General features: G+C 45.4%; 1 protein-coding gene across 1 annotated transcript; it reads left to right on the top strand.

Annotated features, from left to right (window-relative positions):
• The first annotated feature begins 19270 nt into the window (after positions 1 to 19270).
• IPMK (inositol polyphosphate multikinase) lies at positions 19271 to 53949 on the top strand. Its single transcript, XM_083149098.1, has 6 exons — positions 19271 to 19718; positions 30090 to 30175; positions 30584 to 30680; positions 34257 to 34429; positions 48329 to 48410; positions 50059 to 53949. Exons 1-6 carry the CDS (start codon positions 19523 to 19525, stop codon positions 50691 to 50693), a joined length of 1269 nt encoding a protein of 422 aa, XP_083005224.1. The 5' UTR covers positions 19271 to 19522; the 3' UTR covers positions 50694 to 53949.
• The last annotated feature ends 18140 nt before the right edge of the window (positions 53950 to 72089 follow it).

Below are 72089 nucleotides of genomic sequence, written 5' to 3'. Positions count from 1 at the left end.
CAAACCTGCTGCATTCATTCCTGCTATAGATCCACAGGTTGCCTGAAAAACATGAACTGTTGTTAGATCTTGAGGACAGGTTTGGCCACCCCTGCTCTAGACGATAGTAGACAGGATCTGCTTGGTTGCCCATATTCAACATAGCAGCATATGTGCTGCCTCAGCTTTCCACTCAAGCAGCACACATCTAAGGAGGAGGTGTTCACTAGAAGTGCTTTCAGCGGTCACGTCTGCAGCACATCCCCGCAGGTCCATCCACACTGCTATGTGCTTCCCGTCCTGTACTTTCCATCTTTGTAACCTATTGAACTTTTAATCGGGTGGAATAAATTGTTTTATCTTTCAACACAGAGCGTCTGGTTTACAAGAACCTGCTACGGGTACGAGTGAAATTGAAAGTAAGTATCATACCAGTTTGAGCTACAGATGAATGTATGCAGTTACTCTCACCTGTAAAGAAAACGTTCCGTGCATGCGAGACAGAAAGTGTCCATCTGCATGCAGCTATAGGAGCTGCAATTGGCCTTAGTCGGAATAAAGGTTTGGTAGAGCCCAGGAACAGTGGCACTAGTGGTCTTCGACAGGGAGCCCCGCGAGGAGCTTTGGACTTAGCTGCACCCGATTAGCAGGTTGTGGCCCCCCTGACCTGGTCCTGTGAACTCAGTTGACAACACTGGATTATGGTAAAGGACAATAGTTACACTAGTATACAGGCTTGCGCTTTTATGAAGCAGCAGGTAGGAAAACAAAAGAATGGTGTCCCCACACCACAAATTCAGAAATTGCAATAGTTCTGTGTTTCTATAAAAGACACACAGATGTTTTTTGTTTCCTTCACTGGCGCTACATATCATGAGAAGAAAAAGACATCCCTGGTGTAGGGTGGGCGTCTCCTCTTCTCCGTTATTCGAGTATACACACTTTAGTAGATATTATCACCACGTGACAAGTGATTACAATAGTACCGTACGCCCCTATTAGGGGGAGGACGTCCGCTAAACACATCTACTACTCCGACAAGTACGACGAGCGCTTCGAGTACCGACCTTGGAATAACAAAGGACTTCCATCATACATGGGAACCCAAAGCTTTGCCTAGATACGGAGAAGAGGAGCCGTCCTCCCCCTAATAGAGGCGTACGGTACTATTGTAATCACTTGTCACGTGGTGATAATATCTACTAAAGTGTGTATACTCGAATAACGGAGAAGAGGAGACGCCCACCCTACACCAGGGATGTCTTTTTCTTCTCATGATATGTAGCGCCGGTGAAGGAAACACTGGATTATGTTTACTGGAGATTTTGAGGGAAACAGAACTGTATAGATGTATTCTGTATATTAAAGTTCAGTAGGTGTCGGTCTGAAAATCGATGGAGGAATCTGGCCTGGAAGCCAATGGAGGATACTGTCCGTGAGGGAACCGATACATGAACTTCAGCCTGGGAGCCAGGGAGGTTGGTACTTATTGGCCTGGGAACCAGAGGTGTTGGTAGTTATCGGCCTGGGAGCTGGCAGGTAAGTAGTTGTCAGCCTAGGAGCCAGTGATATCAGTAGTCAGTGGCCTGGGAGCCAGTGATATCAGTAGTCATTAGCCTGGGAGCCAACAGGTCAATAGTTGTCAGCCTGGGAGCTGGCAGGTAAATAGTAGTTTGTCTGGGAGCCGGCAGGTAAGTCGTCGTCAGCCTGGGAGCTGGGGATAAGATGATGCCGGTCTAGAAACCAGTGGTGATGTAATGGACCAGACACAATGGTAGAACAATTGCGTTCGCAGGGGTAAGCCTAGCCCTTCTATGGGAGTGCTTACCATTTTTGTGGGCACACCCATAAAACACTGTGCAACCCCCTGCCTGGACATCATGTTGTGAACGTCACGGCGAGTGTATAACTTGCCAAAGGCATTCACCCAGGGGATTTGCACATGCGCATATTCAGGGTTATTTTTCAGTAGGCTCCAGCAGGAACTGAGGCCCTTATTCTAGTTCACTCTTTCTGACAAAATATTTCTTAGATGGACAAAACCATGTGCACTGCAGGTGAGGCAGGTGTTACTTGTACAGAGATAATTAGATTTGGGTGGGGTTTTACACCTGCCTCACCTGCAGTGCACATGGTTTTGTCCATCTAAGAAATATTTTGTCAGAAAGGGTGAACTAGAATAAGGGCCTCAGTGCCTGCTGAAAAATAGCCCTGCGCATATTCATGCATGCACAAACTCCCACCACCGGCCGGGGAGAGCGACTTCGGACATGACCGATCAAGTCTGAATCACCCCCTAAATGGTGGCGAAGTGTTCGTACAGGGAGTTCGATGTTCAAAATCTGCAAATGTGCATAAACAAATTTGCGGGCGCCTTCCGAGACTTCCATAGTGCACCTGGGGGGTGGAGTAGGCGGCCAGGGGGCGTTTGCATGCAAATGCCCAGCGTTTCCTGGCCATTCCCTCTAGAACGCTAGGTGAGGCCAGGAAAACACTGGGCATCCCTTCTTGGGGCAGACAGCTTCTTTGGGCAGGCAGCTGACTTCACCGGATGTCAACTGCCCGTCCTGTTCTTGGAGCAGGGTTCCACTAATCTAAATCACCAGAGACTGAGATTAGATTGGCGAGCGCTACAGAAATCAATCGATGGTCGGCTACCATGAAATGATTTCAGGCCAGCACGCAAGCCTTGCTAGTGGATGTTTCTGCATAACATTTATTCACAGCGCTGCGGGCACATTCAGCGTTAGGGGGGGGGGGAGGCATTCGCATGCCCGGCAGGCAGAGTTACATGGCTTGCAAAGCATCAAACTACCAATGTTTGCAAGCCAACCAGAATTAGGCCTAATATGTGTTATGAATAGGTGCACAGAATTCTTTCTTGAACACTGACACTGGAGGTGAGCAGACAACGTCAGAAATTTAAGGAGCCTTCTACAAGGATGACAGTTGGAAATGTGAAGCACTCAAAAGCTTCTGAGCCTGTGGCAGTGTGTGGGTGTTAAACTCTTGTGAATTCTCAAATAAGAACATGGAAAAAATAGCAACTGGATCGGTAAAAACATGAAATGAAAAAAAAAAAAGATGCTTCTTCTTTTTCTTAATCCAGTCCAGCATTTCAATGTTTTATTTTATGCTATTTATTGACTAGAACACTGGTTATTTGGAGAGATGGTGAAGTGTGTCTTATGGGCCTGATTCAGACCTTATTGCTGCTAAGCAAATTAGCAATGGCCAGTGATCATGTAGCCACCCCACTATCGTAAAATTCCCTGCTATAGTGAAATCCTGCAAATAGATGTGCACGGTCTGCGAATTGATGTGCACGCTCTGCGAATTGATGTGCACGCTCTGCGAATTGATGTGCACGCTCTGCGAATTGATGTGCACGCTCTGCCTTGATGTGCACGCTCTGCGAATTGATGTGCACGCTCTGCGAATTGATGTGCACGCTCTGCGAATTGATGTGCATGCTCTGTGAAGAATTCACACCCAAGCAAAAATGGCCAAATCCCGTCAAATGATTTTTCCACTGGTGACCAGTCATTCCAAGCTATGAGTAGCCAGAGATTTACCCAGCGGCTGTTAGGGATACAGGCATATCCAGCCTAGAGCTGACAACACACCCACACTGCGAAGGAAAAATGTAGCATAGGCCCTTATTCTGATCGGTGCGGCCAGAGCCGCATACGGGGCTCCGGCCGCACCAACCAATCCCCGCCTACTATACGGATCGCCACGGCCGTCCGTACACGGACGGCTGGCGATCCGCAAGAAAATGGTGGGGCGTACGCCTCCACCATGGTGGGAGCTGCCCCCTGCATTCGATGGTCGGCGACCATCGAAGGCAGGGCCGCACGCCCCACCAGGTCCCGCAAGCTGAGACCACACGGACAATCGTCCGTGTGATAGCTTGTATGGGGGCTGAGAGCTGACATCCGGCGACGTCAGCTTTCCGTCCCCATCACTGGCGTCATACCCTCATTAGCATGCATACGCCCCGCGTTTGCATGGGAACGCCCATGAAACGCTGGGCGTATTCATAGGGAAATGAGGGTATGAAGCCCCTCACGCCCCTATACGCCCCCTTTGCGGCGGACGAACTACGTCTGCGGCGAATTGGGCTGCACATGCGCAGATTGACCTCTGCGCATGTGCAGACTGAAAACATCGGCGGTACGGCCGCACGCGGGCCGTACCGCACGATGCAGAATAAGGGCCATAGTCGGCCACTGTTTGAATTTTCTCAGCAGCGATCAGGTCTGAATTGGAGGGGGCTGGTGGGAGAGACCGGGGGGTGCTGGCTGAAGAGACAGAATAGGGCTGTTCAGAGAGACAGCTAGGGGCTAGATTGGGTGAAAGCAGAGGGACTAACTGGTGAGACAGTAGGGGGCCTAGCTGGGGAGACAGTAGGGGGCCTAGCTGGTGAGACAGTAGGGGACCTAGCTGGTGAGACAGTAGGGGACCTAGGTGGTGAGACAGTAGGGGGCCTAGCTGGTGAGACAGTAGGGGACCTAGCTGGTGAGACAGTAGGGGACCTAGCTGGTGAGAGAGTAGGGGGCCTAGCTGGTGAGACAGTAGGGGACCTAGCTGGTGAGACAGTAGGGGACCTAGCTGGTGAGACAGTAGGGGGCCTAGCTGGTGAGACAGTAGGGGACCTAGCTGGTGAGACAGTAGGGGACCTAGCTGGTGAGACAGTAGGGGGCCTAGCTGGTGAGACAGTAGTGGGCCTAGCTGGTGAGACAGTAGGGGACCTAGCTGGTGAGACAGTAGGGGACCTAGCTGGTGAGACAGTAGGGGGCCTAGCTGGTGAGACAGTAGTGGGCCTAGCTGGTGAGACAGTAGGGGACCTAGCTGGTGAGAAAGTAGGGGGCCTAGCTGGTGAGACAGTAGGGGGCCTAGCTGGTGAGACAGTAGGGGGCCTAGCTGGTGAGACAGTAGGGGGCCTAGCTGGTGAGACAGTAGGGGGCCTAGCTGGTGAGACAGTAGGGGACCTAGCTGGTGAGACAGTAGGGGACCTAGCTGGTGAGACAGTAGGGGGCCTAGCTGGTGAGAAATTAGGGGGCCTAGCTGGTGAGAAAGTAGGGGGCCTAGCTGGTGAGACAGTAGGGGGCCTACCTGGTGAGACAGTAGGGGACCTAGCTGGTGAGACAGTAGGGGGCCTAGCTGGTGAGACAGTAGGGGGCCTAGCTGGTGAGACAGTAGGGGGCCTAGCTGGTGAGACAGTAGGGGACCTAGCTGGTGAGACAGTAGGGGACCTAGCTGGTGAGACAGTAGGGGGCCTAGCTGGTGAGACAGTAGGGGACCTAGCTGGTGAGACAGTAGGGGACCTAGGTGGTGAGACAGTAGGGGACCTAGGTGGTGAGACAGTAGGGGACCTAGCTGGTGAGACAGTAGGGGACCTAGCTGGTGAGAAATTAGGGGGCCTAGCTGGTGAGAAAGTAGGGGGCCTAGCTGGTGAGACAGTAGGGGACCTAGCTGGTGAGACAGTAGGGGGCCTAGCTGGTGAGACAGTAGGGGGCCTAGCTGGTGAGACAGTAGGGGGCCTAGCTGGTGAGACAGTAGGGGACCTAGCTGGTGAGACAGTAGGGGACCTAGCTGGTGAGACAGTAGGGGACCTAGCTGGTGAGAAATTAGGGGGCCTAGCTGGTGAGACAGTAGGGGGCCTAGCTAGTGAGACAGTAGGGGGCCTAGCTGGTGAGACAGTAGGGGGCCTAGCTGGTGAGATGGTCACCGACCATCGAATGATCTCTCTCCCCATCTGAAATAAAAGTCAGTGTGACTTTTATTTCCTTCGGTAACATCAGGCGCCCGTCCCCAGTGGCCAGCCTGCGTTCCCAGGGGAATGCCCAGTGTTTTCATATGGATGCCTCTAAAACGCTTTGCGTTCCCCAACAAACACCCCATGTCCACCCCTCTCCCTCCCCTACCCCTACAAACGCTTCAGCGACTGTGGTAGTCACTGAAGGCATTTGTACAGCGTTCCTGCACATGCGTAAATACGCGCATGTGCATGCACAGTGCCACACAATCGTGAATACGTTGGAGGGTGATTGAATGTGAATCAGGCCCAAAGGCTGCTATACACCAGGGAATGTCGCTATCAAATTCAAAACCAAATGAAAATTAACTGTATTCATGCACTTAGATTATGTTCTAAATTCTGATTAGTATTTACTGTAACATGCCTTTATTTTATATCCTTTAAAATCTGATATAAGATATTTCTTGCCCCACACTATACAAACCACAAGGATTTTACAAGGTATTTTCCATAATGTCTTTAGTTTATTAGACAAAACTATACATATATGTCTAAAGATTCATACCTCCCAACTGTCCAGCATACCGCGGTAAACGTCCCGGTTTTTCGGCACCCGGGGCCGGCAGTGTCCTGCGGCGGGTGGCAGTTGGGAGCCCCCCTGTCACCCGGTGAATAGATGCTGTGCGCACGCTCACAGCATCTATTCCCGCAAGCAGAGGGGGCTAGGGGCTGGCCTGCAGCTTACAGAGCTACTAGCCATGCCCCCTTGCCACAGGCCACGCCCCTAATTTCTTCAGCGCACCTTCGACGCGCGAAAATGTCCCTCCCTGGCCACAATAAAAGTTGGGAGGTGTGAAGGTGGGAACAACGGAGTTGCAAAGCGCACATAACATGGCAAAATCATGTTGCACTGCAGGTGGGGCAGATGTAACACCTGCAGAGGATTTAGATGAGATGTGTTCCAACTGAAATTTAAATTGTAGTGTAAAAATAAAGTAGTCTACTTTTGTGCCTATGTGCAAAAGCAGCCAGTATTTGACCTGCACATAAAAAATATCACACCCAAATATAAATCTCTCTGCACATATTAGATCCACCCGTAGTGCAACATGTTTTTTTCCCAGTCGTGTGCTTTGTTGCTTTGCTTAAAACTTTGAATCAGGCCCTATGACAACATCCTTTCTGACAATGATATGTCAAAGATCAAATACAGTGATGTCGCAGAAGTGGAATAAATGTTATTTTTTTCCCTTGCTTTTGAGGTCAATAATCTATGAGAACAGAATGTCCAAATGCAATGAGTCTCTTGGGGGTATTATCCTTACATTGGCTTCATAATCTTTTTCTTTAGAGGGAAATAAACATCTTAAAGTAGAAAAAATTGCTCTAGGCATTAACGATAATGCAATTTTCCGAGGTTTGGTCACAGCCCTCATATGCACCAAGCCCAGAATGCGGTACATTATGGGGGTTGGAACCAAATGCCAGATGGGAGGAACTTACATTGCAGGCTGCAGCAGCAGCTCCTTAACATAAAACACAATTGGTCTGCCATAAGTGGTTTCTGGACTCATTTCCAGTCTGCCTCCCACTTCCTCACTTGACTTACCTTAACCCAGCTCCTTCTCCCCATCTCCTCTTCTGCTGTGCTGCAGCCCGAAAGCCCCAGAGCGCAAGCTTTTTCAACTCAGGATGCCGGACGCCAATTAAAATGCAGCAATGGCTGTTGAGCCAATCAGAGCTCTGATTGGCTCAAAAGCCGGTGCAGCATTTTAATTTGCCGCTGGTGTCCTGGGTTAAATAATCCTGTGCTCCAGGACCTGCTTTGTTCATCGCACTGAGCACAGCGGAGGCAGTTGGGGGGTTGCGGTGACCAAAATGAGTTGCGGACAGCTGTACCCACAGCACCGCCTTATTGGCAGCCATGCATGTGCTCAGAGGCACCTCTTTGGGGCCTTAGGCAAGGAAGCGATTTTGGGGCCACCTCCCTCAAACAATCCATAGTACCATCCCACCCCATCAAATGCTAGTACCCCCCTCCCTTGCTGGAACATAAACTGGACGCACTCCCTCATCCTGCGGCCTGCGCTCTATCACACTGCCGTGGTCCATCACCCTGATGCCTGGGCTCTATCACACTGACGCACTCCCTTGCCTCGCTGCCGTGGCTCTATCACACTGATGCACTCCCTCACCCTGCAGCCTGTGTTCCCTCATCCTGCGGCCTGCGCTTTATCATACTGACGTGTGCCCTCACCATGCGGCCTGCGCTCTATCACACCAACATTCTCCCTCACCCGCAGCCTATGCTTTATCACACTGATGTGCACCCTCACACTACGGCTTGCGCTCTTTCTAACCCTTCACCTAACCCACCACAGACTAAATCTGCCTCAACCTGCGGCTTGCGCTCCCTCACCCTGCGGCCTGCTCTCTATTACACTGATTCATTTCCTCACTCTGCGGCCTGCACTCTATCACACTGACATGCTCCCTCACCCTGCACTCCCTCATCCCGTGGCCTGTGCTGTATCACATTGATGCACTCCCTCACCCTGTGGTCTGTGCTCTATCACACTGGTGTGCTCCCTTACCCTAGTGCCTGGGTGGGTTATATCACACCGACACATTCCCTGACCCTGTGACCTGCACTCTATCACACTGATGTGCACCCTCACCCTGCGCTCCCTCACCCTGTGGCCTGCACTCTATCACACCAATGTTTTCCTTCAACCCGCCACTGGCGTTTTATCACACGTGCAACCTCCCACCACAGCCTGTGCTCTATAATGCTGAAGCACTTCCTAACCCTCCACCCTACCCCCCCCCCTCCCCGCAGGCTTAATCTGACCATCTCTGCAAGTGCTTATCCTACATACCCTGCGACCCCCCCACACAGGCTATCCCTAACCTACTCCACATATATAAACACATACACCACTCAGTCTTACCTTTGAAACATAGACTCCACAGAGTGCAGCCTGACTGGTCGGGACTGGAACTACAGCAGCCTCTCCTCTATGTCATGCTCAGGAAGCAACAGCAGCAGTCACCTGTAGGTCCACCCTCAGGCCGGGTCCCCTTTAGCTCCACCCCATAAGGTCCTTTGTCGCCTCATCCGTCCATCGAGCAGGGAAGCCGGGCAGCAGCTGAGCAGTTGGTTGCCATCTGAGGGGGGAGAGATGGGGGCTGAATGGTAGGACAACTGTGTGGGGGGGCCTGTTTTGGGGCCCCTCAGAATGGCGAGCTTGGGACAGCTGTTCCCTTTGACCCTCCCTGACGTCATGCCTGGCCACAGGTAAAGTAGGGATGTGCACCGGCCACTTCTCGGGTTTTGGGTCTGGATTACCTTTGGGTTTTGGGTTCTAATGGGTTTTTCCAAAACCACCCTTCCAGGTTTTGGGTCCTGATTTTAAAAAAAAAACAAAAAAAACCCCATAAATACCGCTAAAATCACGGAATGTGGGGTTTATTTTGCTCCTACGCTATTATTAACCTCATTTATATTCATTTACACTAATTTCCAGTCTATAAAGGTTGCACCGAGGTAGCTGGATGTCGATGATAAGCAACATAAGTGGGCGGCACAAACACGTGGCCCATATAGGAGTGGCAGTTCAGTGGCAGACAGGATGGTAGTTTGAAAAACTAGGCCCCAAAGAGCACATAATGTAAAGAAAAAAAAGAGGTTCAAGGTGGAATTGTCCTTGGGCCCTCCCACCCTCCCTTATGTTGTATATCCAGGACACGCACAGTTTAACAAACCAATCATTTCAGCGACAGGGTCTGAAATGATTGGTTTGTTTGGGCCCCCACACAAAAAAAGCAACTCATCTCTCCCTGTTCAAACTGGCTCTACAGAGGCAAGATATTGTCATCATCCTCATCCTCTGATTCCTCGTCCCCTTCAGTGTGTACTTCCTCATCCTCGCAGATTATCAATTCATCCCTGTTGGACTCCACAATCACAGGTCCCTCTGTAGTCACTGTAGGCAATTGCTGGTCTTCATTGAAGAATTGATAATTCATTGAACATCATCTCCTACGCCGCTCACTGACAAAGTTCCCGGCTGCACTAAAAACTTTTCGGAGTACACACTGAAGGTGGGACAACTCAGGTGAAATAGTGCCAGTTTGTACAGAGGCCTCCAAACTGACTTTTTATATACATACGGCAGTAGGTAGTCCCCAGCAGACTGGAATTTTATATATATATATATATATATATATATATGGCAGTAGGTAGTCACCAGTGGACTGGAATTATATATACTGCAGTAGGTAGGCACCAGCAGACTGGAATTATATATACAGCAGTAGGTAGGCACCAGCGAACTGGAATTATATGCAGTAGTAGGTAGTCACCAGCGGACTAGATTTATATTTACGGCAGTAGGTAGGCACCAGCGGACTGGAATTATATATATGGCAGTAGGTAGGCACCAGTAGACTGGAATTATATATACTGCAGTAGGTAAACACCAGCGGACTGTAATAATATATACAGCAGTAGGTAGGCACCAGCGGACTGTAATAATATATACAGCAGTAGGTAGGCACCAGCGGACTGGAATTATATGCAGTAGTAGGTAGTCACCAGCGCACTGGAATTATATACTGCAGTAGGAACTGGTAGTCAGGGCACCAGCAGACTGGAATTATATATGGCAGTAGGTAGGCATCAGCAGAATGGAATTATATGCGGCAGTAGGTAGGCACCAGCGGACTGGATTTATAGTACTGCAGTAGGTAGTGTGGACTGGGAATCTTATATTATATTAATACCTGGGGTGCCAATTATTGAAAAGGGGACTCTTCAATAATAATAATATATGTATACTCTATAATACATGGTTATCCTATATATCTGCAAATATATTGCGTCAGACTTACAACCTAGGCTGCTGATACATATATGCAATTCTCATATATAGGAATTATTAAATTATGATTCCAAAGTGCGTTCAAACTTGGTTTTGCCGCTCCGATCAAAGATATTTTATTTACAGGAAAAGAACAAATCATACAGAATAAGTTGTGCACAGTAGTGATATATATGCTAATTATAATTATATTTATACTTCCTTATAAAACGTTGAACATAAAACAATTTAACAAACTTAAGGTGCCCACACACTAGAACGATTTTTGGGCCGATTGGCCGATTTCCGACAAATCGGCCGATATATTGTCCGATGTTTACCGATAATCGGTCGAAAATCGGCCGATTTTTGTCCGATGCGAGCTCCCGTGGATCTTTAGCTGAATCTTCTGATCTTACGTGCTGCACAAAAGATCAGAAGATTTAACAAAAGATCCATAGAAATGCACACGGGATCTTAAGAAAAATCTTTGGTAAAGATGTGCGCTTGCCTGAAATCTTTTGTCCAGGACGGGCAAAAGATTTAAAGGCTAATTTATGCGCACATCTTACGATCGCAGATCTTTCTAGTGTGTGGGCACCTTCAGACAATTACTAACACTAATTGAATACTTGCAAGTTCATTGTTCCATTCCTTAGGTGTGAACATCTCCACCAAGCTTTATTCATCTTCTCATCCTTCTCCTCTCCTCCTGATATCTCTCCTCCAGATGTCCCTCTGCTGACTGACTCCTACCCATAAGCTTATTCCTTTTATCCCATATTTTGCCCATTCAAACTGGCCTATTCCCATTGTGCCCATTGTGGGAGATAATTATGGGCTTGCCAGATTCCACAGTGTCATAAAACATGCCCTGCTCATTCTGCCCCAAGGTGGTGAGCATGTAGGGCAGGGGTGTCAAACTCAAATACATCGGGGGCCGCATCAGCAGTTTGGTCACCCTCAAAGGGCCGGTTGTATCTGTAGGACTATGGCCCTTATTCTGATCGGTGCGGATATATACGCGTGCGTTTGGCCCGCCGATGTTTTGTGTCTGCGCATGTGCAGAGGCGTCTCTGCGCATGTGCGAGCGGGGCGTACGGCCAAATCCCGCATGATATGTGAACACTCCGAACAGGGGGTGGAGAGGGGCGTGAAGGGCTATTTGGGCGCATTACCATATGCATACGCCCCGCGTTTCATGGGAGTTCCCATGAAAACGCTGGGCGTATGTATGGTAATGCGGCCGTGACGCACGTGTAGGGGGCGGACATATGACATCGCCGGATGTCAGCTGCCCGCCCAGATCCCTGCTTTTGCACGGAAAAATGTCCATGTGGTCTGAGGTTGTGGGTGCTGGTGGAGCACACGGTCCTGCATTCGATGGTCTGCGACCATCGAATGATGGGGGAGGTTCCCTTAGATGGAGGAGGCGTATTCCGTGAAAAATACACGTGCGGTCCGTTCGGACAGCTTCTTACCGCATACGGACGGAGTTGGCGATCCGTATGGAAGGCGGGGTTTCGCACGCACGGTCCTGGCCGCATAATCGGCTCCGGCCGCACCGATCAGAATAAGGGCCAATGTGTCCACTCTTTATTATCATAAATTATTGTCACTGCATTCAATTATTGTATACTCAGCAGTAGCATTTCCCTCCTGCTATTGCTGTGAACTGCAGTGCATTAGGGCACACGCTGCCTGCACAGGGGGGCAGCACTCAGTCTTAGGGCATATGTCCTGCTTATTATCATGGGACACAGCAATTAATGATAGGCTGCAATGTGCCAGTGCACACACACACCCATAGGCAGAGAGTTTGACACTTACCCGCTCTGATGCGTCCACTCCAGTCTGAGCTGCTCCACCACCAAGGACACAGCTGCGCTCTCACACAGGCGCATTTCCCCCTCCCTCCTGTGAGTAGCGCTCCTCGCACTATCTATCCAGGAGTGGGGGGCAGCGTGCTCCCGGTCATTGTGCAGTGCCCACTCAGCAGTAAGTGACCTGGAGCACACAGCAGCAGCAGCACCATTCACCACGACGGACCTGCTCTTTCCTCTCTCTGGCTCCTATACAGCAGGTGGGAGCGGAGGAGGGGTTGACGACCGGCGGCACTGCGCTAGTGGGTAGACGTTCTCTGGCTTGTAGGCTGCCGCGCATGCGCTGAAGAGGCGGCTTTCTTGTTTAAAAAAAAAATTGAGAATAAAAGGTGAAGGCTGGTGGCGGCTGCGCGGGCCACATGAAGAGGTCTGGCGGGCCGGATTTGGCCCGCGTGCCTTGTGTTTGACACCCTGTAGGGTATTTATGATCCCAAGATCATAAAACGCAGTATTTCTTTAATCTTCAGAGGCTTCCCCTTGGATGTGTTGATGTGTCAATGATCTGTTTTGCCTACGGTGGTTTTGACCATGTTTTATCAGTTGATGTGATCTCTTTTCATAGTAGCTGATTTATGATCCCTGGCCTGGCCTGTACTGGACAACTGACCATGTAATTTTATGACTGCCAGAGGCATTGCAAATCTTGATTCTGATCTGTAACTTTGCATCTAAACATCCCCCTGCACATACCAGTATATGTTTACATATTATGTGGCCTAACAACCAGATGACCTGTTGACTTTATTCTTTATTCTACCAGGTTCTAATTATTTATTTGCTGTGAATCAGGCATACAGTAGACATATACCTACATAAAGAAGAAAGAGAAAAAAAGTGGTGTAGATTGCGCTCCTGAATATATAGTTATTTACTCCGAATATAGACCTCCTGTGCAGAGAAATGAATAGACCAGGACACACTGCTTGGAAAATATAAATCTGTACTTTATATTTATATTAAAAATATATCATAAAAACACAATAGACATTTACAGATTGACAAGAATACACTTACAAGAAATATACATATGAAAATAAAATTAAAATGAATATATAAAAACATATAACATATAGTAACTGATTCTGAATCGAATAGGGCTGGACATTTTGTTTGGGGAGCTCCGGTGTTAATATGTAGTAAACAGAAATATAGCCAATGTTGTAAGTAGGCGCATAGGATTAGATGGTAATATCCAGTGATGGTTAGTAATGCAAGCAGTCCATAATATTGGTTAGTAGATGGACATAATGATTAGATAGACCGGCAGTCACTTAGCATGTAAAGAACATGCACTCAGAAGATGGATTTAGCCGTAGGATAGTAGTGAAAGCAGAAGTTAATTGCGTTAGTATGAAGCAGGGTTAAAAAGGTTATCTCACCCCTTTAGTTAGTACCCTGGGTACTTGTGTATTTTGGCGGCGCCCGATTTCAGCATCGTGCGATGAACGCATCGCATCGCTTGCCATGTACCCGATGGCATACGATGCGATGCGACGTGATTTTGACCCCCTATGCAATGGAAAATCGTATAAGCACCCTAAAGGGTGCTTTTGAGCACCCTAATGGGTGCTTACAATGTTAAATGCACCCCCACGCCACCCCCCCCACAATAAACGTGAACCCGAAGCATGGCGAGCGGCTGCGGTACGCGTCCTACGACCTTTTCATACCCCCACTATCCACGTCGGCGTGGAGTTGAGAATAGAAAGTGTGGCGAGCGCAGCGAGCCACCGAGCCCGAAGCGTGGCGAGGGGACGCGGATACCTTCACAGGTATACGCGTCCCCTGGCGGGCTTCACAGGTGTCCGCGTCCCCTCGCGTGGCTCGCCACACGGACACCTGTGAAGCCCGCCAGGGGATGCGGATACCTGTGAAGGTATCCGCGTCCCCTGGCGGGGCTCGTTGCGCTCGCCACGCTTTAGGCTCGCTGCGCTCCCCACACTTTCTATTCTCAACTCCACGCCGACGTGGATAGTGGGGGTATGAAAAGGTCGTAGGACGCGTACCACTGCCCCTCGCGAGCTCGCTGCGCTCGCCACGCTTCGGGTTCACGTTTATAGTGGGGGGGTGGCGTGGGGGTGCATTTAACATTGTAAGCACCCATTAGGGTGCTTAACATTGTATAGGCACCCATTAGGGTGCTTATACAATGTTTAATCGCATCGCATCGTATGGCATTGTATGCCATGTACAATGGCATACAATTTGAAAATTGTATGCCATCGCACACTACCGCACGAAATCGCGTCGCATCGCATACCATCGCATGCGTTATGGTATGCAATGCGAAGGGCGCCGCCAAAATACACAAGTTCCGTACCCTGTGTTGGTGCTTGGTCTGCTGGTTGCTCCAGTCGGAGGGGGCGGCTGATGATTGTCCGAGTGGAGCACCTCTACTGGGCACCGGCAGCCTGCATTTCCTCAGCATACAACGGTACGCGTCCTCCGACCTTTTCATACCCCTACTTTACATACTTTACATGTATTCCGCGTCCCCTTTCAGGGCTCGCTGCGCTCGCCACGCTTCGGGCTCATATTCCGTGTCCCCTCACAGGGCTCGCTGCGCTCGCCACGCTTCGGGCTCGGTGGATCGCTGCGCTTGCCAAACTATCTAAAATCAACTCCACACCGACGTGGATAGTGGGGTATGAAAAGCTCGGAGGACGCGTACCGCTGAAACTAGCTGGCTCGCTGCGCTCTCCATGCTTCGGGTTGGCGTTGATAGTGGGAGTGACGTTGACAATGGGGGTGCATTTAACATTGTAAGCACCCATCAGGGTGCTTTTACAATTAAAAATTGCATCACATCGTATACCATCTGTTGGCATGCAATGCTATGCGATATTTCATTGTACAAGCACTCCTGTTAATTTAACATGAATATCGCATCGCATCACACGCATCACACACCACTAAGGCCCTTATTCAGATCGGCACGGTACGGCCCGCGTGCGGCCGTACCGCCGATGTTTTTTGTCTGCACATGCGCAGAGGTCATTCTGCGCATGTGCAGCCCCCTTCGCCGCAGACGGATTTCGTCCGCCGCAAAGGGGGCGGATAGGGGCGTGAGGGGCTTCAGCCCCTCATTTCCCTATGTGTACGCCCCGCGTTTCATGGGCGTTCCCATGCAAACGCGGGGCGTATGCATGGTAATGAGGGCATGACGCCCTCATTACCATGACATGGGGGCGGAAAGCTGACGTCGCCGGATGTCAGCTTTCAGCCCCCATACAAGCTAACACACGGACGATTGTCCGTGTGGTCTTAGCTTGCGGGAGCTGCCGCGGCGTGCGGGCCTGCCTTCGATGGTCGTCGACCATCGAAGGCAGGGGGCAGCTCCCACCATGGTGGAGGCGTAGCCTCCACCATTTTTGTGCGGATCGCCAGCCGTCCGTGTATGGACGGCCGTGGCGATCCGTCTGGTGGGCGGCCCTTGGTTTGTGCGGTCGGAGCCCCGTGTGCGGCTCTGACCGCACCAACCAGAATAAGGGCCTAAGTATGGTATGCGATGGGTGCCGTGCTAGGAAACAAGTACCATTTTGTATCATCAAAGAATATTAAAAGGACTTTTGGAGTGTGGGCAGGACCGTAGGGTCTGTGAAAGTGACTATGCCAAACAGATCTGCACCTTACAGGAAGCCAGAGAAGGGAATAGAAAATGTGTGGTATGTGACTAGAACCAGGCTGGTGTAGTGGCTGAATTTTATGCCAGCAGGGCACATCATTAATGAGGACCATACTGCAGCTGCAGCATGGTCCCCGCTCTCCCTGTGGCCCCCCTGTCGTTACTCTCTCCCCAGTCGGCATCGGCAAGTGTGTATGCGCTAGGTCCCAGTGCATAGCTGCCTACCCTCCTTCATTCTGCAGGAGACTCCCTGAAATAAGAGCAATCTCCCTCTCTCCCACATTAGTCTAGCAATCTCCCTCATGTCACCTTGCCCACATTACACTGTTACATTTTTTGGGAAAAAAGGAAAGAGAGACAGATACATTTACACTGAATCATCTACACCATTTCCCAGCACTTTACCAAGTATAGTAGCTCTTACTATCTGCTTTGGGGTTTATCAGGGCTGGCTCTACCACTAGGCAGCTTAAGGCATCTGCCTAGGGTGCCCGGATCTGGGGGGGCACCACAAAGTCTGCAAATCAAAAAATCAAGGATGTCTATGATGATCCTTGTTGTACTTAATGCAGGTGGAGAGGTGGAGACCTCACCTCCATACTTTCCCTTGAGACATACTTCCCTACATTCCTTCCCCCTCCTCCTTGTACTCTGTTTAGGTGGCAAAGAGGAGGGTGCAGAGGGCCTCCAACGGGGCTGGGAGGATCACATGATTTTTTTTTTATTGGTGGGGAGGGTGGGAGTATGTTGAAATTTTGCCTAAGGTGCTGAGAAGCCTTACACAGGCCCTGGGGTTCATCTACATTTGGATATGTCATTTTAAATTACACACCCACGCTTCTAGGTGCCACGTTCACAATCTCTCCATATATGGATCTAGACACACCCTTTGGGTGAAGCATGACATGCCCCCTCAATGGGTTGCTTTGCAAAATTCTATTACCAACTATATTCTCTCTGAAACTAGTTTTCAAAAGTAGGAAAGTATGTGCCAGTGCCACCAGTATCGGGCTGGTATGTACCCGGCATTAACATGTTGCTAGAAATGCATGTGTGACTTTAGGCAGCTCTTCTGAGGGAATAAAGTGCTTCGTTCTGGCTATGTCTCACAGATGAAATAATGAGAATTTGATTGTGATTGATAGTCATATTTAATTGTCCATCCACTGACTATTCAGAATAATGCCAAGATTCTGCACATGTTCAGTGTTTTGTAATTCTAAACCCCAAGTGTAAGTCCAGTTGGTTGGCTGTGCTTAAGAGCTCCTATCATAAGGGCTGCTGTACTATCAAGATTCACTCGCAGCCAAATGGTGCTCAATTACAGTTTTGTAAGAGCAGTGCTAGACCAGGCCATAACGTCTGGTTATTCCACTCAGTGGCAGCATGTATACTGCAAAATTATGGGAGGCAGTATAGAACAAAGGTGTAGGGAGGGTAGCTCCGGTGTAGAGCAAGGTCCAGGAGCTAAGGTGGAGAAAGGAGCACCGCTAGACGCATATGGGAAACTGGTGGGGGAAGAAAAGACTCTGTGCCCCTCCAAAAATGGGTGCAACACCTAAAAGGAGACCCTAAAGGTCTTTCTGCAGCTCTAGAGTCTGTTAAGGGAGCGCAGTGCACCCAGCGCTACCCGGATGTGCGGACTCCAGGAGCTCTGGCACGCTCTGCCCGTGAAAGCCCTAGCACCGGACACTACAAGCTCCAGAATGACAGATATTGATGAATGGAGCCTGTCTGGTCCGCCATTCAAGGTTGATGTGTGGGTTCCGGTTTTTACCCATACCCAAAAAGTCATTCGCTTGATGGTCAGCAACATGGAGTCGCGACCCCATGCTGAGAAGGTTGGGACCCACTTTGGGGTCAGGACACACAGGACACACAGGTAATTCTGGTTGACTCGCACAGCTGTGAATTTCACAGCTTTGAGAGCCAACTAAATGCTGCCCGCATGAATGGTCGCCACCAAATCGAATGATTTCTTAAGCGCTTGCAAATCTGTTGCTCTCTCATGACTCAGATTTGTGGCGCCCTGCTATGTAAACAGGGCGGGCAGCTGACATCTGGTGACATCAGCTGCCTGCCCCCGGCACTCCACCATTAGCATGGGAACGCCCAGCATTTGCATGGGAATGCCCATGAAACACTGGGCGTTCCCATGGGCACGAGCCGTGCCCGTCTCCCCTCACCCACAATGATCCATGCGAACGGGCCGATATGCGAGTCGCCGTGTCAGTTCGCAAACAGAGCCTGCACATGTGCATAAATGGTTATGGGAATGCGCAGAAACAAAACATTTCTCCCCCCCATGAACGCAAGGGGAGTGAATCAATCAGAATGACCTCCTTAATGTGTATGACTCAAAATATGGGCATACGATTATGGGTGTCTGTAAGATGTGTCTCCGCATGCCTGATATATAATTTGATTGCTATTAAAATATCAGTTATAAAGGAATATGCTGACACTATAAAAGCAATCCAGTTGTCACTTGTCCAAATGCCGAAACAACATAACAGTACTGTCAGCTGAATGTAACAACACTTGAATTGCTCTGTCCCGAGCCGTCTAGTGGCCACTGTCGTGCAAAACACTTGCATCCCCCCTGTAGAGGAGAGGAGCAGCTTTGGCCATCAGCTAATCAAGCCATCTCCTATATAAGATGACACACACTAATCAAGCCATCTCCTATATAAGATGTCACACACACACACACACACACACACACACACACACACACACACACACACACACACACACACACACACACACACACACACACACACACACACACACACACACACACACTTTTACAATATATATAACACTGAAGATCCATGTTACTCATTAACCGTGTTCCCATCAGTGATATTCCATGACCATGCCTGTTATCTCTACACCACATAGTACATACACATAACCCTGGCACGTCAGCTCTGTTGTGTCATATAAACTGGAGATAAGAGTCAGCCCTTCCCTGGTGACACACAGCCGGGCAGTTGTCACCTCAGGGGTTAACAATCTCCACAGAGCCGAGCCCAGACTTCTGATTTACATAGAGATACGCCCCCACGATGTCTCCGCGCTAGGCCACGCCCACGCAGCAGCCGCTGGCACATTGACTGTACGAGCAGCTACGTGAGAGCGGCCGTGACGTCACGCAGTGGGCGGCGCCGCAGCTGGCAGAGAGAGGTAACGCGGTGACGCAGAAGGTGAAGAACCGTCTGTGTGTTCGCTTTCGCCGCTCTGTCGCTCTCTCAGCCACCGTCCGCCTGACCTGGCGATAGGGTGGCGTGTCGCCGGTCGCGACATGCGGGTGGCCGGAGCGCCGGACGGGAGGAAGGCGGAGAGCGCCCGGTGAGGGGAGACCCATCGCCACCTCGTGCAGGGGCGCCCACATCTCAGCTGCAGTATGGAGACCCAGCACCGCCACCATCACCATGGGGCCGCCGAACCGCTCACTCCGGGCAGCCAGGACCCTCACCGCCCCACCGGGGGGAGCGATCCGGACCTGCTGCGGACAGACTCCGGCCACAGCAAGTTACTGAACGGCTGCGTCCCGCTCTCGCATCAGGTGGCCGGCCATATGTATGGCAAGGATAAAGTTGGTGTGTATTGCTCACCTGCTGTCCCTTCATTCACTCTATCGCGACTATCACAGGGCCCCTGACCCTCACCTTATGCAGACTCTTGTAACGTTGCTCTCTCTCTGTGACTAGCTGTCAAGTTATACCTTATATAAAAATCATCATGCTTGTCCCACACTGCAACTCTATATACAGGGAGGAAGTATATATAATGTGTGTAATTGGAGCAATGGTTGAATGCATAGCATGACACTGAACCTATTACTTTACTTGAGAATTGCAGGTAAAATCCGAGGGGTATTGATCTAATCCACGGTTGGCTTGGGTCGCGGGCGCCTGGAGAGCCACGGTTGGCTTGGGTCGCGGGCGCCTGGAGAGCCACGGTTGGCTTGGATCCTGGGTTGTAGTGTGCAAGCGCCAGTATAAATAGTGTTGCAGGTAATACAATTACTGGGTGCCTGGCAGAACTTTAATGTTGATGCTGGCACTTTTCTAAACTTTGGTAAAGGGACAGTAACATTATTTGCCAAGCACAAGAGCTACATGTGTAATGCTACTCTGTACAGTGTATGAGTAAAACAAGGAATGTTGACCTATTGGGTGGGTATAAGATAAGGTTTGTCTGTATGAATACAGATGTGAGAGAGAAAATGTTCCCATGGTATCTGTAGGTGTGGTGCAGCATATTTTCTGCTCTTGTCAGGCTCAGAGTATATTCCTTTATGCATGAAATAGGTCATTTTTATCCACGGTATTCTTGGTAGATGTTCTTCCACTTGAACCCCCCCATAATTTCCTGTATTTATCAGGAGCTGTAGAACCTCTGGCTGTCCCATTCAGCACTGTTTGTGTCTGTCCATAGCTGGGGACGTTACACACTATTAGCCCTAATCCTTTCTATTAGACCCGGTATGTTTGGGTTCCAATTGCTGTCGTGAAACTGAGCAGCAGAAGATGATTAGCAACAACAGGAGGTTTGACTTGGACCTCAAGTCCCTTGTATGTTTTCTGGGATCTGCTGTTACCACTTTGAAGTTTCCTCCCAAACTCAATTATCAAGCCAGAACAGGCTTCCCAGGTCAAAATTCCCCGGAGTACACCAACGGGAGGAGTTTTAACCGGGACATTAATCGCCCATAAAACCTTGTCCAGATCCAATGGACCATCCCACGTTGGTTTCATCCCGATCGGTGCAGCGATGTCTCCAAATACATAACTGTACAGATAGACAGGCAGACAAATTAATTTTATATATCAGATTGTGGAGGTAATTGTTGTAATCGGAAAAGGTTATTTCATAAACTGATAATGTATACATTTTATATATTTTTTGTGTGTAAAGTTATAGCTTATTTAGTTACTGGGTGCAAACAGGGTAATTCGTGTTGTGTCTAAACTGTCATTTTGTTTAAAGTACTCTGTAAACTTTGTACTGTGAGTTTCTCTGATGCTGCATAGATCACAGTAGTGCTGACAAATCACATGACATGGCTTTAACTGCTGAGTGTAATAAGCCACAGTGGCAGGTACACCACAATGACAATTTACTGCTAACTTGTTTCAAATTTTGCCCAGTGTGCAGGCTCAGATTGCCAGAATGAACACTTTTCTACTTTTATGCATTGTAGCCTGGTGTGTTCTAGTTTGTGTACGGCATTAAGTGTTCATGTTACATACTGAGTAATCTTCCTTTCGTGTTATAGCTTACTGACTACTTAACGCCATACTGTCTTGGTTTTATTTTGCAACTAGCAGCCAAGTACAGATGTGTGGTCACTTTGCTGAAACCAGTATCGCAACAAAGCTGTTATACTACTTAAAGCATTTTAACATTGTGGGCATTATAGCTTTTTTAACATGTAAATGTTTAACGTTACATTGTAGTGTTCATTCTAGCACTCGCCATATTTGAAACCCCATGCAGTTCCTCTTCCCTGGCTGGGGTGTCACTGTCTGCTGTAGTGCTTCTAGCACAGGGTGGCCTGTATATCAGCACTGATATGCAAACCAGACCTGTGCTAGAAACACCACAGCAGGCACCAACAATCCAGACAGGGTAGAGGAACTGCATGGGTTTTCAAAGATCGTGGGTGCTAGAACGAACACTATATTGCTGGTCTACTTTTTAAAAAATGTGTGGTACTTGTGTACTATCACGGCTCCCATCTCATCCCATCTCATTGCATACCATAAGGCTTAAGATGGTATGCAATGAGATGAGATGTGCTGCGATGGGACCCGATCTTATACAATTTAAAATTGTATACCATTGTATATGGCATACGATGAGATGAGATTTTAAATTGTATAAGCACACTAATGGGTGCTTTCAAGGTCAATTGGTCCCCCTATAAGATTTTTAATTGTATAAGCACCCTAATGGGTGGTTACAATGTTAAATGCACCCCCACTATCAACGCCAACCCGAAGCGTGGCGAGCGCAGCGAGCCTGCGATGGGTGGCGGTACGCGTCCTCCGACCTTTTCATACCCCCACTATCCATGTCGGCGTGGAGTTGGTTTTTTATATAGTGTGGCGAGCGCAGCTAGCGGAGGCGGTACGCGTCCTCCGACCTTTTCATACCCCACTATCCATGTCGGCGTGGTGTTGATTTTATATAGTGTGGCGAGCGCAGCAAGCCACCGAGCCCAAAGCGTGGCGAGCACACGCGTAATACATGTAAAGTATTACGCGGGTCTCGCCACGCTTCGGGCTCGGTGGCTCGCTGCGCTCGCCACACTATATAAAATCAACTCCACGCCGACATGGATAGTGGGGGTATGAAAAGGTCGGAGGACGCGTACCGCCGTCCCTCGCTGCGCTCGCCACGCTTCGGGTTGGCGTTTATAGTGGGGGTGCATTTAACATTGTAAGCACCCATTAGGTTGCTTATACAATTAAAAATCTTATTGGGGGGCCAATTGACCTTGAAAGCACCCATTAGTGTGCTTATACAATTTAAAATCTCATCTCATCGTATGCCATATACAATGGTATACAATTTTAAATTGTATAAGATCCCATAAGATGTAAATCGTGGGAGCCGTGATAATACACAAGCATCAAATGTGTTATCTGAGAATGTATCTTAGGGGGCTATTCAATTAGTTGCTGGTTTTTCAACATTCAAAGAATTGGTGTTTTAATTAAATTGAATATATATTTGTCCTAACTACAGGCGTCTTCTACTATTTATTTTTTTAAATCATTTTTTTGCCAACACAGTGTTGCCTTTTTTCTTTTTTTAAAGTGAATGTTCATCAGTGGGAAATCATCTGAAAATGTCCGCAATTGAATAGCAAAGTCTGTTTTTTTCAGCTCAAATTGAATTCCATTTGTAAAGCTCCACGGAATATGATGCACTATATAAGAAACTGATTTTGTATTTATTTATTTACAGTCACAAAGCAATGCGACTAAAGCTGGGTACACACATTAAGATTTCTGTCCAATGTATCTGGTAATGTATGGGAGCATATGAGCATCAAACATTTGCTCCCATACACTGTAAGTCAAACAATAGGCATTCAGACAAATTGGTTTTATCCATTTTACTTATCATATTTATAGGAAGAATCTTTTTTTTGTATCCATTTTCCAGCATTTGGGAGCACAGGGTTGATCGTCATATGCTCCTACACATTACCAGGTTTTGATTCTCACCAGACAGATGAATGTTTTGTTTCACACCGGAAGAAGCCTATTTAATTGAATAGCCTTTCCACACGTTGTGGGGATTTTCGCTTAATTACCCCCAATAGAATTTGATGGCGGATGAGAAACACTTAACCCTTCTAGTCTTCCCTAGACCAGCGTAAGCACAGGAAAAGTATACAAACTGCACACAGTTAGGGCTGTGGTTGGAGTGAAACCCATGACCTCAGTAATGATAACCATTACACCATCCATACTGCCCTGAGAAACAGCTTGGCAGCTGCGGTGCTATAACTGTGTCAGGATACAGCAGAGTCCAACTTAAATCCTTTGAGTCTCCACTTGTGATTGGTGTGAGTAACTGGAGGAGGCGTAGGCTAAGATTACTAAGGGAATTGCTGGCTGTTCAGCGTTACGGGAGTGTGTAATCAGATACAATGCACCAAATATACACTAATTATGACTGCTATGAATCCAATTGCACAGTTGTAGGTGGTACAACCGGTTATGGGTCATAGGGTCGACTCAGTGAAGGTAGACATGCATTAAGTTGACCATGAAAGGATCGACAGGGCTTAGGTCGGGAGGTCGACAATGGGAATATTGACAAAAGGTCGACATGAGTTCATGTGGTTTTTTTTCTGAATGTTGACATGAACACTGGCTCACCATGCTTCGGGCACACTATTTTATTCTCCCAGTGGACGGTAGGGTATGAAATACCACCCGTCGACACAAGTCAGCTGAAAAAACCCTGTGACACTCCTGGGCCTTTTGAGTGTCTACCTACCCATTGTCGGCCTAAATCTATGTCACCCTTCATAGGGTCGACCTAGAGACTATATCCCATACGCTTTTAGGGCCTGATTCTGGTTGACTCTGTAAGCTGAGAACATTGCCCTGCCCCCTTCCTGCTGCCGATTCCACTTACTACCATACGCTGCATGGTCAGCGCCCATTGAATGATTTCCCCTGCCTTTGCAAATAAAAGTCTCAACTGACTTTTGTTTGCGGGCGCCAGGATGAAGACTGGGCAGTCGGCTGACGTTATGTGATGGCGAGAATCGTCCCGTCCGTGTACCCATGGTAATACCTTGGGGATGCCCAAAAAACGCTGGGCGTTCCCATGGCCCACTGCCCCGTCCCTCCCTGTGTAACTTGCCGCGACTGTTCGCAGTCAGGGTTTGCCCATGTGCTGAAATGCGCAAACCCTGACCATTGGTACAGGAGCAGAAATCAGATCACTACGAGTGATCCAGAATCAGCCCCTTATACCCCTTTCACACTCGCAAGAATATCCCCGGTTTTTGAGCATCCCGTGTTGATCCCAGATTCTACCCAGATCAGGACCTGGGTAGAAATCCCAGATTGCAATCCCGGGATATTCTTTGTAGACCCTTTCACACTGCGCTAAATCCCAGGTTGATGGCGGGATATTTTTGCGAATGTGAAAGGGTTACCAGTTATGTGCATGTTATGCCGTAAAATTGCCTCCCATTCCTGGTTGGGAATCCTTGTTCTAAACCAGTTTAGCACCATCAGAATCCAACACTGACCTTTTATTTGTCACAAGAATTTAAAATTAAATGGAAAGAATCTTGGGGGGAAAAAAAAAATCATGCACATTTGATATACTGTAGACATAGCAATGTTTGAGTTGTCCTATTTATGCCTGAATAAAAGCAGAGTTGTTTTGTACATGAGTTCACAAGTGTGTTTTTTTTTTTGAAGCACAAATCTGTATCCTAAAATATACTGATTGTGAAAATCCTTATAGTATTATTATAATAGGAGCGCCATAAAGTGATTGTGTACCAGATTTCCAATCAAAGGTTATTACAGTAGGTTTAGTCTTTTTTCCCTTGATGCAGTGTTATGTAAGGTTTCAGCTTTTCAATGGTGAACTGTCACAATAAATGTAGTGAAGAAAAGGATCAGCTTCATTGCTGTGTGAGCACTGGGTTGTTACACTTGTCATGTCATGAATGGCACTTGTTTACATAGTACATAATGCAGTGTCATTGAGAAAAATCCTGAACCTGCTGTAGCTAATTCTAAGGTATTAAAATATAAAGGTCTCTATTGCATTAGTGAAAGAGGTCACGTTGGTGAACATAATATGGCTGGTATCTTATTACACGTGGAAAATGACTGTATGGTGCAAATGGGCTTTTTATCCCAATCATGCTATCCAATCATAGCCTGTTTATAACATGTGGTAAATGAGTCATGTGATCACGCAAGTGATCCGGCGTAAGTGTCTGGACCCATATGTTATCTGTTAAAAAAATGATTTTTCATAACTGAGTCAGGCAAAGCAGAATCCATTCTCTCATTAACTTCATTTGAGTTTGGAAAATGAGTTAGGTGCTGATTGGCTGGTGTGTTATCACTTTACCAGGCTTAATACTGTACATCTGCCCCTTTGTCTATTACCATAGTGCTAAATTTGCAGTCAGAATTTCTTGAGAGAGATGCTTTTGGAGATCTATTAGGATCACATACATCTGATGAAATTCAAAATGATAAAGGTTTAGTTCTCCACAGGTTTCCCAGGCAGGCAGTTCTTAGCAGAATGTCAGCAGTTTACAAACAAGTTACACATCACATTAGGTATTTTACAAATGTGATGTGAATTCCTTTATAGACCAGTAATGGGGCTTCCACAGTAAAGGGGCGTACACACGGAGCAAATTTTTGCTATTTTCTAAGCAATCTGACTAGATTGCTTAGAAAGTAAGCACAGATCTCTCCGTGTGTATGCTCCAAGAGATTAAATATCTCTTACTAACTAAGATTATCACATGCTATTAGATCTTTTTAGTTCAAATTGCACCATGTGTTTGCCTTGCTATACTGAAGCATACTCCAAAATAGTATGTGCATGCAGGCATTTTTGAACTAGATCGCGTGCACTCTGTAATTGACTATTGTAGTCAAAATGGGGTGTTGTTAAAATTGCATGTAGTTCAAATCGAACCCTGTGTACAGTCCAAATCGCATAACACAAATTGTATGGCGCAAATTGCACCTAGCACACATCTCAGCATGTGTAGGCTCCATAAGTGCCAATACCCCTAAGGGCAGTTTCACACGCTCCAGTTCCTGCCGGGCGGCGAAACCCCACATGGGCAAAACCCGTATCATACACAGTAGTTAATAATGGACATGATTTGTATCCATTCACATGGGATGGCCATGGCCCAGCCGCCCGGTTGCAGCCGGATGTAACCACTGGTACACCACCATTGTAAACTTCTGTGCACGGCATGGATTCTTGGCCGTGTGGGGTTTCACTGCCTGGCGGCTGCCGGTGTGTGTGAAAGGGGGTCTACCACTAACCACTTTCACGCCTAACACATGGCAAGCTTGTCCAGCATGACTAGCCCTGTCTCTTTTTTTCTGAAAGCATTTTAAAACTAAGTGCCCGGTGTTTGCAATCAGGTGATCCTTAGACTTTTTAGTATGGTGTCTTGAGCTGTTTTACCACAGGGGATCATTTGTTCCCTTTTCTCCATTCTCTCCCACCTCTGCAGTGCAGAATTGTTTCAATATTTGAAGAACAGGTTGAGTATCCCTTATCCAAATATCTGTTATCTAAATTATTCTGAAAACTATCCATCCCAGATTTTATTGGTTAAAAGCACTACTGGGGACATCCGTAACAGCACTACTGAGGACATGATGTTTAACTGGCACTAAATATGTGCAAGAAAATGATTGCTTGGCATTCAAATTCAGTACCTGAGATAGTACACAAACTTTGTTTCATGTTTTGAAACCTTGTGTTATGCACAAACAAAATATATTTGTATGTATTTCATGTGTTTGTACAACATAAATGCAATATACCTCAAGATACATCATTGAAATAAAAAAGTATTCTGAAATACGGAATAATCCATTATCCAAAATTCTTCTGGTCCCGAACATTTTGGATAAGAGATACTCAACCTGCATGCACACACGCACGCTCGCTAAAAAGTTATACGACATCCACTTTTTTTGTCGATTTGAGCAATTCAGATTCTGTGAATAACCTGAAATGGAACAGAGGTAAGCGGTAAACTACCAAAGGCTTGGGGGGGGCGGTTAAATAATTTTTGCAATAAACTGAAATTTCAATTTCTTAGAATATACTTAGTCTGGGAGCAAGTGGTGGTCAATAATTTACAGCTGTTCTGCAGCAATGAAAAATGCTTGTCTGTGCCATGAGTCACTAGAGTGTAACACTGAAATCTGGAAGAAGGTCTCTGATTATAGAAAATTTATAGATTATTCATCACGTGGGATTTATATTTACTAAGCTGCAGTTATAGTTTATGCTTCTTGACATTTTTAGGCCCCTTTTTTTTACCCTTCAGGTAATCTCAACCCTTTTTAATCCTTATTTCTTTATAAGGATAGTCATATGCCTATCCCAAGCATGTTTAAATTATTCTACTGTCTTAGCCTCTACCACCTCTGATGGGAGGCTATTCCAATTATCCACTACCCTTTCTGTGAAGTAATTCTTTCTAACATTTCCCCTGAACCTACCTCCCTCCAGTTTCAGTGCGTGGCCTCGTGTTCTATTACTTATTTTCCTTTGAAGAAAATTTCCCTCCTGTACTATGTTAAAACCCTTGATATATTTGAAGATTTCTATCTTGTCCCCCCTTTCCCTTCTCTGCTCCAAACTATACATGTTAAGATCTTTTAGTATCTCCAATAATTGAATGGCCTCAAGGGGAATACATTTACTGGGGTAATGCAATGTCCCCTTTGATGTGCAGATTGTTGCACATTGTCCTAGTGGAAGAGTAGATGCAACTAAAGGCCCATACACACTAGAAGATTATCTTTCCAATCTGTCTGGTTCGAATGAAAATCTGGAAGTATTTGGGAGCAAATGACAATTGACCATTTACTCCTAAAAATGGAAAACAGACAAAAATAGTAATTCCAACAAATGAAATCCATTTATGCAGATGACGGCTTTTATCCATTTTGCAGCATTTAGGAGTAAATGGTTGATTGTAATTTGTTTTGAAAAATTCCAGATTTTCATTCCAACCAGCCAGATTGGAAATAATCTTCTAGTGTGATTGGGTCTTTAGGGATTGATTCAGTTATTTACACAGCTGTAAGTAATGAGCGACTAACAGAGCAATTCAACTGTTGCTACAGGTGGGTGCTAATGCTGTTGACCCCCTTATTTCTGCACATATCCTCCTGAGGTGGTGAGCAGAAATTGCCATAAAGTCTATGGGATAGATTCAATGTCCCACACTGGTGAGCTATGACGGTGAGCAGTGCCGATAGCCTACAGGTCCGTAGTCAACGGACCCCCCTGCACTCGCTGTTTCCACCTCGCTTGTTTTTTATCAGCGAGGTGGAAACAGCGAGTGTGGCCTTCAAAACGGCGATATGCAGTGGTCTTGCTGCATTAGCAGCGAACCTTGCCATTCGGGGGAAGACGGCAAGGATTCCCCTGGAACATAGAATAGGACGAGCAGTCGGCTAGTGGGTTAGACAGAGAGGATGGCTTTTTTAGATAATCCTCGACGAAAACAAGCCACCCTCACCGGCGGCATTGAATACCGCCCTATGTTGTGGGTGTCCAAATGGCAGCTTAGGAGCCCTAACCAGCACTTTAGTAGATTTACGTGACTAAACCCAGAAATTTTTGGTGCTATAAGCAGTCGCTGCTCAAAAATAAGCAAATAGCTCCACGAGGCAGCCATAAGTTAGCAAAGCACAATTGAATAGACTAGTTATCAGGCTCCCCCCTATGTTTATAGATCTGGATGTTTCTGCAAAACAATAATCCAAAGCAAATCTTAAAATACAGTACTTCATGACCTTCACCGTGCCCTGATTTATATATCCGTGGAACTCTATGGACTGATATAAAATATTCAGTGCGTACAAGATGATCTTAGGGATCTACTGTATGAGAGCTAGAATAGTTCTGCATAGGTGAATGGGGGTTAAGTCCTGTGGAAAGCACAGTGGGGCAGATGTATTAAGCTTTAACAAAAGATAAATGCAAGGGTGATAAAGAGAGATAAACATCCAGCCAATCAGCTCCTTACTGACTTTTTTTCAAACACAGCCTGTAACATGGCAGTTGGCAGGTGATTGGCTGGATGTTTATCTCTCTTTATCACACTGGAATGTATCTCTTGTTATGGCTTAATACATCTGCCCCAGTATTTGGCTATAAAGAGATGTTGAAGCTATGATTTATGACCAAAGTACTGACTGAGGACGTACCATAAGTTTATTTTTATTTTTTTTGCACACATTCAATTTATTTGAATTTCTTTATATAGTTTACATTAATTACTATTTTTACATTTTATTGCACAGAAATGTAATTGTTAACTTTGTTACCCTGAGACTGTGTAATTTTATTTGTTACTTAGTGGAGCGTGCAATTTAACCAGGGAGACACTGACTTGTATATATCTGTTATTATATCTATAGCTCTAGATATATAGGAATATCTTGAGAACCTGTGTGTACTCTCATAAGTGATGAGGGGGAACAGTGAAACACAGACTCTGGTTCCGTGTCCTCCTAGTGATGGAATAGGCCAGTGTCTCATGAATATTGCTTTATCCCACAAAAATAGCAGCTACCGACCTGGGTAGGCGATGGTGCTGTTTATCATGCTTTGTAAGATGTTTAATAGTGGCTTCCGAATGTAACACATGAAATACTTATAGTGTCTCAATGTCCTTCATATTTAAGGTATACTGCAGCATCCTGATGGGACTGTCCTAAAACAATTACAGCCTCCACCCCGTGGACCAAGAGAACTGGACTTCTATAACATGGTGAGTATGCTAGAATCAGGGTTAGGTGGTTTCAGTGGGTCTGCTAAAATCTTAATCCTCGCTTTTTTTTATTTTTTAAGGGTTTTATGTAGTAATACAAGCGGTAAGGCTTAATCATTGACTTGTTGGGGGTCCCTTTTTCCCTTTTTAGAGTTGTCCATGAACATTTGTTTTGCTACTTTCATGTCCTACGCTTGGCAAGTTAGTCAGGGATTTGAACAAAGTGAAAAGTACGTATTTTATCTATTACAGGTTTATTAGGCAGAAAATTGTCTTCACAGCTACTGTGTGTTTGTTATTTTCCCAGACAATATTTATGATCAGTCACTGTAAAACATTTCCCAGATGCTACAGCAAAATAGCCACATGTCTGCAACATTTCTTTCTAAATTCTCTTTCTTGCCACAGGTTTTCACAAGAGACTGCACTAATCCTAAACTCTGTGAACTGCAGACTTTTTTACCAAAATATTTTGGCATATGGTCACCACCAGGATCTACAAATGGTATTCTATATATATTATACCTCCTTTTATTTCTTAACTGTAACTGACCACTTGAAGCATGTTAGACATTTGGGAATACGCAGCCCTTTTAGTTATGAGTCTAGAAATTTTCTGTCAGAGCATGTGAATGAAATTAGTGCGTTTTTGTATCTGACTATCTCCTATATATTTGGCTACATCTGTCACTCAAAGTGGGTGTCTGTGTCTATAACGCTCTGTTCCTGGACTTTCCTCTTAATGTGTGATTGCCTTCATCTGTGCTGAACACCTTTCTGAGAAATTAACCTGTTTAAAACAGGTGATGGCAATCATACATTAAGGGGAAGTCTAGAAACAGAGCATTGTGTCCCTCCTGGAGAGGGTCATGTTGGGAGGTATGTGATAGAGAACCAGCCCAGTGAGCCCACAGACAGTGCCAGACACCCACTGACTTCCCATGTTGCCCAGCACTGCTACTCCACAGCCACCAGATGAGCGCCCCCCTCCCGCGATTTGCGGCAAAACCTCCCCCCCCGCGCGCCCCTCCCGCGATTCGCGGCAAAAACACCCGCTCCCCCGCGACCCCCCTACCGCGATTCGCTGCAAAAACAACCCCCCCACGACCCCTCCTGCAATTCGCGGCATAACCACCACCCCGCGACCCCCCCCTCCCGCGAATCGCGGCAAACCCTCCCCCGTGACACACCCCCCCCCCCCCGATTCGCGGAAAAAACACCCCCCCCTGCGACCTCCCTCCCGCGATTCTTTAATTTTTTAAATTTTTTCATATTCATTGTCATGTGTCAACATGGACACCGATGAAGTGGCACACTTATGTCAACATTTACATGTGTTGACCTTTCTGTGTTGATTTTTTTCTTGTGGCGATTCGCGTCACACCCCCCGCAACCCCCCCTCCGGCGATTCGTGGCACCCCGGCATCCCCCCGCGACCCCCCCCTCCCGCAATTCGCGGCAACGCCCCACCGGAACCCCCATGAACCCCAGTCTCCCGCGATTCGCGGCACCCACCCCCCGCAAATCGCGGCACCCCCCGCGATTCGCGGCAGCCCCAGGATTAAATGGCACATGCAAAACACTGGCACGGCTATGGTCGACAATGAAAAAGGTTGACATGAGTTTTTGAAGATTTATTTTTAATTTTTTTAATTTTTTCATATTCATTCTCATGTGTCGACATGGACACCAATGAAGTGCCACACTTATGTCAACATTTACATGTGTTGACCTTTCTGTGTTGATTTTTTCTTGTGGCGATTCGCGTCACACCCCCCCGCAACCCCCCCTCCCGCGATTCGCGGCACCCCCTGTGACCCCCCACCTCCCGCAATTCGCGGCAACCCCCTACCGGAACCCCTGTGAACCCCGCCCTCCCGCGATTCGCGGCACCCAACCCCGCGACCCCCCCTCCCGCAATTCGCGGCACCCCCCGTGATTCGCGGCAGCTCCAGAATTAAATTGCACATGGAAAACACTGACATGGCTATGGTCGACAATGAAAAAGGTTGACATGAGTTTTTGAAGTTTTTTTTTTTAATTTTTTGAATATTTTCATATTCATTCTCATGTGTTGACATGGACACCAATGCACCAATGAAGTGCCACACTTATGTCAACATTTACATGTGTTGACCTTTCTGTGTTGATTTTTTCTTGTGGCGATTTGCGTCACAACCCCCACTCCCGCGATTCACGGCACACACACACCTCCCCCGCGATTCTCGGCACCCCACCCCGTGAACCCCCCTCCCGTGATTCACGGCACACCCCCGCGACCCCTCCCTCCCATGATTCGCCACAACCCCCGCCCCGTAACCCCCCCTCCCGCGATTCGCGGCACCCACCCCCACGACCCCCCCTCCCGCAATTCGCGGCACCCCCCGCGATTCGCGGCAGCTCCAGAATTAAATTGCACATGGAAAACACTGACATGGCTATGGTCGACAATGAAAAAGGTTGACATGAGTTTTTGAAGTTTTTTTTTTTTTCATTTTTTGAATGTTTTCATATTCATTCTTATGTGTCGACATGGACACCAATGAAGTGCCACACTTATGTCAACATTTACATGTGTTGACCTTTCTGTGTTGATTTTTTCTTGTGGCGATTCGCGTCACACCCCCCCCACCCCCCCCGCAACCCCCACTCCCGCGATTCACGGCACACACACACCCCCCCGCGATTCTCGGCCCCCCTCCCCGTGACCCCCCCTCCTGTGATTCACGGCACACCCCCCGCGACCCCCCCTACCATGATTCGCCGCAACCCCCGCCCCCGTAACCCCCCTCCCGCGATTTGCGGCAACCCACCCCGCGACCCCCCTCCCGCGATTCTCTGCAATCCCTCCCGCGATTCGCAGCATCCACCCCCCCACAACCCCCCCTCCTGCAATTCGCGGCACCCTCCGCGACCCCCCCTCCTGCAATTCGCGGCACCCTCCGCGACCCCCCCTCCCGCGATTCGCGGACACCTAAGTTGCAATACAGGGCATCTTTCATACAATTCTAACCATATTTCTCATATACAAACGTTCACAAATTAAGGGGGCGCAGCCCCTTACGACGGTGTGAAGAGCGCCCGTAGGGCGCGATGAATCACCTAGTTTCTTAATCTTTCCATAGCTGTAAAAAAGGGCAGACAGTCCTTGCAGTATCATACTTTCCATTTTATTGTGGATTTATCATCTCTTCCAAAATCTGTTTCCCAGCTAAATAAAATGTTTCCTACCAGTGGGAAGCCACCGATAAGAGCACAGACAGATGTGTCCTCAGACACTCTTGCTGCAGTTGCATCAAATATCCCCTCTTTGGCATAGGATACGGTCATTTGATTGAAAGGTCGCCAGGGGTCTAGGTCTACGTAGGGAAAGGTCGACAGTTCAACATGGTCTAGGTTGACAGTTAAAAGGTCGACATGTGATTTTTCACTGTGTTTTTGAGCCAACGTGTTGACAGGCAGTATTTCATGCCCGACCATCCACTAGGGTGTGATGTGAGAATAGAATAGTGTGCGGAGCGTAGCGGTGCACTTTACCGTGTCCATGTCGACTGTCTACATTCGGGTAAAAAAACCCCTGAAAAACCCCATGTCGACCTTTTGACTGTCGATCTAGACAATGACCACTTAATGACCTGTCGACCTTGTTCCATGTCGACCTAGACCCCTGTCGACCTTTAGGTTGACTATACAATCCATACCCCTTTGGCATTCCATGTCCCATTCATCTGAAAATGTGTTACTCGCAATGCGTTATGACTGATGCATGTTGTCAGCACTCTCACGCCAGGCATCCTGCACTGCATGGTGTATTGAGGCTAGTTGAATGAGAACACGTCTGTGTTACCTGAAAACTTGGCATGTATTCAGATGCAATGTGTTATTTGGAAATTCACTTCCAGTAGATGCTAATTGGTTGTAGCTGGTATTATTTATTCAAATGTGCAGTTTAAACAATTAATGAAGATATGCGTAAAAAATGAAGCCTTAATTAATTGGTTGACTATTATTTTGATAGCTTAACTATATCGCAGTGCAAAGCTACAATATATGCATTAAATAACAGCTGTTTTTATTGCAGATCTATATTTAAAACTGGAAGATGTAACTCGGAAATTTAACAAGCCATGTATTATGGATGTCAAAATAGGCCAAAAGAGTTATGATCCATTTGCATCGGCTGAGAAGATTCAACAGCAAGTCAGCAAGTACCCTCTGATGGAAGAGATTGGTTTCCTGGTGTTAGGCATGAGGGTAAGGAAATGAGTCTCAGGTTTCTGTGTGTGGGTTTGTATTTCATTATTTGGAAAGAATGGTGAATACATGTTGTATGCGTGTACATATTTTGTTTTGGGTGTAGTGCAGCCAGTTGAAACGTTCAGCATTAACACTTACTTATTTACAGTTTCTTATATAGCGCAGCAGATTCCGTTGCGCTTTACCATAGTAGACAGTGATAAAACAAACTAAGTAACAACAGACAGACTTGGTGTTAAGTGGGCCCTGCTGCAAGCTTACAATCTATAGGGATATAGGGGGGGGAAACATAAGGACAGGCACCAGTAATAGCATAGCAGTCCCACCAAATTACAAGTCCAGAAGGGAAGATAAATAATACATAAGTGCCTCAGAGGGTTATGTGTGTAGAACTTAACTATGATAGGCTTTCCTGAAGAGGGGAGAGTTTGGAGGCTAGCGGAGAGGGATTCAGTATTAAATCCCGGCGTTCAGAATCCCGACGCTGGAATCCCGACTGCCGAAATCCCGACAAGGGGGGGACGTGGATCGCCCCCCCTTGCGGGCTCGCTGCGCTCGCCACACAGCGGGCACGGTGCCTCGCTACGCTCGGCACACTAATTTATTCTCCCTCCGGGGGTGTCGTGGACACCCCCGGAGGGAGAAAGTGTCAGGATTTTAGCGTTGGGATTCTGAACGCCGGGATTTACACTGCATCCCGCGGAGAGTCTTATTGTGCATGGAAGGGCATTCCATAGGATGGGAGCAGCCCGATGAAAGTGCTGTAATAGTGAATGGGAGCTAGTGATCCATGCAGAAGAGACACAGATCTTGTGTAGAGCGTAGTGGTCGAGATGGGAGATATTTTGTGATAAGTGCAGAGATATATGCTGGTGCAGTATGGTTAATAGCTTTATAAGCAAGTAGAAGTGTTTTATATTGAATACGGTAATATACAGGCAACCAATGGAGGGACTGGCAGAGCGGATCAGCTGACAATGAGCATCTTGCAAGAAAGATCAGCCTAGCAGCAGCATTTAAAATAGATTGCAGTGGCGAGAGTTTGTTCTTTAGGAGACTATTGCAATAATCAATGCGGGATATAATGAGTGCATGGATAAGAGATTTGGGTACTTGTTTCCTAGCACGGCCACAACGATTTAGATCGTTGTGGTCGGAAGATAAAAAATCGGATCGGTCGCATCGCATGCGATTTGGTCGCATACGATGCGACCGATCCGATCTGCCGATTTTTCACCCGATTTTTTTATTTTTTCACCAGATTTTTTTTAATTGCCCCCCCAAATGTTACTAAGTGTGCTAGACCCCACGATAGACGTGAACCCGAAGCGTGGCGAGCGCAGCGAGCCCGCGAGGGGCGGCGGTACGCGTCCTCCGACCTTTTCATTCCCCTACTATCCACTAGGGCGTGGAGTGAGAATATAATAGTGTGGCGAGCGCAGCGAGCCACCGAGCCCGAAGCGTGGCGAGCGCAGCGAGCCCCGCGAGGGGACGCGTATAACTTCACAGGTATACGCATCCCCTCGCGGGGCTCGCTGCGCTCGCCACGCTTCGGGCTCGGTGGCTCGCTGCGCTCGCCACACTATTCTATTCTCACTCCACGCCCTAGTGGATAGTAGGGGAATGAAAAGGTCGGAGGACGCGTACCGCCGCCCCTCGCGGGCTCGCTGCGCTCGCCACGCTTCGGGTTCACGTCTATCGTGGGGTCATGGCGGGCACATAAAAAATGTGAAATGGGTCATATTGACCCATTTCACCTTTTTTATCAATTTTCCCTATGTGAGATGGACTTAATCAAGTCCATCTCATCTTGTGCCATTATAATGGCACAAGACCGACACGATCCTCCCGATTTCAATGTTAAAAGATTTTTTAACATTGAAGTCTATGGAAAAATCGGGTCAATCGGTCGGTCGCATCGCGGCCGATTTTAATTGGTCGCGACCGACCGATTGACCCGATTTCTGTCAATCAAAGGCAAAAAAATGTAAAAAATCGGCCACATCGTGAGGATCGTGTCCCTTAATTAAGAGCCACGATCACTCACGATTGTGGCCGTTCTAGGAAACAAGTACCGAGATTTGTTAGTGTCTTGTGAGAGAGGGTCGTATTTTGGATATGTATTTTAGATGCATGTAACATGATTTGGAGACAGATTGAATGTGGAGAAAAAAAGGACAGTTCAGAGTTGAGGATGACCCCTAGGCAACAAGCTTGTGGGGTAGGGTAGATTGTCGAGTTGTCAACAGTTATAGAGATATCAGGATGGTAACTGTTCTTGGTTGGTGGGAATATAAGTAATTCCGTTTTGGAAATATTGAGGGTACTCTTTACTTAGAAGGGCGCCCATCTCGGGCATCTCGGGGATTGAATGCACTAAAAAATCGGGTGCGATCAACCGACGAGATGCCCGAGATTTCCCATAGGGAACAATGTTAAATGTCTCAATTGACCCGATTTTCCTGTTCAATGCCTCAATTGACCCAATTTTTCCATAGGAAACAATGTTAAATGGGCCACAGAGGCCAAATAGGCACCCTGAAGTGAATAATGGCCACCCGAATTGTTAACGCCACCCCACGATCAACGTCAACCCGAAGCGTGGCGAGCGCAGCGAGCCCGCGAGGGGCGGCGGTACGCGTCCTACGACCTTTTCATACCCCCACTATCCACGTCGGCGTGGAGTTGAGAATAGAAAGTGTGGCGAGCGCAGCGAGCCACCGAGCCCGAAGCGTGGCGAGCGGACGCGGATACCTTCACATGTATCCGCGTCCCCTCGCGGGCTTCACAGCTGTCCGCGTACCCTCGCGGGGCTCGCTGCGCTCGCCACGCTTCGGGCTCGGTGGCTCGCTGCGCTCGCCACACTTTCTATTCTCAACTCCACGCCGACGTGGATAGTGGGGGTATGAAAAGGTCGTAGGACGCTTACCGCCGCCCCTCGCGGGCTCGCTGCGCTCGCCACGCATCGGGTTGACGTTGATCGTGGGGTGGCGTTAACAATTCGGGTGGCCATTATACACTTCAGGGTGCCTATTTGGCCTCTGTGGCCCATTTAACATTGTTTCCTATGGAAAAATCGGGTCAATTGAGGCATTGAACAGGAAAATTGGGTCAATTGAGACATTTAACATTGTTCCCTATGGGAAATCTCGGGCATCTCGTCGATTGATCTCACCCGATTTTTTAGTGCATTCAATCCCCGAGATGCCCGAGATTTTTTACTAACGATGCCCACGATCAAAATCGTGGGCGCCCTTCTAAGTAAAGAGTACCATATTGAGTTTCAGTTGGCGAGAAGACATCCAAGATGAGATGGCAGAGAGACATTCAAAGACTCGGCCCAAAACCAATGGTGACAACTCTGGGGTTGATATATGCCAGTGGTTCCCAAACTGTGTGCCGTGGCTCCCTGGGGTGCCTCGGAACACTTGCAGGGGTGCCCCGGGTTGGTGGTCCAGGACCAATTCAAATTATTTATGGTTAATGATTAATGGGCAAAACCAGTGCTGGTGGCTGCCAATGGTAAAATGTGTACAAACAGAAGCAAATCCTGCCCTTTACCACATAACTGAACCTAAGAATTGCATATAAACCCAATCTAATAATTTTTTTGGGGGCCTAGGGGTGCCGTGAAAAAATTCTGATACTCTAGGGTGCCGGGATTCAAAAAAGATTGGGAACCTCTGATATATGCGGATGATACTGAAATATATCTAAGTGATACTGAAATCCAAAAGAGCTGATTAGTTTGACAAGAGAGGAGGTATAGATTGAGAAAAGCAGAGGACCTAAGACTGAGCCTTGCGGAACTCCAACTGATAGAGGTAGTGAAGAGGAAGTAGAGTCAGAGAAGCGAACACTGAAAGAGACATCAGATAGGTAAGATGAGGACCCGGAAAGGGCTGTATCAATAAGAACTAGGGAGTGTAATGTTTGTAAGAAAAGAGTGTGATCCACAGTGTCAAACACAGCAGAAAGATCTTGAAGAATAAGTAGTGAGTAATGGCACATGTTCAGGTGTTGGAACATTACACTAGGACCACTTTAAACAGAAGCAAGATGAGTGAATGTGTTGAGCTATTGCATGTTTTCTACACTGCACCTTTTCAATACATACTCTCTCTGTTATTCATATGAAGCTTCAGCACACACACACACACACCTTCTGGACCAGCTTCTCCCTCCAATCACACTGCAAAGCTTTGGCTATCCTTAACTATCCCTACCATTTTCAAAGTTCCTTCTATTTCTAACTAGTTACCAGCCTGTCAAAATGAATGAACAACTTAACAGTAACATCATTGACAGTGGCTGTAGGCGCCCAAATGGAGCAGCACTCGCACTGCTCCATCAGGTGCCATCTAGTGGCTGCCAGCAGGCAAAACACTTGAATTCACCCCATAGAGGGGAGGAGCAGCATTAGCTTAGCTTCATATTCTGCCATTGTTTTCCAACTCCCAATGCTTGTGCTTCCAGGGAGCTCTGGACTCAGACACTTTCAACACTTAAAATAAAGAGTATTTTTTTATTATAGGTTGTAAGGTTCATTTCCTTAAACTTTTGAAATGTAGATAGTCTAATGCACACTATTTATTCATCTTTTCTTTTGCATTGTGGTGTGTGTGTGTGTGTGTGTGTGTGTGCGTGTGTGTGTGTAGCGTCACTCGATATGTGGTTATAGGGAGCCCAAGCCCATGTTCTATCTAATTTTCCTTTTTTAAATTTTTTTTTTTTTTAATGAAAATATTTGGCATGTGAGCGCTATTAAATGTGCTGGTCAATATATGTTACAAAGATTACACATGGATGGTTTCAATCAACTGAAGTCTTTACTCTTAACCTGCATCCTCATATATCCCACTTGGTTAAATTAGTTTCTTGTTTTTGACAGAATATCTTTTGAAATGTAATTTGAAAATTGATACAAATGGAAAACTTACAGGGCAAGTAAAGCCACAGTTTCACCTTTAAAATCTATTATATTCTGGAAATACTGAGCTGAATTACATGCTTGAAATGGTTGTGTGTTTGCACTCGGCAGCAAGTGCCATAGTAGAAGCAAGGGGCTGATTCTGCTAAACAGACTCAGGAGACTGTTCTCTTGGCAGACTTGCATTGCCTAAAACACACAGCGTGGATTGATTCATTCATACAGAGGCAGAGACTTGTGTTGCTGCAACTCAGATGCCTATAGATTTGGCTTTCTGTCCTGTTTTGAATCTCTAGGTTTCTTCATTAAACATAAGGGCTGAGCTTCAACCCTCATTAATTTAGTAGGTAACAATTTGTGTACACTTAGAAGAAAGCTTTGCTGGAACTAGGATGAACACTGAAAAATGTACTGCATATTTTCGAGTATAAGCTGACTTTTTCAGCACATCCTTTTTTATTTTTTATTTTTTTTACTGCTGAAAAAGCAGCCCCCTCAGCTTATACTCAGGTGTATAGGGTAATTGGTCCCCCGCAGTCAGATCCAGGTGCGCGGCCCAGTGACGTCTGGGCTTGGCGGAGGCTGATGATTTGGAAGCAGTGAGGTGGCCTCTGTGCTGCTGTTGCGCTGGCCAGAGAGTAGCATGGATGCGGAAATAGAGGACGTGCCGAGCGCTGCTGGGGAGGAGAGTAAAGAGCAGCTGGTATCTGGGAGCAAGGGTTCTGGCACTGGGGCACTTGAGCTGCCATGGTGAATGCTCTGCAGCAGAGCATCTTATGCCCCTTTCAGACCTCACTTTTTACCTGTTATTTTGACATTTTTTTACCGTTTTAAAACCGTTATTTGTGCAGTCTGAAAGGTGCAAAGTGAATTTATCGGTTCTTTTAGAACTGGTAATTCTAAATGGTAATAAAGCAGGGTCCTACCCATTTCAGACCCGTTTTTTTTTTTTTTCTTTCATCCACTGTTTTCTACGGGTTCAGTGTTGTGAAGGAACACAAACTGCATTTAAATACTGTACCGTTTAAGGACAAAAACTGCACTGAAATACCGTTTAAAGACATGCGGTGTGAAAGGGGTTTTAGCTGGCAGACCTGTTTTTAGAAATGTTTTAAAATACCTGGTCAGTCAGTTTTGTGGTCTGAAAGCAGCATTACTGACTAGTGCCTCCCTCTCTATCAGGGAGTAGCTGTTGAACTACACACCCCAGAATGCTTTGCTACAGTTTTAGCATGGCAAAATAGCAAAACTGTAGCAGTGCATGCTGGGATGTGGAGGTCCAAAGGTTCCCCATCCCTTCTCTATATGGACTGTAATTACACATTATAGCTTCCCACATGCTGTACTTGGCTGCTCATCCTCTAAGATTCCTGCCAGCTGGGGATCTAAAATTACAGGAGATCCAGCTGCAATTATGGGATCTTGGGATGAAGGGGGAGGGGCACTTGGCAGGGGTGTGGGATGGCTCTCCAACAGGAGGGATCCCAACGGTCGGAATCCTGACTGGCGGTGTTCCGACAGGGGGTAGAGCGCAAAGTAGCCCCTTGCGGGCTTGATGGTTTATTACTCTCGCCACAGGTTCTATTCTCCCTCTATGGGGTTTGTAGACCCCCACAAGGGAGAATAGTCCCTGTGAGTCAGTATCCCCCCCTGTTGGAGCACCGGCAGTTGGGATTCTGACATCGGGATACTGACTATCTGGATCCCCCCCCCCTGTCAGAGCATCATCCGGCACTCCTTCGCAGTCTCCCCCTTCATCTCGCCAGCCCCACTCCCCTTCTGTGCATTTCCCACCCTAGGCTTATCCAAGAGTCAATACGTTTTCCCAGTTTTTTGTGGTAAAATTCGGTGCCTCGGCTTATATTCGGGTTGACTTATACTCGAGTATATACGGTATTTTTCTCTCATGGTTTAAGTTTGATTATTTTAGTCCATTTTTGTTGGGGATGTTACAAAATTAAATTCCCAGGACAAAATTAAGTTTATATTTGGTGCCTTCAGCACTGATGTCTTAATGATGTAACAGATTTATATATATTATGGTGCAAAGCTCTAATTTGAGTGGAGAAACATTTTAAAGGAATGGTTTGTACTTTGGCCATTGTTTTTAAAAGTCCTGTGTTGTCCGGGATAAGCTTTCTTTTACGTGGTCAACTTTTTGTGTCGTATACAGACTGTTCTTTGAATACTGAAAGTGCAAATTATCTATAAGCTAATGGATTGCAGTCACTAGAAGTGCCCAATTTGTTTTTCTATATAATTGGTATACTGAAACTGTTTTGTTTTGTTTACAAGACCCCAGCAAGTTTCTGTAGAATAGCAGCCAAAATGTGGTCAGCAGATCACGCACAACACATGTTAAATGGCAACTGAGACTGTTACTCTGGGTTAGATGTATGGAGAAGTGATGAAGTGCCTGGTACTTTATCACCGGCCAATCCGCTTTTAGCTGTCCCTTTTTAAACCCAGCCTGTAACTTAAGTCAGGAGCTGGCCGGTGATAAAGTAACTGGTGCTTTATCAGTGCTTCATACATCTACCCCTCCGTGGGGTAGATTTATTAAGCTCGGTGAAGTGATAAAGTGTGTGTTATCACCAGCCAATCAGCTCCTACCTGTCATTTTTCAAAACAAGCCTAAGACTTCACAGTTAGGAGCTAATTGGCCGGTGATAAAAACCAGACACTTTATCACTTCACCAAGCTTAATAAATCTGCCCCTGTGAGAGAAAGGGCTGAGACTTAAGACCCTTTATTTGTGCATTAGCTACCCAAGATTAGTCCGTGGCAAATAAATAAGTCTGTGCCCTTAATTGGGAGCTAGGCATTTGTATTCTATTTATTTGTGTTCAATTTATGCCAAAAGTAAAGCACCATTCCATCTATTTACCTGAAAACCTATCGTATACTGACACACTGCACATGTTCACCTCTATTGAGCCTATTAAACCAAGTCATCACAGCATTCATGCAATTATTAACTTTATACCCTCTTTATACCCCCTTTGAAGGCTTTGGGGACAGCAGGAATAGGCAGAGGTTGACTGCGGAAGCAGTGGACTTCAGGCAGTGATAGGGCGATGAAGTGGGTGGTGGAAGACCAGGAGGTGGTTCGCAGAAAGTGGCCGATAGTCAATATATGACGGGGAGGCAATAGGTGTAGAAAATATTTGGTTCGATTCTTCCCCTCCACATCCCAGTCCATGCTAACTGCTTCCACCTACACTTTAATCATCCATTCCAGAGTTTGTGTTCTCTAGCCAGCCCCTCTCTCCCAGTGGCTGCAGTCAAAGGGGCTTTTTAAAGAAAAAACAAAAGTTTTTTTCTTGTTCATGTGCAGTTTATACTTGCAGCCACCATGAACATTTCTATTCCTAGGATAGCTAATAGCTTGTAGTGAGGTAGATTTACAATGGGCCAGATGTATCCTTGTGGCAAAAGATCCTTAATTACATGCCTCTGGTTTTGAGATTAAGAAGTTCCAATTACCGTCTGGATAGAGTGTTGACTCTCCCATCTGGAAGAATTACTCTCCATCTTTCTGCATCTGACAAGGCGCATCTGCCAGTCTTACCCTTCCCCCAGTTTACAATTTTTTTTTTTTTTTTTTTTTTTTAGGGGGGGGGGAGGAAGAGCAGGAGCATAATATGTGGCTGTGCATTCTGACAGCCAGGGGCAGTGCTGTATGTAGACGACACCTGGAGAGCTATAATAAGTAGCTGCACTCTTCTACATGGCTGGAGCCACTGACCATTCATAACTACCAAAACCAGATTGAAGCCCTATGTAGTTAATAGTGGCACTCCCATCACTCTGGTCACTTCCCTGCATTATGACATGCAGGGTGCTGGTAACTGCTGCACATAACATACAGTTATCACTAACACAGTTTAAACCTATTCACACATCCGTTGTCACACGCATTTGTGACCTATATCCATTCCTCTCCTGCTTGGTAACTCTTATGTGAATGTTACAATTTGCGTGTTTGGTTTTGTTACATTTATTTTTATTTCATGTATTTTGACGTCATTTTTTTTATTTTGTTTTTGTAAAATATTCTGGTATTGGCCAATATTTGCACAAATGTGTCTAGAGATCCAGTGGAGTCATATAACTTGAGTGTATTCTAATGCTGAAGCTTACTTCTAGGTATTTAATACATGAGGAAGAGGCCTACATAGGAAATACAGTATTGTCCGAGCAAGTAAGCAAGTGTAAGTGCTTGTATGGTCCAGTCACACAGCAATGTTAGTCTAGGGCAGTGGTCCTCAAGGCGCACCAACAGTCCAGGTTTTATGGATATACAGGCTTAAGCACAGGTGACTTCATTTGTACCGGTCAGCTTGATTATGCCTACTGTTAATAAGCAGGGTTGGCCACGGAACCTGGACTGTTGTGCCTTGAGGACCCACCGGTCTAGGGTCAGAGGGTTGAGTACATGTGAGTTTTGGATGAACTATGTAGATGAGGCAATTGGCTATAAAATCTTGCCTGATCATTGAGCTTTCTGGGGGAATTAGGAGAAGATTTGGAGGCTAAAAGTGTTGTTCGAGGAAAGGTTTGGACTCGGCTCAATCTGTTCTGTAACTGAGTGGAAGAAACAATAGTTTTCATTTTATAATTTTAATGAACAAACATTTATTGGTTATGGTGTGTACACACGGGTCGATATGCCGTGCTATGCGAGTCCCAATGCGATCGGATCACATCGAGACTTGCATCGCACGGCATGCATGCATGCAGTGGCACAATTTAGTGCAGGCATGTCCAACGTTGGCCCTCCAGATGTTGTGAAACTACACATCCCAGCATGCTTTGCCACAGATTTGCTATTAGAGAATGCTAAAACTATTGCAAAGCATGCTGGGATGTGCAGTTTCATAACATCTGGAGGGCCAACGTTGGACATGCCTGATTTAGTGGCTGCTAAAAGAAAGATGCTGTGTACCCATGACAGTTGGGGCAGTATTCAACTGCACGGCGAGCGCAGGGCAGCTTACGCTATTTTGGTTATGCCGTGCTTCCGCCATCCTCCCTGTCCGCCGCCAGCCCTCCCTCTCACCCTATTCAACTTGTCAGCGGCTCACTGTCCCTGACGGCGAAACTGATCAAATCTAGCACACAGCAGCAGGGGGCTGGCAGCCTCCCTGCAGTGCATGATGCGCTGTCAGGGAGGGGAACGCACATGACTAGGACCAGCAGCAGCAGACCTCCGGCTCCTGGTCTCGGCAGCCCCAGCGCGGACATTTACATAATCATTTCACTGAAGCAGCAGCACGGGAACACTGCTTGCTCCTGTACTGCTGCTTCAGCACGGTAATTAATATAGATGTAAGCGCTGGGGCTTCCGAGACCAGGAGCCGGAGTTCATATTTTGTGGTTGAATTCTGAATATTACCATTCTGGATTTGACTCCTTCCTGGGGAGTTTCCACTGTGGGCTCGGGACTGCTTTTAAATATATCTGGAATAAAATAATAAAAATTTCTGATTACACAATTGAAAAATATTAGTCAGCTTAGTGGTTGAAACCATGGTTGGACACCCAGGGATGTTAATATATTGCCTACTTGAAAATTAGAAATTATTTTGGATTGTAAAATACAAGCGGATTTATACAGTATATATGTAACTGTACCAGAAATCTACTTTCCTGTCAGGGTCTAGAGAGCAGATTCAACAAGTTGCCTGTTAAGTGTGTGTTGTTTTTTTTTTTTTTCTCTAAACATTTGCGTATGTAAAATGCTGGAAGATTTTAACATGTTGAATTACCGACCTGTCTGGCAGTGAGTTAGGATAAACGCCTCTAATGGAGCTTATCAGCCATTATCCCTTACACAAAGCTTTACACCTACTGTTCTAAATCCTGATTTGGGTATTGGAACACGGTCAAACATAATGAGCCTGCAGGGAACTAATTTTCTTTTAGAGAAATTTTCACAGGATCGTTTGGATGAGTCACATGTTGTCCGGGCAATGTTTATTTACTTTTATTCCCGTTTGTTCCATGATGTGTGAATATGAAGGCTGTCAGCCAAATGTGAATTTGCTTTGGTTTAGATTACGAAATTATTTTGGCAGCAGTTTATTTTATAATACCATCTGAAATGGTAAAAAGCAGCTTCTAGTCATCCGTTTTGTTTAATCGTAAGCTCTTTTTTTTTTTTTTTAATGTAACGTTCGAGAAACTGGGTATCGGGCGTTCTGTTTGGTTAATAAGAGTAATAATTAGAATTCAAATTTTATTGTATCTTAAAACGTGCACTCTCCTTCCAAGACTTAAGGTGCCCATAGACGGTCCGTTCCCAGACCGTCCGTTCTGTACTATGAGATGTGCGCTCCCGCGTATCTCATCGTACGGTACAAAAAGTATGTGCTGCACATACTTTTTGTACTTGCTTTACATCGAATCGCATTGCATGCACAGTGCATGCATAAGGCATGCTATGCGATGCAAAGTGTACTATTTAAGTACAAAACGGATCCGTTAAACGGAGCGTGTATGGGCTCCTTAAGGAACATATTTTACATTTGGTTGTAAGTTAATGACTTCGGTATAACTCGTACTGCTTGTTCATCCGGTTACGGTATAAATGGTAGACTAGGTAGACAACTTATAATGGTAGACCTACCCAAGGTTAACATTGACAAAAGGTTGACACAAGCTTATGGTCGACATGAATAAGGTCAACATGATTTATTTTTTATGGTCTTTGGGTGTCTGTTATCGACATGGGCACCGTGCCCAGCTGCACCCAGCACTCTATTATATTCCCACTGTATGGCCGCTTGGATAGTAATGTATGGAAAACAACCTTTCTGAAAAAATGTCGACCATAAGATCGTGTCAACATTGTCACTTGCGACCATAAGTGGTCGACCTTGTGACTGTCAAGCTAGACCCTGTCTACCCAGTGACCGTATACCGTTCATCCATACAGGTATGTCTAGTTTATTCCGAGTACACCGCTTGTACTATATGTATCTATAATATCATGCATATGTGATCGTTTTCAGTGCGTGTATATAATGCTTGATGTCAGGTTAGCCTAAAAACTTATTTTTCTATTCCAGTCTAATATTTTGGGACAGTTTTTCATATTGGAAATGCACTTTACTATGCTGAAAGATAAATGTCTTATTTAGTTTTTTTTAGATATGTTTATGGAGAAAAAATGCTCCAGATAAAAAGGATTAACTTATAACCATGTGAGTTGGTGTGTGTGTGTGTGTGTGTATATGTAAATCATGAGACCTAAGCTAGATAGAGGCTTTCCAATTATAAATCAAGTAACCTTTCCAATGATTAGTATAAAGCTCTAGCCCTTTTTTTTTTTTTTTTTTACAATATAAGACGTGTTGAGTTTGTCAGATTTGACCCCGCTTTATACTAACATGTACTATAAAGCAGCGACACTTTTGGTTCCTAATAAGTGCACAGACTTGCATGTAGAACCAGGCTGCGCATTACACTAAACAAATTCTATTTGATTCTCAAGTGTTTGAACAGGAGAGGAGGGGTAAGATGTGATCGCTCTTAATTCCGGCGTGTTTATCTAAGCTTATGCGTCTCCTGCTTTCTTGGCCTATTTAATAAAACAAATGCCTTATGTATCCCATTAAGGGATTGGATATGAGAAAATGCTTGGAATTTGTCTGGAGGAATGTTTTTTTTTTTTTTATTCACATTTCAATGGACATTTCCTTTCACAGTGTTATGCACACAATTACAGAAATCCTGTGAGCTCTAAAGGAAATATGTCTAAAGCCCCCCCCATACACGGTCCGTTTAACGGATCCGTTCTGTGCTGAAACAGCACACATCGGATCGCATCCGATACAATGTTTACCTAGTACAAAAAGTATGTGCAGCACATACTTTTTGTACCGTACTATGTGATGCGCGGGAGTGCGCATCGCATAGTACAAAACGGAGCCGGCGAAAACGGAGCGTCTATGGGCTCCTTAAGGAGCGCAAATCAAATGGCTTTAGATTTAAAGAAAATGAAACCTTTAGCAATGTTTATAGTACATCTTTTTTTTTTTTTGCTCGCTTTACTGTAATATAGGGGCCCAATCAATTGCATGCAATGTCCTTTTACCCATAAGTAATTATGGCTATATGCTGGCTTTGCAGTACTGCTAGATTAGTAACTTTTATTTGTAGCACTCCAGGACTCAGTGCATTTGGGATGAGAATAAGGCGCAGGGTGTCATTTTAATTCACTTTTACTTAAACATTCTGTACGTGCACTATGGGGTCTACTGGACACTACTTTAATAAAAGAGTTTGCCTGGCAATCTTCACACACGGTTTTGACAAATTCCCTTGGCACACACAGGGTTAAACTTATACGGTAAGCACATGCACATCAATATTTTAATGTGAATGCGTTTCCAAGCAACACATCAAGCCAGAATGTGTACTGATGTATCCTCATGCACATCTCCTCCAATCATACCCAATAGCCCCATTTAAGTGCACCATAAACTTTGTTTCAGCTGAGCCAAAAACGCCAATCATTAGTTCTTTGTGTAGTATAAGCAATCTAAGCCTCAAAATGTATAAAAGAAGGTAAAGCGAGTGACCGACACTGTTAACCTGGAACTTTTATACTAGTTCCTTTGTTACAAAATGACTAATCCTTATACAAACTAAAATGCTAAATTCGTGAAAGGCCCTGTGCTAGGTGTCTTGTGGCATATAGTGCGAAAAGGATAGATGTAGTATGCTTCCTTTTTATTATGGTTTTACAGGAATTAGTCATGCAAACCATGTCTCCTATTAAAGAATTTTGCATTCCTACTTCCATATTACAACAGTAGATGGCAGTGTTTTACCAAAGTTCTATGTGCTGGTTACAGTACTGACTCAGTAACTGTTCTCATGGAAAGGAAAAATTTATTTTCTGCATATATAGTGACCAAACTATGCATTAAAAATAGTTTGGTGCAATTTTGTTATAGGTTTACCATATTGATACGGATGAATACGAAACTGAAAACCAGCACTATGGGCGGGGCTTAACAAGAGAGACTGTAAAAGATGGTAAGTATCGTCTCATTTATGCTCTGCCATTAAGTTGCATTGGAAATTATACACTTTGTTGCCGTGCATTTCACGTTTTAGTAACCCCCAAAGGCAGTTTTGCTACGTTTAATGCATTTCCATTTTACCCATTGGTTTTGTATGCCATTGGTTCACTTTTTTTTTTTTTTTATAGATCAAATTGCTATAGTTTTGTTCAGTACAAAGTTCTGGCCATCTGGAAAATGAGTGCCTGATTGAGCAATTTTATTGTTGTGCTGTGGCAGTCCTGCTGCGTTGGCGAGCAGAAATATGTGGAAAGTCTGTGGTGTGGGTGCCTATACTTCCATTGGGGCAGTGTAGACTGGTTTAGTTAATTCAATTTCTTCACCAACACTGGACCTCTTTAATGGTTATATACACTTCTAAACCCTGTGTAGTATCTAAAGACCCTACTTAAAATACATACAGACTGGATGCCGGCGACCAAAATACAGACGCCGGAATACTGCCAGCAGTCTTAAGGTCTTAAGTCCTTAGGACAAGTCGGACCCAATTCTCCTGTGAGCCGCCCGGCAGCTCCCCGGGAGGCTCACATACAATTTGGCACTTGATGAGCCAGTTTTTACATGTGATAAATCGCTTGCGATTTATCACATGTAAAACAAATGGGGAGCTGCAGGGCGGTGAGGAGCAGTGGGGCGGGCAGCGGCAGTAGTTGGGGCGGGCAGTGGCAGTAGTGGGGGCGGGCGGCGGCTCACAAATGAGTTCCCGGCGGGTGCGGCGAGTGATGCTGACCTGGCCGGCATGCTGTGATCACAAATAGCAGCGCTGCCGCTGCGGGACGGGACGCACAGTGGCGGCTATTAGATTTTCAAAATACCTGTCAAATGACTGGCCGTTCTGTGATTGGCTGAGAGAGCTCTCAGCCAATCACAGAACGGCCGGTCATTTGACAGGTATTTTAAAAATCTAATAGCCGGCCGCCACTGTGCGTCCCGTCCCGTAGCGGCAGCGCTGCTATTTGTGATCACAGCATGCCGGCCAGGTCAGTGTGTCTGCCCGCCGTGCTCCCCCGCCCCCCGGTGTCTGCATGCATATGCCTGACAGGTGGGCAGGCATATGCATAGCATACAGGGAGGTCGGATGATCTTATGTGCTGACCGTCCGACCTCCCTGATCCGGTCCGATGCGCACGGTACCGCGGATCGGATCATATATCACACACCTGCGACTTTGGGGCGATTTCATCCGGTTATTGGCCCAAAGTGCCAAAATCGTCCCAAAATCGTATAGTGTATGGGGGCCTTAACTTGCCCTTCCCCTAAGCCTTTCTTTCCAGCAGCCTAGGCCCCCTTTCCCCCTAAATGCCTAATCCTTAACTGCTAGTGCCTAACCTTCCTCCTGCTACCCACATACCTACTGATCAGGATGCCATCTGTCTGTATTCTGTTGTAAGCATCCTGACTGGTTTTCTGAAGACATTGTGGCAGGCATCCTGTCCACTGGAATGCTGACTGCATCCTATTGTTGATAGATATATGCATTTTATCAGATACAGTATAAACATGGTTTGCCTCCATTAGTCTGCATTTTACCCTTAGTGACACCTAATAAGAAACTTCTGTTAACTTTAAAGTGAAACTCGTTTTTTTTTTTTTTTTTGCAGGTTTGTCAAAATTCTTCAATAATGGTTGTTATCTGAGAAGAGATGCAGTGTCTGTCTGCCTCCAGAAAGTCCAGAGCATTCTGCAGTGGTTCGAGAACCAGGACACCCTGAATTTTTATGCAAGCTCGCTACTTTTTGTTTATGACGGTTCTTGTTCCCCGATAACCCGGAGATCAGTTGATGGAAAAGGCTTTGAGAAGAGAGTGATTCCTCAAGAGCTTTTTACAGATGAGGAGGTACTGGAGTGTAATAATAACATTAGCTTGTTGAGATCTATGGAGAATGGGAGGAATGAGGAATCCGTGGAGAAAAAGCTATCTAGAATTTATGCCGTGCACAAGAAGACGTGTCCGAAGAGACCACACAGCCAAGCCTTTATGGAAGGAGAGATTCTGGACCAAGACAAAGCCTGGAAGAGTCACAATAGCATTCCACAGGAACATCTGAATGGGAATCTTCTATCTAAACTGGAAAATGTACTTTGCCATGTTTCAGCAGAGCTGAAGGAGAGTGCGCAAGTCGATGTGAGAATGATTGATTTTGCTCATGTGTTTCCAAGTAATGAAAAAGACTTTGGCTATATCTATGGATTAAAGAACTTAATTGAGGTCTTGCAGAGCATTTTAAATGAATAACTTTTAAAATGTTATTGTGAATGGGAGCCAACGACCAGATAATCAAGAATATTTGCACTCGTAATTGTGGTAACTTTTTTTTTTTTTTCCTTACTATTGTGATTCTGCATTCTAATCCTTTTATTTTATTCTTTGTGGTGGAATAGGTTTACCTCTATAATATTACTCAGGAAATTTCAGGTGATATATAGGCATTAGGGAAAATGTACATTCGTTTGATTATTAGTGAACGGGAATATGGTGGTGTCTCTAGTAGAACAGAGATGGAAACATGGTTATATAATGGCGCTATGTCAGGACAGTTCGGTCATAGGTTAGATCTAAATTTGGGACCATTCTTACAAGACACTAATTTACTTAATATTGGCCATTGCTGTTTACCACAAAGATGAAATTGTGCCTTCGTAGAAAAGTCAACTGTTCTCTTAGTCTCAGAGACAAATAATATTCTACCCAGATAGTGGTACAAAGTGTATATAACTGGAATGAATCTTTTTAGTTACTTAGCCATGGATCTCAACCTACTGTAGTCTATAAATAAACACTTTATGGCAAATTAAGTTGTGTGAGATTTGGAAGGAGCCTCATGCATTTGTCTCCATGGAATCTTATGGTACTCAAACATTTCTTATTTTGAGGTGTGAGGAGCAATTCCATGTTTTATGCCCAGAAATGTGTGCATTTGGGATCTAGGTTTTAATTGAGTCTGCTTGTTACGTTTATCAATCCCTCCTTAGTACAGGATATATTTTAATATTGACTCGTCTTCAAAGTGTATTATCGCCTACACACAGCATCAGCCATTGTATGGGTGGTGTGATCATACAGTTTAAGCTACTGTACCGTGTTTATAATGAAGGTGCCTGCACGAGTACTCATAGATCTATCTTTGGTTCCTTTTGAATGAAAAGGCAGCATTCTCAAGCATGTTGATTGTCACTGACTATAGTGTGCAGAGAGTGCCATTAAAATATAAAATCAAATGACTTTTTTAAAAGCCAAGTGTATTCTGGGTAACCAAATGCATGGAATGTTCCACTATGGCTCCTCAACCTGGATTTCACGGCGCTCATAGGTAGAATGGAATATTTCAGATTAATGCATTGCTTTTGACTTCATGTGGCGTTACTTGCTATTAATTGGCCTTTTCCAATTAGTCCCATGTTCATCTCATACATTTGAAAGCTGCAAAAAAATGGGAAACCTCGCCCTTTCACCCTGATCAGCGTTGATGTCCATTAAGCGGTCAGTGCCCCAGATGCTTATTCTTACGCCTATTTTGCATACTCCCAATTTGCTTAATGAAGCTGAAAGAACTGTATTATGTCGACAGAATATTTAACTAGAGCCTTAATTCCACTGAACAATATCATTCCTATTGCCAGACCTATCATATGCTGCTTGATGAAACTGGAAGATTTCTACCTCTGATTGAAGAGAACCCCGAAATTATTTTTTGTACTTCCCCAGTAAATGTTGAGTTCCGCAATGAACTGTTCTGCATATATAGATCTTTCTGTTTGCTATGTATAAACTGGATTGCATGTTATGTTTTCATTTTTTTTTCCTTTGTACATTAATATGCATCTTTCGCAGCATATAATTGGAAAAACTAAACCCAACTCCTAATTTGAGTTTCTGAAATTGAGCTATTGTAATACTATGTAATTGTAAACGTCTTTGTGTGCCATGCATTTGTACAATTATGTTGTTGTGTTTTAGTTTCCACATGCAGCTGAAAGAGTACATTTTGCCTGACAGGGCTGTTAGCATGACCTTGTAATGGATATGTATCCACTTCTTCCTGGAAATGTGTCATCTAGGTACAGACCGTGGCGTTAAATGCAGTATTTTGCAATTCATGTAACTGGCCCTGTACAAATCAAAATCTACATTGTACATGGTAGACACATCTACCCACATAAGAATCACTAATGTGTGTAAAGGAGGGAACAAGCGCAAAATGTAGGGAGATTTTGCAAGTCTTCAGCTGTTGTGATGTAAACATAACTCTTGGAATCTTAGTCATGTAACGCAATATGTATGTGGAAACATCAAATCCTGCTGGTTCGGCCTTTCCAGATGTTTCTATTCATATCCCTTCCACTTGAATTTTTTTTTAAACTGGAAATTGCTATACACAATTGTGTATTCTACACAATGTGCAGCTTATTCAGTTGTGATAACTTTTGCTCAAAAATAAATGAAACTAAACTTTGCTTGTAGGGTCGCAAAGTATTGCCTGGATTTCGCTTACTATTTTCAAAGTCTCAATCGTTCACTACAATTTAATGAAATGCTGCTTGTTAATCAGCCTGTGGCGTGGCACCCTGGACAAAGGTAAAGGCCAGCTGATAGTTATTCAAGCTACACCTATCAGTCTTTCCCAGGAACAATACAATGCTATTTTTCTTTTATTTTTTATAAATGAGGCATCTAAAAGTTGTCCTACTGGTTGGTTTGATGCAATACTTAAAAGGCTTTTTTTTTTTTTTGGTGGGGGCTTGCTCTCTGGCCTGCATCAATAATTTATATTCTAAATTCAACCATATAAATATCTGGACAGCAGTGTTTATAAAGACTGATTTGTGTGACTTTCGATGGATTTTAAATGCTTATTTATTAAGATATTGTAAATGAACCATACTGAGGCAATAGTAGTGCTGTAAAAAATGCAATACATTAACTGGATTTTCAAAAACAATACTGATCTCTGTTTATTGGTAGAATTAAGGTCCTCCATTTCATAAACAAATGTTGAAATTAAATATAAAATGCACCTTTTTAAACCTAAATATGCTGCTTAAGTTGTATTCTTTTAATGCCCCCCATATTTTATTAAATATAATTAGATTTGTTTGGCTACTTACTGTATCCAGGTAACCTTTTTATAACTATATCTTTCAGGGAAATGGGGACCACAACATTGTTTTAAAATATAAGTTACAGTTTGTGTTTGCATTACCACTGATATTTTTGAAGGTTCTTGTGTATTATCACGGCGCCCATCGCATCGCAGACCATAAGGCATGCGATGGTATGCGATGTCCCCCGATGTCATACAATGTTAAAATTGTATGGCATTGTATATGGCATACAATGCGATGCGATTATAAATTGTATAAGCACCCTAATGGGGGCTTACAATGTTAAATGGACCCCCACGCTACCCCCACTATGAACGTGAACCCGAAGCGTGGCGAGCGCAGCAGTACGGGTCCTCCGACCTTTTCATACCCCCACTATCCACGTCGGCGTGGAGTTGATTTTATATAGTGTGGCAAGCGCAGCGAGCCCGAAGCGTGGTGAGCGCACGCGGAATACATGTAAACTAATACACGTCCCCTCGCGGGGCTCGATGCGCTAGCCACGCTTCGGGCTCGCTGCGCTCGACACGCTAAATATGATCAACTCCACGCCAACGTGGATAGTGGGGGTATGAAAAGGTCGGAGGACACGTACCGCCGCCCCTTGCGGGCTCGCTGCGCTCGCCACGCTTTGGGTTCACGTTAATAGTGGGGGTGCATTTAACATTGTAACCACCCATTAGGGTGCTTAAAAGCACCCATTAGGGTGCTTATACAATTTAAAATCGTATAGGGGGCTTAAATCGCATCGCATTGCTGTGCATCGGGTGTATGGCATGCAATGAAAAATCGTGCGACTTAATATCGGGGGCGCCGTGATAATACACAAGTACCTTTTTGAATCTATGAAAAGTGATCTAAATATGTTGAGTTTTGGGGGCTAAAGTACACATTTACTAACCATTTAAAAATTAGGTACTTATGTATTATCTGGGCTCCCATGTTAAATGCACCCCATTTTTTCATACCCCTACTATCCAACTACGCATGGAGTTGATTTTATATAGTGCCCGAAGCGTGGCGAGCGGACGCGGTCTCATAAGAAAAACGGGAGCCCAGATATTACATAAGTACCAAAAATTATTATAGAAATAATGTTTTCACAAATGTGTGTTACCCCTGAAACATAACCTTGATCTAGATCAATTTTCATGGACTTTATATGTTAAAAATCGACCTTTAGCAAATAAGAACTAAATGAAAATGTAACGCACTGTATTAACAAGTATAATCCAGTGTGGTTTCTGGCATGTTGTAAACACAGCGTTCCTGTTTGCCTTGCTTACCTGATCATCAATATTGTAAAGAACATTGAACCACCATGTGGATGACAATTAATTAAAATCTAGTATTTGAACAAAGCCTGTCCCTTTTTAAGCAATAATACTGGAAAAGTAAAGTAACTCCATATTTAATTAACCATTTTTCGGGTGATTTTTTTTTTTTTTTTTTCTTTCAGGGGTGAAATTATTTATTTATTTTTCTTCTAGCTTTAGTCTCAAACTATTCTTAGCTTTCCATTTCAGCTCACCAAACATGTAAAATTTTTGGCATAGGGTCCAGATGCAGTCTTTCATTATAATATGCATCAATTAAAAGAGCGAAGTGTGTTGATCTATAATTACTTAATGAATATAAAATATTCACACATGAATAAAATCATACATACAGACGACAAATAAATGAATAATAAAAATCAATTGATGTCCAGCATTATACCACACAATTTAGCATTATTTTCCCTATATATTGGGTCCATCAATTTTTACATAGGCTTTTTCTAGCTCTTACCCACGAGATCTCAAATTGAAGTCACGTTCTGATTAGAAGTGGGGAGCTCCTATTAAATTTGTTGTAGCCACATTAAAGTCCCTATTTAATGTGGCTACAACAAATTTAATAGGAGCTCCCCACTTCTAATCAGAACGTGACTTCAATTTGAGATGCCGTGGGTAAGAGCTAGAAAAAGCCTATGTAAAAATTGATGGACCCAATATATAGGGAAAATAATGCTAAATTGTGTGGTATAATGCTGGACATCATCAATTGATTTTTATTATTAATTTATTTATTGTCTATATGTATGATTTTTATTAATGTGTGAATATTTTATATTCATTAAATAATTATATATCAACACAGTGCGCTCTCTTAATTGATGTAGTTTTGTTTGGTTGAATTTAAGTGATTCTTCTGGGAGCAGCACAATAATTTGTAGCTCTGATCCTTAATTATAGAGTGATTAATTAAATTTTTCTTATTTGACATTTTCGCGCCTGATCTACTTAGTGTATAATGTATTGTTTTCATTATAATCGCTGCAGAGGCTGTCGGTCCCAAAAAAATAAAATCTAGAATTGATGGAAGTGTGTTTCCAGGCATGATTGCGCCCATACATGATTTAAAGCTGAGGAACAGATATTATTCTGCCCAGCATATTAATGCAGTCAACGGTGGTGTTGGCTGCTGCCATCCAATATGGCCTACAACAACTACCAATTAAGTGGTCTACCTGAGAGTTTCTGATGTTTACTTAATGTTTGTACTTTCTAGAGCCCCCTCCCATCACACTCTCGATTCTGGCAGAGAACACCAACGGACTTGGTGGTTTTAGTTGTGAGCTACAAAAATAACCCTCCATAGTGCTTTGGGTTTGAATGCAAAGGATGCTGTTAATAACTGCTTGAATGATGCATTCTACATTTGACGACAAGAGCTTCACTGACTTCTGACTGATTATACGTATAGCCTATGTAGGCGTTATTTAAACCATTCATAATGCCACTCATTGGGCAATATATTCTGGGGAGAACACTATGGCCCTTAACCAGATCTGATTGCAGTACAAATTGGTTTGGAAATTGGGCAAAACCACTGCAGGTGAGGCAGATGTACCATGTAAAGAGAGAGTTAAATTTGTGTGGGGTGTGTTAAAGCTGAAATCCAAATTACAGTGTAAAAATAATGCAGCCAGTATTTACCCTGCACAAAAACAAAATAACTCACACAAATTTAACTCTCTCTGCACATGTTACATCTGCCCCACCTGCAGTGCACATGGTTTTGCACATTTTCCAAACAAATTTGTACTGCAATGAGATCTAAATAAAGGCCTGTGTACAGTTTTTCCCACAATTTCATCTGGTTAATCTGCAGATCTGTATTATCTGGATTATCAGAAATTGATTATTTCAACTTCAAAAAGTATAACATAGCTCTGTTTAAACATGCAATAAAAGTGAGGAAAATGAATACATTTGTTAATATGTTGAATAGGAATTTTATTTTTACAATTGCTTCTAAAAGAGGAAATGACTGGAAAATGGCTTTTGTGTTAATTTCTGCAATTAATGTCATTGATTTATGGTCAAATATTATGGAATTTAATAACCATCTTGTGGAATAAACAGCAATTTAGGTAAAAATAGGATTACCTTTAAACACTAATTAGAAACCTATTAATATATATGAATATATCTTTTTTTGTTTATTACTTTAGATCTGGTCCAAAATGTTGTAATCTTTGAAGTATTTTGAATGTGTGATTTGCCTCAGAAGGTAGGTAATGAAATGATGCACTCCACAGTTTGGCTGTTTCTGTTCGAACTGGATTTTACAGACGCCTTTGTCTATTGCCCCTACGCACAGGCATTTTCTAAGCGACTTTGCTAAGTTTGGAAAAGTCGCTTAGAAAACAAACCTTCATCTGTGTGTGTGTGTGTGTGTGTGTGGGGGGGGGCTATAGCAACAGCTATCACTGGCCGAGATTTGTGGTCAGTGAGCACAAATCTCGCTGATTACCAGTGTTCTCCACACTGGCGCTCATCTCACTCAGCGCTGACAGCTCGTGTGTGTGTGTGGGGGCTGAGCAACCTAGTGTAGCTAGAAAGCCCTACACACATTGGCATATGTGTAGGGCCTATATATTTGTGGCATAATATTGTCTTTTTTCGGAAGCACCCTATTTTCTTTACAAGCCATCTCGATGGTAACGTTTGGCTTATGAAAAGTCTATATACTTCTATTAATGAGTTGTCAGTTTCTAGCAACTACTCGTACTGAAACTAAAGCAATTAGAAAGTGTTCTACTTTCACATAAGAGTCCATATTCCAAGCAGATTCGTTTTATTGTTGGCATACCAAGCTATAAAGTAAATCTGCTTGCCTCTCCAAAGGCAGTGGCTCAATATTGCAAAAATTTTATTTTACAAATCTTGTTTGTAAGTATATCTTTTTAACAGTCCTAAATGATTCATTTCTGATTTCAAGGAGTAGTTAAACAGTTTACGTGTTGAGCTCCTTAGACTTGTAGGTTTGCATCAGAATAGTGAAATTGTGTGCACATAGACACTTTAAATAAATGGGCTCTGTCTTGCGAGTTTAAAATATTTGAAACTGGATTACATTCTTTTCTTTGTCTTAAACTGTTGCTGAAACTACAGTACTAAAATCTGTTGTACTTGATCAAAGAATGTACCATATGTCAAGTGGTGTTATTTTGATGTAAAAATGTGACTGATTTTTTTGGTGATCTCTGCCACTACAGATAGATATAAAGTATAAGTATATATAAATATATCTAGTGAACATTTATTTTTCAAAAGTCTAGTACACTTAACTTTTGTATTGTTAGTGATATCTAGCTAAGGAATAATAACTGTTTGTTGGCATACCTGAATAATTGCTATTAAAATGTGTTCTCCAACAGAGCTGCTTTTGTGTTGTGTTTTGTTTTTGCCAGAAAGATAAACAAAGCCCCCCCCCCCCCCCCCCAGTATCCCCATCGTATTAATTAAAGGGTTTGTCTGACTTTCAAATCTGAGGATGCAAACACCCCTATTTACAAGGCTAAACCAGGTTGGTTGGTTTTGCCTTGTAAACGATTGTAGCTTTAAAAAAAAAGTCAGGTTGGCTGGCATTTCACACCTCTGGTGAGCTTGGGACCCCTTTCCATATGGCCCCATACATATGCTTGTAGTGGGAGCTTCTTATTAGTCTGTGGCCAAACTTTGGGTCACAGAAACTTACTGTGTGATTAACGTTGCATATATGCTAATGTACTGAACTTGAAGTTACTAAACGAGCATGCATTTAATTGAAGAATCTGTTCAAAATATAAATAAGTCAAGGCCCATACCCACTAGCCGATTTTCAGCTGAAAATCTGCAAGTGTGTACAGGCCAGCGATGCCCGACTAGCGATGTGCGCGCTTCCACATCATCCCTAGCAAAGTGGGCCATCTGCTGGTTTTACCAGCACGTCTAGTGATGTTGGCTCATATTTGAGCCATCATCACTAGGTGTATACGCCAGCCGGGCTGAAAGATGAGACTTTCAGCTTGGCTGGCAGTGACCGCCCACTCCTCCCGCCTGTCATACTCACCTCCGCGGCCATCCATCCTCCCAGCGCATCAGTCCCAACTGGCGCATCCATCCCAGTCTGCCTGGCTCCAGCACACTGAACTGCAGCCTGCTCGCCTCTCCAGCCATGCTCGCCCTGCTCCGCACGGAGCATACACTGGCCACCAATGGTTTTTATTTTTAAAGTCCGTCATATATACCTTGTATATTTCTTTCACCACTGGGCACCAATTATATCTATAAGCCAGTAATATATACATTGCTGGCACAGGCAAGCAATGTATATATTTCTGGCACCACAGGGCACCAATGATGGTTATAAGCCAGTAATATATACATTGCTGGCACAGGCCAGCAATGTACATATTTCTGGCACCAATTATATCTATACGCCAGTAATATATACATTATGTATATATTACTGGCACCACTGCCCACCAATGATATGTATAAGAGTAATATATACATTGCTGGCACAGGCCAGCAATGTACATATTTGTACATATTATTGGCATCATTGCCCACCAGGGGTTAAAGTGAGCCAAGAAGGTACGGAACTGCGTTCCGTCAGTTCCATTTTGGAGGCGGAACAGTTCCGCCTCAGTCTGCATTGCTAAAGGTGACAGCCGGGCAGAGCGGTGGCAAACCCGGATGTTTTAGAGCCGGTCTATCCGTCCGTGGCGCAGTTATTTCAGATGATGCGCCAACTTGTGAGCCAATCGGAGCTCGCGGGACAGCAACAAATCAGGAGCTACCAGGCCGCGAGCAACGATTGGATCGCGAGCCATTTTAAATAGCCGCCGGACGGACGGACACGCTCTGAGACATCCATGTTTCCCACCACTCTGCCCTGCTGTCTCCTTTCCCACACAGTGCAGAGCACTGGGCACATTACCCCTGGCACTGAGAATGTAATACCTGGCAATGAGCATGTATGGAAGTTGCACTTATGTGGCATAATATGTAATTGGCATTACAGTGTTTGGCATATTGTGTAATGGCAATTACCATGTTTGGCATATTGTATAATAGGCATTACGGTGTGTGGCATAATGTGTAATTGCCATTACTGTGTGCATTTCCCATAAAGCCATGCCCTAATATGCGTTGTTATGGTCACATTATTCTTTTCATGGGTGTGTGGGATAGGCCATAAATTTAAAGCATGCAGGGGGGCACTGAACACCCTAGCACCCACCCTGGCTGTGACATATTGGCGGGGAAGCAAGTTCCACCACCTCACCAGGACCACTTTAAGCACTGCTGCGCACCAATGCATAGTAATAATAGTCAGTAATGTAAACCTTGCCGGCGCAGGTCAGCAATGTATATGTTACCGCCGCCACTGACCCCCAATGTATATTTTGTTATGGTGGTAACATATACATTGCTGGCGCAGGTGAACGGATTTCCCCCTCCGCGCACGGCGGCAATTAAATCGTAGCCGTGCACATGGGCCTGATTTTGCCCAGTCGGAGCAGAGTGGGGCGGCGTTTACCTGTTCGCTGGGCTCCGAATATACACAGCCCAGCGATCAGTTTGGAATGAGGACCAAATAACAGAAATGCACTGAATAAAATGGCTGCTGCTCCCACCCTTGGAATTCTAACCCAGCCCATTATGTAAATAGCCTTTTATATGAAAGATTTTCAGCAAAGTCTTTCACCTCCTGAAAATCTCAGTGTGTACGCACTACTTTGATGAGAGATATATCTTTCAGAGATTTTGGCAAAGTCTTTTGAAATGCAAACCTTCTAGTGTGTATGGGCCTTAACTCTCGATTTTTATATTTGAGGAAGTGGTGGCTTGCAGTATCTTGAGAGGGCGCCTAATGGTTTTTTCCTATGAAGACCACATAATCACGCTCGGAAAATGTGTATGAAAGTCTATTAGCAGGCATAGCAGCTTTTCTCTGACATGCAGCAGGGGCCACTGGGAATCACTTCGGGTTTTGGAGCTTGGTTAGCTGGGAGCTAGGCACTACTTAGTTTTAATACAGGGGAGACTAGCTCCTCCCCTCCAAGACCCATCATCCCCCAGTGAGGAAATTGTGCCGAGGGAGCTAGTCACAGCTCTCACTGCTCCTGCACTACTCTAACCTTTTTTTTTCTACTATCAGCTAATTTCTTCAGTTTTTTTTGCTACAAAGACTTAGGATCCCTTCCCTGCTTATAAAAAAGCTAGGGTCCGTGCTTCCTGCGCCCCTGGGTTACCCAGGCTGTCAGTCAGAGCCTCTTCAAAGGCTCCTGCCATGACACCGTCAGCGTTCCTGCCGACCTCCATCAAGAGGACTGCCAGGCGCTGCTCCTAGACCTGAGCAGGGTGAGTACAAGCCTCCCCCAGTACATACGCCGTAGCGCTGACCCGGCAGACGCCGCCGCAAATAATTGGCGGGGCGGAAGGGGTTAATGGCGGCCGCGGCGGGGGGTCTGAAGCGCGCTTTGTAGGGCGCAAGTACAATCCCCCACCTGTTCCTACCCTCTACACGCGGGCAGCGCTGTCCCTGCAAGGCGCCGCCGCCATTTTGACTGGCGCAGCGGGGGTTAATGGCGGCCGCGAGGAGGATTTTAGCGCGCCTGAATATACAGGCGCAGCTAACCCACCAAGCGCCGGCAGCCTCAGTCCCTTACTGAAGCAGGGCACAGGCAAGTGCTGCGGAGAGGAGGGGGGGGGAAGGTGCGCGCTGAGGGGGGCATGGCGCGGCCCCGTTAAAAACACACACACTACATGCTGCTCTCTCCCTCTTGTCTTGCAGGCAGACTGCAGCTACTGTAACCCTTCAGGGCTATCTGATTTTACTGGTTATAGGGACTTACTCCCTTCCAGGACTCGCTTCCCCAGGGGGGATTTGGTTACTGCCCTAGGGTGATATCTGTCTTGCGTTGGTGTGTGTGTGTGGGGTGTCTGTGTGTCTGTGTGTGCCTTACATTAACTGGCCCACGTGCAGACATGGCGAGCAGGTCCAAGGCTGCTCAGAAGTCTTTCACCTGCACGGTTTGTTCAAACAAGTTCTCCCAATAAGAGCAAAACAAAAGAAGGGTTCTGAGCGCAGATTGTAGGATTATGCACTGCAGCTGTCTCTAATTAAGGGGAATACCAGACCCCTTAGAAGATTGGAAACAAATGCAAAAAAGAAGATGGAGACAGCGCTGTGCAAAATCACTTCCTAATTTATTTAAAATATAAACATTAACATTTTTAAAAAATGACTAAAAAACAACAATATTAGCAGCTAACAAAAAAGATCTGAAATCCCCTTCAGCTGGTTAGTAAAGCGTTATTAGTTGCATGCATGCACAAGTTTTTAAAGGATTCAGTTCTCTTCAGTGATCACATATACAGTAACTTTGTTAAAATGGTTAGTAACTTGATAGGTAATGCAGTCCAGTCCACCTATGTGCACATGGTATAATGAATGTAATACTTATAGCATTCCAGAATAAGTTATATGTGATCACTGAAGAGAACTGAATCCTTAAAAAACTTGTGCATGCATGCAACTAATAACGCTTTACTAACCAGCTGAAGGGGATTTCAGATCTTTTTTGTTAGCTGCTAATATTGTTGTTTTTTAGTCATTTTTTAAAAATGTTAATGTTTATATTTTAAATAAATTAGGAAGTGATTTTGCACAGCGCTGTCTCCATCTTCTTTTTTGCATAAGTTCTCCCAATACTCTGATGGGGGAACTTCAGTCTGTCAGACCTGTGCGGTCTCCCCGTCTGGGTCCCAGAGTACCGACACTCCAGCCCCCCAGTGGGCTGCAGCCTTAGTCGGCACTATGACTAAGTTGTCTGCGGAGTTGGCAGTATCCCGCAGGGCAGAGCCTGCATGGGCTACGGCCTTGTCCAGGTCTGTGGACTCCTTAGCGGGGGCCCTGTCCAAGCCCCAGAGGCCGGGTCCCTTAGCCCAGAAGCGCCCTTTTCAGATGATGCTTCAGGGAGACGACACAGACGAGGAGCCTGAGCCCTTTGAAGAGATGGAAGAGGGCGAGTGGGAGGAGGTACAGGATACCCCTCAGGAGGCGGAGCCAACTCCGGTTGGTATAGAAGCTCTTATTCTTGCAGTTAAGGAGGTGCTACATTTGCCTGAGGATCCTCCTCCGGCTCCCCAGGAGTTGGATTTATTTGGAAATATACAGAAAGCCTCTGTGGTTTTTCCATGCCCTAACCAGGATCAGCTTCTTGAGGCCTGGAAGCGACCAGACAGGCGTTTTCAGGTACCAAAGAGGTTCCCTTCAATGTACCCCTTCGAACCGGCAGCCTTGAGCAAATGGGAAACTCCTCCACCGGTGGACACATCCGTGTCCAGGTTATCTAAGAAGACTACCCTACCAGTCCCAGGGGCATGTTCGCTTAAGGATCCGTCAGATCGGAAGTTGGAGGCCAACTTAAAGGCTATGTATACGGCTGCTGGTGCCCAGCTTCGGCCGGCCATAGTGTCGGCCTGGGTAAATAGGACAAATGCCAGGTGGGCGGAGCTGATCACTGAGGGCCTCGACTCAGGGATGCCAGCAGAAGAGATTCGACAACTGGCGGAACATATAAAAGAGTCGGCGGGATTCCTTGGAGACGCGGCTAAGGACATTTCCCTTATTTCATCACGCATCTCTGCGAACGCCATTGCAGCAAGACGGGCCTTGTGGCTGAGGTCTTGGCAGGCTGACGCAGAATCTAAGAGAGCGGTCGAGGGCCTCCCCTTCGCAGCTGATATTCTGTTTGGTCCAGAACTGGACAGATGGATTTCACAGGCAACGGGGGGAAAATCTGCTTTTTTGCCAACAGCGGGGCCGCCTCAGAGACGTCAGTATGTGGGACCCTCTTTTCAATCCTTTCGCCCGCAGCGTTCCTTTCGAGGCAGAGGAAGAGGCTTCCAATCCTCCAGAGGTACTAGAGCCAGATCACGACCACAGGCCGTCCCCCGGGTCCAGGAGCCAAAACAGCCCCCAAAGCCGGCAGCATGACGGTTTGCCAGCTTCAGTGGGAGACTGGTCAGTCGGAGCACGCCTCTCCTACTTCAGAACCCAATGGTTTTCCCTAACGGAGGACCCTTGGGTTCGCAGGATTATCTCGGAGGGCTATCGTATACAGTTCGACGCCCCTCCTCCCAACAGGTTCTTCACCACAGCGCTGCCAGAATCCTCGGTCAAGAGAGAGGGGATTCTCCTGGCTATCCAGATACTGTTGGACTCTCAGGTCATCTGTCCGGTTCCGGTATCACAGAGAAGGTTGGGGTATTATTCCAATCTCTTTGTGGTGCCGAAGCCGGATGGGTCCGTTCGACCCATCCTAAACCTCAAGGCCTTAAACCTTCTGGTCTCGCGCCAACCATTCAAGATGGAGTCAGTCCACTCTGTAATAGCTTCCTTGGAGCCAGGGGAATATATAATTTCCCTGGATATCAGGGATGCTTATCTGCATATCCCCATCTGCAGCCATCACCAAGCTTTTCTGCGCTTTGCAGTGGGCAGAGACCATTTTCAATTCAGGGCTCTGCCTTTCGGATTATCGTCAGCCCCCAGATGAGTGTTCATCAAGACTCTGTCGGTTGCGATCGCAGCTCTTCGGAGCCAGGGGGTGACGATAATCCCTTATCTGGACGACCTTCTCGTCAAGGCCCCTTCAGTCCAGATGCTCGAGGATCATACCAGGAGGACTATTATGATGCTGACCAGTTTAGGCTGGGTCATGAACTACAAGAAGTCCTCGCTGACTCCTACTCAGAGGATTCGGTTCCTGGGCCTTTGGTTGGACACAGAGGCTCAGAGAGTCTTCCTACCGGAGAAAAAGATTTTGGCCATTCAGGAGCTAGCACGAAGGGTGTTGTTACCTCAGAAGGTCAGTTTGCACCTTTGTGTGCAATTACTGGGGAAGATGGTGTCGGCCTTTCCAGCACTGAGCTGGGGGCGCTTTCACTCCAGGACTTTTCAGATGGACCTCCTCAGAAAGGGAGCAGGTTCTCATCTGTTGCTTCACAGACAGATCCGGTTATCCCCCCATGCCCGTCTATCCTTGACTTGTTGGCTCCAGCGAGATCACTTGAGCGAGGGCCGTCGGTTCGCGATCCACAATTGGACAGTAATGACGACGGACGCCAGTTTGAGCGGTTGGGGAGCGGTCCTCCTAGACCTCAGAATGCAAGGAAAATGGACCACCCAGGAACAGACCTTACCGATCAACGTATTGGAGTTAAGGGCTATTTACAATGCTCTGGTCAGATCGGAGAATCTACTTCAGGGCCACCCGGTGAAGGTCCGCTCGGACAACGCGACAGCAGTGGCCTATGTGAACAGGCAAGGGGGAACGCGCAGCCGAATGGCCATGACAGAGGTCAGAAGAATCCTTCTTTGGGCAGAGCGTTGGAAGGTGGTTCTGATGGCGGTGTTCCTACCAGGAGTGGAGAACATAGAAGCAGATTTTCTCAGCCGCAAGAGTCTGCATCCAGGAGAATGGTCCCTACACCCAGAGGTGTTTCAAGAGCTCACCAGGAGGTGGGGCACTCCCGAGGTGGACCTGATGGCCTCGCGGGAAAATCATCAGCTACCAAAATATGTGGCTCGCACAAGAGACCCAGGAGCAATAGCAGTCGACGCTCTATCAACTCCGTGGGACTACAGGTTTGTCTACCTGTTCCCTCCGCTTCCTCTTCTAGCGCCAGTCTTGAAAAAGCTCAAGAGAGAGTCAGTCCAGGCGATTCTCATTGCGCCGTTCTGGCCTCGACGGTCATGGTTCTCGGACATTCAGAGAATGGCAGTGGACGACCCCGTCCGGTTGCCGCTACGCCAGGACCTTCTACAGCAAGGCCCATTTTGCCACCAAAAGTTGACACGGCTCCATTTGACGGCGTGGCTGTTGAGACCGCAGTATTGAGGGAGCGGGGCATACCTCGTTCGGTAATCCCCACCATGCTGAGGGCTCGCAGACCTTCGTCAGCGGCCCATTACCACCGGATTTGGCGCTCTTATGCGAGGTGGTGTGAGGAAAAGGGTTGGCCTTACCGGAGTTTCAAGCTCTCACGCCTGTTGCTGTTCCTGCAACGAGGTTTAGATGGAGGCCTTAAGCTAGGATCGCTGAAGGTACAGATCTCAGCGTTATCCATCCTTTTTCAAAGGAGTTTGGCACTCTTGCCTGAGATCCAGACTTTTTTGCAGGGGGTCCTCAGAGTGCAACCACCGTTTGCTCCACCTGTTCCTCCATGGGACTTAGACTTGGTCCTGTCGTTCCTCCAGTCAGAAACTTTTGAACCGCTTGAAAGGGTGGAACTTAAGTTCCTATGCTGGAAAACGGTCCTTCTGTTAACTCTGGCCTCCGCGCGCAGAGTATCAGAGCTCAGTGCACTGTCCTGCAGAGCTCCATATCTCATTTTTCATGAGGACAGGGCGGCGTTACGCACGACGTCTGCATTCCTCCCAAAGGTAGTCTCTTCATATCATATAAATCAACCTATAGTGGTACCGGCTTTTCAAGGGGACTCTTCTCAACAAGAATCATAAGATGTTGTGCGCGCCTTAAAGATCTATGTGTCTAGAACTCGACGTATCCGTAAGACGGATAGCTTGTTCGTTCTGTATGACGCTTTTCGCCGGGGACGTCCGGCTTCAAAACAGACATTAGCGAGATGGATTAAATTCACAATCAGAAGTGCCTACTTAAAGGCGGGAAGAGTTCCACCTTCCTCCTTGACGGCACATTCGACTAGATCTGTAAGCACGTCTTGGGCCGCAAGACGAGGTGCTTCAGTGGCGCAGATTTGCAGGGCGGCCACTTGGTCGTCCGTAAATACGTTTGTGCGCTTTTACAGGTTCGACACCTTCGCTGACTCTGCAGCAGAGTTCGGGCGTTTGGTCCTCTAGAATCCCCAGCGCTCTCCCACCCGGGGCCTGGTCTTTGGAACCTCCCCGAAGTGATTCCCAGTGGCCCCTGCTGCATGTCAGAGAAAAGAGGATTTTGGTACTCACCGATAAATCCATTTCTCTGAGATCAGCAGGGGCCACTGGGCGCCCACCCAGCCTGCGAATTCTGGTCGTTGTGTCTGTACGTGGGTCCAGTTTACTCGCTTGCCTGGTTGTTGTGTTGTTTTTTGTTTAATATAACGTTGTTTGTTCCTATCTCCTCTAGTTTACTAATTTTCTCACTGGGGGATGATGGTTCTTGGAGGGGAGGAGCTAGTCTCCCCTGTATTAAAACTAAGTAGTGCCTAGCTCCCAGCTAACCAAGCTCCAAAACCCGAAGTGATTCCCAGTGGCCCCTGCTGATCTCAGAGAAATGGATTTATCGGTGAGTACCAAAATCCTCTTATTGCATATCCGCCAACTGCCTATATGAAATATATTGCATGTCAGCCCACGTGCTACAGTAACCCAGGCTTTTCTTTGGCTCCACAAATTGCTTTGTTGCTTCTGGCTAATAACTGTTTGATACACCCAGCGGCTTATCTTAGTGGATTGCACCTTCACTCAATTTCAATATTCATATGCTTTAGCTGGGATGCCAGCATGCATTAAGTCAAGTCTTTTTAATATTTACAGTTTTAAACACCTCACTGCTTGTTAAACTATTGTATATTATATGTTTGTTTGTCTATTATACTCCAATTTCAGTTTTTTACCTTCCTATGCTGTTTATATTATTTATTTGTCTATATAATTTTTTACCTTAAGTACAGCGTGTCCTCCATTGTGCTCAGCGTGATCTTATCACTCTTTTTATATACCAACTCACTACCTTATTGACAGTGCGGTGTGTACCCCCCAAAAAATACTTGTTCTATGAATTTCTTTTACAGTTTAGCAAACTCTCCACACCTTCAGCAGCCATCTAAGGTTTTAATTATATTAGAAATTATGCATATATTATTTTTATATACATAATAATTAGCGCCGGGGCTCTTGAGAAAGTGGGTCTCCTCTTCTCAAGAGAAAATCTCCCTATTCAATTAGAGTCCTCGACTCCTGAGATGTAGCCCTTGTAGAGGTTAATGGCTTAAAATACTAGCTACAGAACTAAAAGATCCATGGGTAGAATTTCTGTAACCCTGATTACTGCCCTGGATTCTTGATTAAATGGTGTGCTCTTTACTTTAGGACAGTGGTTCCCAACCCTGGTCCTCAAGTACCCCCAACAGTGCATGTTTTGCAGGTCTACACCCAGAATCACAAGTGCAATAATTAGCTCCACCTGTGGAGCTTTTCAAATGTGCCTGAGTAATGAGCGCACCTGCCGGGTGACCTGGAAAACGTGCACTGTTGGGGGTACTTGAGGACCAGGGTTGGGAACCACTGCTTTAGGATATTGATGGTGCCTCCACCCAAGCTTCTTTATTACCTGCATGCCACCAGGTGTTGGCCTGGGATGACACTTTTGGCCTCTTTAGGCAAGGATAGTGGTTTTATCTTCCCTGTTACCAGTAAAAATACATAAAATGAATAGAAATCAAAATACATGAGGTTTATTTATTCTGCTGCTGGATACAGACCAGGTACCTAAAATTCAATCATCACTTTTGGTAACTTGAATGAATATAAGAACAACCGCATACTACTAACCGCATAACTGCTAACTAGCATCTTACTAACCAGATTTGGTTGGCAGATGAGAACCACTTGGCCCATCTAGTCTGCTCTTTTAACTATACACATTCTACAAACCACCTACAGAAACCATTATAACTTTTGAATTTACAAGTCCATTTTCGTAATGTACAACTGCTATTGAAAGCCAATGGCAATTTGTCATTTTTCCGCCCAAATTAATCCGATTCCTTTTATCCCCTTTTAAATGTTTATCCGCTCACACACACTATCAACTCAAACAGCCCTTCACAATAGTCACATGCTACTATGTTCTGTTGGTCACCTAGAGGTAAACTTGGTCATTTAATTCTGAAACTTCTTTGTTTTGATAAGGCAACTATTTGAAATGTACTTGCCATCCGATTAAATACATTTATTATAGTTGCTTTATGAAACGACTAAACCAAAGTTTCAGGTTTACATGACCAGATTTACTTCCAGTGGCCAATAGAAAACAATCCTTTTTACACAGGTATTTAGTTGCTAAACACAGCAAATGATTAAAGCCTCTCCAATCATATGAATTCTCTATAGCAGTGTTTCCAACCAGCCCTTGCAGTCCAAGTTTTATGGATCGTGAGGTACTAATTATTACCTGTGCTCAAGAAATGTCCTTAAAAGCTGGACTGTAATGATGGGAAAAACTGCTTTAGAACAGTGGTGTTCAAACTCTCGGGCAGATGTATTAAGCTTTAACAAGAGATAAATGTAAGGGTGATAAGGAGAGATAAACGCCCGGCCAATCACCTGCCAACTGCCATGTTACAGCCTGTGTTTGAAAAAAGTCAGTGAGGAGCTGATTGGCTGGACGTTTATCTCTCCTTATCACCCTTGCATTTGTCTCTTGTTAAGGCTTAATACATCTGCCCCATTGTCCTCAAACTATCCTAGCAGACTAGATTTTCTATTTTTTCATGCTTAAGAACCTATTTTTCATGTACCTCAGGTTGATTATACAATCTGTGCACAAGCAATACATCTCTCTAAAATCTGGATTTTTAGGGTACCTTAAGGACAGCGTTTAATACCCACTACATTTATTATCTTAATTGCTATTTAACATCAGCTCCTTGTACTCTTTTCAGTTCTTGATGCATACATTATATACCTACAGGTTGTGATAAGAGGCATATTGATTTATCCAAGGAATAAAATGACCGTTGATGTAGACTGACTGAGATTAAGTATTGTGTGTGTTTGTATATAGATATATAGTTTTTCTTGCAGTGACTAATGTTTACTTAGATTAAGCAGCAATCTACAGCAGTTAACCATCTGCTTGTACAGAGTAGAGTAGGTTATAAGGAATGATAGTATGTCAATAGATCAGGCCTGGCATTGACAGTGGTTTTATTAGCAAAACACTACTAGTAAAAACATTGCTCTTTTAAGTTTTGGTATAAACACAATTGGAAACATGGGGTTTTAGATCCCGATGCTTAGAAATAAACTCCATTGTCTTGCTTTGTGGCTGTGATGAGGGTTTGCTTGGTTTCCTTGTCTCCGGTGTTAGTATCTGGAGGGGTTTTTCTTAAGATCTTTGCCCTCTGATCCTGACTTCACTGACAACGCAATCACTCTAGCGCAAGACCCCTCTTCCTCGGTCACTGTCAGTGAGAAAGCACCCAACATAATTCAGAGGCGATGCAGTCAGCATCCCAGCGTTCAGGTTACTGATGCCATCAGTTAGGGTTAGGTTACTGGGAAGACGGGTTCAGGGGTTGGTAAGTATACTTACATGACCCCTGTCAGGATTCCCCCCTTCAGGATGCTGGTGTCTGTATTTTGCCCTTCGGTTTTCTGTATGTATCCCCATTTTAGAGAGTCACTGGCTGTGGAGACTGCTTTGGACACCTGGTGGCATTTACTCCATAATCAGTGGAAAGTTAAAAAGCTCTACCGTAGTGCTATGAGGTTCTGGCCCTTCTCACGGATTCCAGTCCCCTATGGTGTGGGATATGAGTATATCAAGATACTACGTCGATGGTACATAACAGGCACTTAGTGGGTAATGGTGGCTGCCAATCATAATATATGTGGACAAACAGAAGCAAATCCTGTCCCTCACCAGATAACTGTGACGTATAAACTCAATGCACTTCATTTAATATTTATTTCTGCATTTCTAGATAAGAAGCATTTGGCCTGGGGTTGCCTTGAAAATGTTTTAATGCTCTAGGGCGCCAAAGTTTGGGAACCACTGGCCTAGACTATTCAGCAGTGACCGTAACATTACGGTATATTTGTATAACTAATAAATCAATCACAATAAATCCATACATTGTGACTTTTACATGCATGCATCATACACAGCTACCCTATACATTTATACATACCATATACTTTCTGACATTGGGAGAGGATGAAGTGCAGTGACGGACGGCCTGCATCTGTGAGTTGCTGCTATGTGACACTTCTTTAGAGTACTTACAGTAAATGTAAACTTCTACTTTCTACTAAAAGGTCACATTTCAGTATTTCCCTGCAGAAGAACCGCAGTTGCCAGCCCTTGAAAAATATTTTTACTGTCAATTTTTCCTTAATTTAGTGACAGCTGCAATATACTGACATATTTTTTTTGCTCAACGGCACCTGAAGTTAAAATAAGAACTTCACCTTCAGCGATTTAAAAAAACAAATGATTGCCAAATGGGTCTAATTCAGACCTGTTCACTAGGCTGCGTATGTTCGCAGCCTAGCGAACAGGTAAATGCCGCCCAAACGGCCACCACCACCGCCCGAATCCCCTTGCTAGCATGCGAGGGGATGTGTACACGAACACATCCCCTTGCATGCGGATGCCCAGACAACAAATCATTCCAGGGTCAACGACCCTGTAATTAATTTTTTTCCTCTGTTCGTTGATAAAAGTAAGTCTACTGTATCCTGGATAGAGATGGAGGAAGAGGGGGCGGGCGCTGAAGTTATTTGATTTTAGTTGCTCGCCCCAAGCAGGCATCAATCCACCTGCATTCCAATGGGAAAGCCCAGCATTTTCATGGGGACGCCCATAAAATGCTGGGTGTTTCCCTGCTGCCGCCCCCTGTCTGAGCGAACACCTCAGTGAGTGTGACACTCGCTAAAGGCAAAGGCATGGAACACTGCTGCTCAGTAGCGTTCTTAGGAAGGGGGACTGTGTCATACAAGCTGCAGGAGCCCAGGGTCACAACAAGGGAACAGGCCTTGTATAGGGAAAATATCTAGATGATCACATGATGTCCTGTTACCCTGGAGAAGCTGGTGAGTGACAGGCTCTTTATGCAGTACCTGTGTCACATGATGTACTGTCACCCTGGAGACCTTGCCTACATTAGAGGGGAAGGGCATCACTGTGAGCATTGTGGCGAATGCGTATAGGGGCCACTACTGTATAATGTAACTTGAATAAGGCACACTACTGTGTGGTGTAATACAAATAAGGCACACTACTGGGTGGTGAAATATGAATCAGGAGCACTACATATTATGGGGGGGGGGGGGGCGGGGTGTCTCACCAAAATCTATATATGCTTACCAAATGTTTAAGCTCTGGCCAGCCCTGTAGAGATACAGTAGAGCAGTTTGAACATGCTTGGAATAGACAAGCTATCCTTCCTAA

The sequence above is a fragment of the Crinia signifera genome, chromosome 6 (assembly GCF_055691185.1).
Source record: "Crinia signifera chromosome 6, ASM5569118v1, whole genome shotgun sequence".
Classification (NCBI taxonomy): Eukaryota; Metazoa; Chordata; class Amphibia; order Anura; family Myobatrachidae; genus Crinia; species Crinia signifera.
This window is presented reverse-complemented; position numbering and strand designations above follow the sequence as displayed.

Coding starts and splice junctions, on each gene's coding strand:
- IPMK (XM_083149098.1), top strand. CDS start 19,523: ATGGAGACCCAGCACCGCCACCATCACCATGGGGCCGCCGAACCGCTC. Junction 19,719..30,089: donor GTATGGCAAGGATAAAGTTG/GTGTGTATTGCT, acceptor TTCATATTTAAG/GTATACTGCAGCATCCTGAT. Junction 34,430..48,328: donor TCCTGGTGTTAGGCATGAGG/GTAAGGAAATGA, acceptor ATTTTGTTATAG/GTTTACCATATTGATACGGA.